Genomic DNA, 72,089 nt, shown 5'->3' on the forward strand with positions numbered 1-72,089 from the left:
TGTCTGTTGTAAATAGAAAATACAGACTTTAGTAATTGTGTAATATATTTTAAGAAATTAACGATGGTTGTTTTGGTAATTAGAGATATTTAACAATTTCTTTTTATCTTTTAACTTAGATTGTACGATATAAAGATTTACGGTATAAGGAAAAAATTCAGTTCCAAAAATGACATTGATTATAAGATTTTTTTTATCATTACTGAAATCAAATGTAATCAACATAAACAACAAACTTGGGTATACAGTTTCCATATTAAATCGGATATTTTAACTTGCTTATTACGTCAAAAATATTATTAAGTAGAGACGCCTATAATAGGCGTGGATTTGCATGAACACAGCCTTCAAAGTGTCATCAAAATGACATTTCTGATGAAACATTGTTTCTTTATTTTAACATTATCTCCATTTTGTTCTGTTGAAGAAAACCAGACAAAATTTACAACTAAAAACGTTTAACCTATTTTATCGCCGTTCCTGTACGGCGATATATACAATTGACAGGATTTGAACAGTTCTACCTGTACACCGCCCGCCTTTAGCCAATCAAAGCGAATAATGCAGTATCACATAATTACAAAATGGGCGTTATAAACTTCAATGAGGGACGCTTAAATGGACTCGCCCAACCATGTTGGCGTGTTGGATTTTTTGAAAAATGGCAGTTTCCATGGTAACCGTATATCTCAAAATTTTCAAAATAGCCAAACTGTGTTATAATAATGTATAAAATAGCTTATTACACTCACAATAAACATAAGTTTATACAAAGCTTGCTTTGTCTTAGGGTTCAGTATAAAACAAACGATAATTGGAACATATATTTCTTTAAAAAATAAGTTTTCATGCTTTTTTACTTAACAAAAAAATGAGAAAAATAAACATGAATTCTGTAAAAAATTAAAGCTATCAAGAAATTTCTTTCATAGAATTTTCTACATTATTGATATATCAAGTAACATTTGATGGTGGATTCAAGAATAGAAATAAAATATATATGTTGAAGTGTTAGTTTTTTGTAAACGGGCAGTTTCCATGGTTACTGCATATGCCAACTGACAAAATTACCACGCTTTCTTAAGAAATATCAGTGTTATACTAAATGTATTGTCAAATATACAACAAAAAACATGTTGTCATAAAAATTTCTTTTTATTTTGATGTTATTGTAAGTAAATGATACTAAATATCTTTTTAAAACATATCTAGGGCCATATTATTTTTTTCACTCGACAAACATACCCGAACAGTAAGCAAGTATTCAGAAATTTACAAAGAAAATAATGAAATTCGGAACATTTCTTAGATATTAATTTTTTTTTATTCAACACTTTTAATAAATCATTTAAAACTTCTTTAACCAGTTGTCTGCCAGAAATCAAGTCGTGACGCATTTTCGTGACTATACGATAAGTGGGTGGGGTAACGTGCGCAGAATTATCATCAATGCTGTCGTACTAATGCTTGGAGAATCCTTTATCTGATGTTGTCTAAACGACCTCTTATTCTTTTAAACCGATCTCCTTTTGAACATTTAGAAATATCTATTCTGTATTATTTACTCATTATTTATTTATAGCCGAAATTTAAACACATATCCGAATACTATTCAACTTGACATTCATTTGAAGAGTAATTATCCGTGATTATCTTTCATGGAAGCGCAAAACGATGCGCACAGAAAACTACCGAAAACGTCTTTAATCTGTTGTCTTACCAGTCCTACAAGTTTCAATAATGTATTATATTAAGGAGGAGTTAGAGGTGTGGTTTGCACTCTGAATTTTAAAATATCTAGGTTAGTGAAACAATGCCAACGTATAAAAAATGGCGAGGTCAGGGGTTTCTAAATGTGAGGATACAATCAAGTAATTTATTACATAGATAAAACATGTGGGACACGCAAAGACAAATGATTACATAGTAACTTTTTTATATCCTTTCAATTCTTAAAAATGTCTGTTATAAATTGCTGACTCTTTTAAACTTTATATTTTCTAGAAAAAGTAACCAAAACATTATTTTCTTTCACTTGATAGGAATTGCATTAACAATCCTTGATATTAAGATACAATAATTACATTTTTGGCGAAAACTCATTGAAAATAGACCCCTCCACCTGTTAACCTAAATTTTTGACACAAAGAAAAATAAAAAAATGAACTGTTTTTCAATTGACCAAATCAATAAGGATTTTAAATGTTAGTGAATAACTTGAAGCTAATAACGAGTTTGTATCAATTAATAATCTCTTATTTATTGTTCTCACATTTTCAATTTATTTTAAAAGGATTTACACATTTCATTAACTCCAATATTTTTACCTAATTGCATCGTTTCCTCGCGTTTTTCAAGTCATTTTATAGAAACATGATAGTCTTACTGTAGATAAAGGTATAAATTCTGTGACATTTCAGTAAAAATGTGCCTGATTATATGTTGAAAGGGCCATTTATTTAGCTTAGTTAGAAACTTGACAAGGTGTAGACATCTTGTAGAGCGAAAGGGTGGAGCTATCGGTGATTTAGATAAATGCCTTGTTTATGGTTGAAAAAAATAATGTTGATCATTAAATAGGTAATTGTTTAATAATACGCATTAACAAAAATAATTGGTCGCCTCCCATCTATTTTTGAATGTCCATTGTGTAACAATATAAGGTCATTTATGTTAAATATGTCATGATAAAGAACAGATTCTCTTAAAATTTTATTTTTTCATGTTATCAATAAAAACAGACAAAAGAAATATAAATTGTGCAACATTTATACTGTGTAATATATAAGATTAAAAGAGCTTTTTGTAGTTAAATTATTGAATTATTTAATCCTTTAAATTTATTGTTGCAGTTCGTCACACTTGTTATATTGCTGTTTTGTGTTTCGACCAGTGGCCTATATTTCTTGAAACAAAAGAACTTATCCGATGTTAACCGAAGTATTGTGCTTTTGCTTCCTCGGTAGGCTCCCAGCAGGATGCGTTGGAAACTTTGCCGGTGAAGCCTTGCAAAAGAACATCCGCTTGACATCGTTTCTGTAATTAATTTAAACAAACTGTGTTTATTTCTCCATCATGTGTTGTTTGTTTAAGAAGACATATTACGTATTCCATTATGTGGTAACTATATTGTACTTACTCGTATAACTAACCAAGAAACAAAAATTAGCTCAAACAAAGAAACGAAATATACTGCATCAGAACAAAAATGTTTTAATGTTAACAATGACACCTGAATTTAACTTATTAATGTGTGTCGAAAGCTAACAGAAGCATAACTTATGAATGAACAATTGTATATTGAGTACTTGTTACAAAGATACTTCAGACGACAAAAGTGATAATAGATCAAACAGCCTCAGGCTTTATATCATACAAAGAATTCATACATGATATTAAGTAATTAAATGATTTTTGATATACATTAAGAGAAAGTGTTATGTGCCATAAATAGTTCAAAGGTCTTTTACTACACGGTCTACATGAAAAAGTTGCATGACGTATTTCTAGTAAGAAATGATAAAATGGTGCAGAAGATAGCGTTTCTTTGTAAGAGGCAGATCACATACAGAATCATACTTTGATTGGTTGATAGCCTGTCATTATATGATCCTAAAGTCCATCAAATAAACCAACAAACTTTCACTACATATGAAATATAATACAATTAACAATACTAAAGAGGTAACTTTTAACATACCAATATTCCATACTGACATCTAGCTTTGAATATGACCCGGTATTCGTCGTTTGGATGTTGAACCTGTAAAAGGTATAATGAATTAAATTCCAAATATTTTAATATTTGGTTTTTCATTTTCAGTACAAATTTTAACATGAGTATTAAACTGAAAGATAAGTTTCTATGCTAATGAGTTTGGGCTTTCGGGAAGAAATATCTCTGTGAACACAAAGCGTTAGAACACTTGACCTGTTAAGAAAGAAACTCTTGTTGCCAATACAAATCCATCACCATCTATTCTAACTTTTGTCACGCTAAATATGTAAAACTTGACAACCTGGACAAACATATTCATTGTTTTTAAGAAATTCATAAACAGCATGAACTGAATGAGTTTTTACAGCGCAGACTATGGTAAGATGTTGTGGTAAGCAGCTTCACAGATTGAAGTTCTAACAAATCAGTTTACAAGGTGAAAATATATGTTAACTATGTACTAATATATATAAACATATCAACATGCTCCGTGACAGGTATTTGATATGGTAACAATATTCGTCATATTATTTCAAACGTCTTTTCATTACCTTGTTATGTTTTTCAAACGTCTTTCATTACAAAAAAAATCTTTAAACAATTTAGCAATATTATTAATGTACTTATCTAGACGATATAAAAGTTAAGAAATAAGACTTTAAAATGCTTGACTTTTATCATAAGAGAAATGTACGTTACAAACCAAAAGTGTTTCCTATTCTGGTGATATGATTTTTTCAAGACATATGAGCCGCACCATGAAAACAACATTATGCGTTTGCGACTAGCAAGGATCCAGACCAGTCTGATCAAGATACTTGTTGTTTGTTTACAAACTCTATAACAAGAAGATATACAGCTGATAGCGAACATTTATTCATCACACGGCTCATATATGTTTGCCATACACAAAAGTTATTGCTACTAAGTAAAAATTATACACTCTTTGTATAACATATGCATATTTCTAAATTGCTTCAATGTCAAAGTATGCAATTTCATCTAAATTGTATTTGTCATTTTTCTTATGATTAAAAGAAAATAACTTACCTCCACATTTACCCATGCTTGTAACAGGCTGATATAATCAACTTCCAAAAATTTAGCAGCCGTACTTGCAGCTAAGATTGCTCTCTTTGCCAAAACAGAAATTGGTTGCCATTTTGTCGTCGGAGGAGGTGAAGATTCAACACAAACACTCAATAAATAGAGGACGCTAACGAAAAGTGCTACTTTCATTATCAAATTAAAACTGTTCAACAGGAAAAGCTGAATTACAATGATTCTTGAAGAACTTTTGTTTATATGCAGTTCAGCGAAATCTCTGACAACTTGAATGCATTAAATAATGATGTTTATTTCTTTCTAAGGTGTAACCAGAACTGCCAAAATAGCAATTTCAAATGATTTTAAACAAAGCCTTAATTGTAAACCAAATATGAAATTAAAATTTTGTTGTCATTATCTGAAACTTTAAGTATCTACCAAAGACCGCGAAGAACATAATAATTATAAATTTGCATAACTTATAAAATGTTGAACATATCAATCTTTGAGAATAAGCAACTCTTGTTTTGTTTTATATGTTCGCACATGTCTTTCAATACTAAATTTCTAAAAACATATCTGCACAATCTTAGTTTGAAATTTTCTTAACAATTACAATTCATTTCCTCGAATATTTTACACGTTTTCTGTCTCTTAAAGTGACATTATGTCCATACAAGTGACAATAGTAAATGTCATTAAAATAACCTCACATTTTGTCATATTTGCTTTCAACTGTTTAATTTACTATACCTGAAAAATAAAATAATTTATAAGCACATGACAAACAAAAGCAAATTAAGATGCCCTTGAGATTTTATCGGTAGCATTCATGTTATTAAAAGATTGCAGACAGTCATGTTAATAATAAAGGCATTTGAATAACTTCTCCAAAATAGTTGTCAATATTTTGGTCAATCGCCATTATAACAGACATTCTTTTGAAATATATTACCAAATTTGAATTTAGCCCAAATTGAAAACAAATAGCATGCAATAATATTACTTTATCCATTATACCTATATCATTTGTTTAAAAAGAATGCAATACATTACAATGATTTGTATATGTGGAACAAAGTTGTCAAAATTGATGAAAAAATCATCATACTTATTAAAGGTTACTGTTGTATCATAAAACTGTGTGACTCAAATTTTATCAACAATATTTAGAAGATGAAACAAACAGTGTGAATAGAAAATATAAAAATATAAATCAAATATCGTCTACAACTTCTTTGCAAATTCATAACCGTATTATCAAAGTATTACAATTAAACAGGGTTCCACCTGTGAATCGAACCTGCAACAGCTTGCACACAAGGACAGTTTAAGTATTTATAAACCACTAGCCCATCTGAATTTAACGTTGCAAAGTCTCCGTATTTAAAAGGAAGTTTCTCAGAAATAGGGTCCTTCCATTTAAAATCGATATTGACTTTAAAACATTGTTTAAAATTCAAAGTGGAATAAACAAAATTGAAAGATAAGCATATCTGTTTCTTCACTAGGTTAAGTGTATATTGTGAATAGCTTAATATTCAGTTATCTATCAACGCTCTGTTTTCCTTCAGCATAGAAAATCTTGTTTAAGTTCCAATATCTTGCTCGTTGTTATTCATTAGAATAATTGACTCTTCCGAAAACATCCGAAGTTATATGGCATAACTGCCTGAAGAATACCACATTATTTTAAATGAGAGTTTGTAACCCTTATTAATTTTGACATATTTTGTTCACGGTAAACATGTTGTTTAGCACTAAAGTATGTAATCATGAAGCTGAATATAAGCATGTATATATATAAGAATAACACAATATTAGAAATCTTCGACCAATATCGTATGTATTCGTAGTTTTCCGTTCTAACGACGGGACATGAAAATTGTTGTTAATTATTTGACATCCTGGTAAATCATTGCAACAAGGCAGTGTCATTGACATTGTGTCTGTTGTAATAAGAAATACAGACTTTTTGTAATTGTTTACTTTATTTTAATATATTAACGATGGTTTTTGAGTCATTAGGGATATTTAACAATTTCTTTTTGTCTTTTTTTACACAAATTAACAATATAAAGATTTTCAAAAAATCCAAATCCAAAAATGACATATTGATTATAAAAATGTTAGTTACTAAGATGTTAACAACACAAAACAACAAAACTTATAAACTTGGGTATGGAGTTTCCATATTAAATTCGATATTTCAAATTGCTTATTATATCAAAAATATTATTAAATATAGACACCTATATTTGGCATGGATTTGCATGAACACAGCATTTAAAGTGTCATCAAAATGACATTTCTGAAAATATTGTTTCCATATTTTAACATTACCCCAATTTTGTTCCGTTGAAGGACACAGTTGGTGGAATTTTTAATCATGAACAATTCTCAAAGATATCAACTATTTATTTATGTCGATTCCATTTAGCTTTGATAACACTGGGGTAATTCTTTTCAATCATTATTCCTAATCTGCGCGATGTCAAAAAATAAAAATTGATATGATACCGGAGCATACCAAAAAATAAACAGCACTTTCAAAATATCAAAAAGAAAAATGTTGTTAAACTTCTATGAGAATATAGTTATGTTGGTGGTGAAAAAAATGATAAGCAGTATTCAGTATGATGTGTGGCAGCTGTAAAAAGGTTGCCAGTGCACTACAGTGTTGGTATATATTTCTGGTTCTTTGGGATCATTGATTCAAACACCTTTTAGTGTACCGCTCAAGCCGGTGCTAGGGCGTGCGGGATGTTGCACTTTTCATTATCCCTCATGTACAGACTCAATCAACCAAACCGAGTCTTCAATTTTCATGTTATTATATTGTGATTTATGCTTCCGAGGAATCACACTGTATCCAGATTTTAGTACGAGAGTTGTTCAAAAAGTAATAGGATTGAGTGTCTTCCATATTCATATTTCATTCAATTAAGAATATTTTCATATGTACAGAAATCGTAAAGTGTTCTCTACAATTTAAGCATAAGTTTATTAAATTCTTTTGCTAAATGCGTGTTTTCTGCAGTATTGAATAACCATGGTAACACGCACCCCGCGCAGCACATCAAAATAGTTATTGAAGCTAAGTTGTAGTTCGAATTTGTTTATAATTTATTCTCTGTTTGTCTATATATTCCATAAACACATTTAATTATAATCATGTGACATTATGTGCAAATTTGATGTCATTCGGATATGAAATGACTTAATTATTTAGTTTTTTAAACAGCAGTGGTCATAACGCTAAATGGAAAAATATGACATTTGTTAAAATCTGTAAATTTGTGCGATCGTTAAACATTGTCAACAGATTGGCTATTCTCATTCAGATACATACAAAATGATTTAATTAACAAAGGACAATCATCCTGCCATCATAACACTTGTTTTCAGGTTGCGTAAGCAATTAAAAAACGGCGAATACAAGATCATTTTCAGGAAAGGGCGAGGATGAAAGCAGACAATTAACACGTTAATAACGTCAATTTCAAAAGCGCTACAAAATGATCGACGGTCAACGAGTCGCGAACTTATTTTTTATTTCTTATGTCTGCTTCGGGTCTACATATTTAGCTCTGACCAAAGGATTTATTATGAGACATTTGTTTGTTTTAAACACTATTTTATTGCATTTTTAAAACTGCATATACGTGTTATCAATGAATTAATATAAAAATGATTAACGGTAATAATCATTAGTATTATCCACAATTTTGTTTTAAAAAAACTGATAGACTGCTATGTAGAAAAAGATACTTTTGAATTAATATCGTTATTTTACTGTGTATAATCATATTGTTTTAAAACACACGGTAACATGTGTTAATGAATAATATAAATCGTCTTTGCATTAACATTTAAGTCCATGTCTGTTGTGTTCCAAGATTGCTCAAAATATATATAAAAAAGCGGTGAATGACCGGCTATCGGCCATGTTTTAATATTTTTTTTTTTTTGAGAATTGAACGAAATTGTGATGGCGTTTTTCCTCGCTTCCTCTCCACATATAAAGCCTGATCATAGTCACATGGTTTACACACCTAGAGCACTAGCGACAATACTTTCAGAAAGAATGACGCTGGTTACTTATTTTACGACGTAAAAGAACGTCATTTATTGTTTTGTTAGCGTGCGCCGGGTTTCTGGCCCCTTGTCATTTGAAAAATTCACAGAATTATTATTTGTAAACATTTAGTATTGATTTTTTCACTGTATAAAGAGAACATGTTCAGATAAGTGTCTCATGTAAAATTGTGAAAATCAATTAAGAAATGTGAGCAATAGAGCCGCAGTCCTATTACTTTTTGAACAACCCTCGTATACGTACTCATGCAATAAACATATACTAAAATGCCTCGTAAAAGTAAACTGCAGAGAATAATGCAATCATTGTTGTAATTAAACTATTTGTTCGTGTATTTTAAGTCCTTTCTGAAACCGGTGCTTGGTGGTGTATGGTGGATTAAATCGAGCTTGCAACATTTTCAATTCTGATGATTTGGACGTTATTTAAAGAATCATTCCATTTTTTTATTTTACTTAACACTCTGACTGCCTTATGAAATGATCCGATCAGTTTGCAGTTTCACTTTGTTATGTGAAGCTATCTTTGATTTTTGTCAATTTTATTTTTTTGGGGCGCAGAACCAAAAATAACTAGCAAAATTTTCCGATTTTTTTTTTTTAAATGCCGAAAGTAGTCCCAAATTCCCCAAAAACGGTTCTTCCCAATTTTCTTAAACCGAAAATTTTCCGAAAATCATGCTAAACAAATGACAGGCGCTTTAAATTTTTGTAACGAAAAAAAATTCCCCATTTGGAAGACTTTTAATATTTTGTGTTTTTTCTTATAGAAATACAATCTTATATTTTACTCCAAAACTTCATACTTAAGGTTTAAAACATGTTTAAATGGGGAACAATATATCAAAAAATTAAAAAGGGTTACAAACTCTTATTAAGAATAATATGGTATTCTTCAGGCAGTTATCTCATAACTCCCCGTGGTTGAGGGGCTTACTCATATCCCAGTTCAGGCAACTCATGTTTTTTGTTGTTTTTTTAATTGTTTAAGCCAAATAAACATTGAATCGATAATCAGTGTTGCAATTAGTCTTATAGCCAATTTACTACAATTTACAACACCTATAACACTGGAAACATCATTGGTGACACTTTACAAAAAAATTGGTTTATAATCCTACAACCTTCACCTTTCTGACATTCTGAGACCCAAACAAATTCAGCGCCTTCTGTGCTCTGATCATTAAAGCTGTCGTTCCTATAGAATGATCGATCATATTATTTTTTTGGCTTATACAATTACGATTGTCCTGTTGTTTAATGCAAGAACATATTTTTCTTGTAAAGTTCGACGACTTAATATGTTTATTTTTTTTTAAATTATTTTTTCATTAATATAATATTATGAAGTACGCTTGTGGCTTATTTTAGTTTCAATCTTGAATCCGCATTCTGGAAGTACCTTGGTCATAAGAAAAAAACATGGTCACCAGCAAAATATATATCGAATAACCTGGTTGAAAGGCAGAAACTTTAGTTACTTGGTCCCCGCAACACTTTTAGAACAACATGTTTTATAAATATATATAATATTTCATTTCATGATATAAACAGCCAAAATGGTTTGGCCTGAGGCTCAAACAGATCGTCAAGTGTCAGATATTGTATTTAAGCCTTACAAAATTTACAACTAAAAACGTTTGATTTTTTATCGTGAACAACATCGAAATAAGGATATTGTAGGGTTTTTTATTTTATTTTAACTTTAGCATGACAGACTTTTCATCCTTAATGAATAAATATTACGTTAAAGTTACATCTGATACTAGCGCAAGAATCAATCTACGAGTATATCTAGATGAAATTATATTGAACCAAGGTTATAAGAATGAAGTACTGTCGTTTTGATGAAGCAAGTTTGAATATTATATAGAATATTATATTCGTGTAGATTCAATACTAAATTTATTGAACTCGTTGAATAAAACAATATTACGCTCGCCAGAGGCTCGCATAATATGATTTTATTCAACTCGTTCAATAAATTTAGTATTAAACCTACACTCATTCAATATCCTCTATATGTATTATTGTGGGATGTTTCAACCAATAAAGCTTACGGCCACAAAACAAAGGCCACATTATATAACAAGTATTTAAGTAGCGGAGTGATAATTTGCTATCTTTACTTTTGGTATTAAGATATCTTAAATCGAAGATTATTTAAATCGAAATTTTGTGATTTTTTTCTATGCATTTTGTATACTGAAGTAGTATAGGGGTCGGTTTGGCCCCTATATTTCATACTTACTATAAGACCATTACTGTCTAGAGCCTTGAACTTCACCCGGTATTCATCAGTATTTTGCTTTGGCTGAAAGACAAAATATGTGTAAATATGGTATTCATTTTCTACAAAGAACTCGAGTAAAATAAGTAATGCCTCATTAAATAAAAAATGCGCGTAAAAATTAATAATGCTCGAGTGAATTAATTTAAGTTTGCATAAAATAACTTAATAATGGTAAAGTAAAAAAATGATGTTTGAGTAGAATAATGAATGCTGGAGAAAAATATGCAATGCTCGAGTAAAACATCTCATGTGCGATTAAAATAACTACATACGAGTACATAGCATAACATGATTATGTAAGTTAATGATCCAGATTTAAAATATTTTAAGTATTTATTAGTGTAAAAATATTTATTTCAAGAATATTTGGGTATTATCATTTACAATGACAACACGTATAAAAGAATACGTTCACATTAAATTGAGGACATTTTACTAAGCTATAAAAGTAAAAAAAATGTTAAGATACGAATTTCACTTTTGCTAAAACAATATGTTATTTTCAGTATGTCATTACAGACAAAACAGAAATTTTTTTTTCGTATAATATGTGTGTCCAACAGACGGGTTACATGTTGTCGCTTACAATTTTAAAAGAAAATCGTTTATTCTATAACATATAGTATCTCTCAACAAACAGTCAAATACAAATTACCATGGTCACATGAGAAAAAAGAAACAAATAAGTCATGACAACAATGCACGGTTGTTTCTAACAAATGTTGGAGTAAAATTACCAATGCCCGAGTAAAATTACTAATGTTCGACGAAAATAACTAATGCTCAGGTAAAATAACTTATGCCCGAGTACATTTTGATTTTCTGTCCTACACAACTACAAGAACTGCTTACTGGTTAAGCAACAACATCATAATTCTAATAAATATATGCACTTTGTAAACTATTAAAACATATGTGAAATTTATCTCAGATATAAAATATTTTCATTTAAATATATGCCTTAATTAACATAATAACTTTGTGAACAAATAAAATAAGATAATTATGATAAGATGACATACATTTATCCTTTCTTGAGCTGAAATCATGGCTTTGAATGTCACGCCTAGTGCTTCTGCTGCAACAAAAGCTGATCCGAGAGCCCTTCTTGACTGTATGCGTATATCGCGCCATTCAGTATACGGTGGTGGCGCAACAACAAAATTTAACATCAAAATTACACTTAAACAAACTTTAAGCTTCATTATTAAATACAACATGTACTTGAATATCAAATGACAATTACAACTTTCCTTGTGTCTGTCGCTTTGAAATCAAGTTGTCTATATTTATATGTAATTAAGCAGTGACCATGACAGGCGGCCCTAAATTAATGTTCTAATTTATGTTCACTTAAACAAACACCACATTTGTAAATGCTTTTTGCTATGTCATTATTTTAAGTGAAATGTGTCTTTTTCGAGAAGAACGACAAAAATTAAGTATATTTTACTTGCACGTATGCATGTTTTTTCCACAATTTGTATTGCGGTTAGGAAACATGCATGGTTTACCACAAATTATTGTTTCGATGAGGCGGCTGTGGGTTCGAATCCCGACAGGGACTTATTTGAAAGTAAGATTTTGCAAGATCTTTATGTTTGATGCATGAAAAATTCATTCCTCTGCACTACAGCAGACTTTAAACTGAATTGCAATTCATTAAATGTCCTTAAAACATAGACTTGGAAGAGTAATTGTAAATTGTCTATTATTTTACATCGTAAGGCTTTGTCTTTATATGAATATTGGCCCACTTTCACTTTGGACATACGAAGTGAAAATCAAACATGGCTGGCAATGCAGAATCACCTCATTATGCACTGAAAAAAATTTGAAATGTTATAAGATAATGATTTTTGAAGATGCATTACACCTAAAACAATGCTTGGGGGCATAAGAGCTGTTGCAACTTTCATTACCTCTTATAAGTATTTACCAGGCTCAATAAAACCGGATCAGTAATATTTATCTTTTTACTTTACTTTTACTTTAGATCTGAGCGTGACCATATACAAAATTATTTCTGGTGACTATTCACACAGCCAATCATCGGCGAGCTTTAATAATTTTGTAAGCGATGTAGTTTCTAATTTTAACCCTGGAAAAACCAATACTGAGTAGGTAATTTTCACGATTTCGAGAACCATCATGGCGTTATCCATATATCTGACATGTAAATTGGCAATTCAATCTTTCCCATTTAAAGTTGACTCTAAACATTTTTTTGCTTTTAATATTTTTTTGCTTACCAAAAAACAACAATTTGTTTATCCTCCGTGTAAAACGGTATTTTGATAGTTCTTCTAATGCCTATGCAAAAACTGGTTTGATGACATTGCTAAAAATAGTTTTCTCGGAAAATCCGAATTATAAAGAAGCCGAAACACAATCAAACGTCATCAGATCTGCATAAAAAATAAGAAGATCTGAACTTTAGTCAGATTGTTTGCTTATTCGTTTTAAACGCCGCTTTTAACATATTTTCATCATATCTCGGCTGTCAATCTATCTTACCTGAACTTACCTAACTTTAATAATTTTACAAATTTCTCTGCAAGTGACCGACTGCTTATCCCGAATTATTTCTTAATGAGCGGTGAAGGACAAATGGCGATGACATTATATGCCCGAGATCACAGGCCAAGGAAATTTGCCCCAACCCGAGGTTTTTACCAGCGACCCGTAGTTTACAATTCCTGTGCGTTCTTTATTCAGCTTAGCGGGTGGGTATCTTTTTAAAGGTTCCACATGAACAAAATTTACAATGAAAAATTGTTTGGTACAAAACATAATAAAGTTGTGAAACAATAAATAGCAAAGAGTCTGAATCTATCACTAGTTATCAAGAAGTGAAATGATAAACGGTCATCTTAAAATATGAGTTTGGTATTAATCAAGCAAATCCCTGTACAATTTGCATAGTGTATACTTACAGTTTCACCGGTATTGCATGTAGCTGTAAACTGTACCCGATATTCAGCAGTCCTTGGCCTCGGCTAAATGAGAGAGAGGAAAAAGAAAATTAAAATATTGATATAGGGCAACTAAAAAAACATGGCTAATTGGTTTCGCAATTACTTGAACGACATGTTCATATCTTTTTGTTTTGTAAAGGATCATTTTCATCTTTAAAATGTGGTCGAATAGCTAATAATAACATTAATTTAGTACTGTTTGTTTTTTGGTTTTATGTCACATCGACACAGTATAGGTCATATCGCGACGTTCCAGCTTTACTGGTGGAGGAAGACCTCAAGTTCCCTTCATATTACACATAAAAACATACATATATATGAAATGCATCTTACATATTAAATCACTTACCAAAAATGCAAAAGAAACCGTACATTTTTCCTTTCGTGAGCTGAAATAATATTTTCAAATTTCACACCAAGGAAATCTCCAGCAAAATGAGCTGATCCGACAGTCCGTCATAGTTGTATGCTAACCTCACGCCATTCTGAAGATGGTATTGGTGCAACAACAAAATGTGTCAGCAATATTAAGCTTAAACAAGCTTTAAGTTCCATTAGTGAATATCACATTTATGTCTTTATTAGAATAACAATGACACTTGTCTTTCTGGTGTATCCCACAGAATTACCAAATTTCCCGTATTTATATATACTATAAACAAAATCTATGACAGACGATGATATGTTTAATTTTCTGATTTATGTCTAATTTAGTTCTTGCCAATTTTAATATGCTTTAAAATGTTGTAATCATTGTAATCGTGATGTGTGTTTTTTAGGAAAAATAAAAATGGAACTGTATATTCAAAGGGACTCCACCGATGTTTTTTACATAAAGGGACTGTTAATATTTTCCCGCTATTTATGAACCATACGAGCCTGGGCCATTGACTTTGGTGCAAAATTTAAGTTAATTTAAGTTTTTCCAGGAAATTGAAAGATTTTCAATCAAATAAGGCTACAAAAAACTAAAAAATACGATTTTCAGAATATGTTTCTTAATTATCTTTTTCATATTTTTCTGTTTTAAATGCCCTGACTAATCTATGTAAGAAAATTAAAATTTTATTTTTTTTCGGATTTTAGACCTTAGTTCCTTTAACGATTGTTTGTTTGGTGTTGTTGTTTGTACTAAAACTGGTTTACGTAAAACAACAGTTTTTTGTACTATTTGATTAATCAAGTAAGGGTATTATTAGACAAATTGTTGAAAATAACTTAAATGATAATGAAATGTCGTGCAACTAAAAATGCATGAATATCATTATTCTCAAAGCATATCATCATAAAATAATTTGAATTCTATTTATTATGAAAAACGCAATGTAAATAAATAATAAAGCAAGATACTAGAAGGTCTATATTCTTAAATGATTAATCAGTTTCTTGATCTCCTTGCGCAAAATCCAGGAAATCTCAGGTAAGATACATTTCTTATCCCAAAAGATGGATAATATGTAAAAAAAATTTGGGCATTTAAAGAAAAAGACAAGAACATCCGAAGAAACAAGACAATCAATGAAAAAGCCTTTGATTGGCTAAAGGCAGGCGGTGTACAAGTAAAACTGTTCAAATCTTGTCAATTGTATATATCGCCGTCCAGGAACAGCGATAATAATAATGCAATTGAGTCTCAAAATAATGAATGGACGATATTTGTTTGTTTGTGTGTAAGATGAAATTTTATTTCATCGAGTGAGCTTTAAAAACAGTATTCTCGCCGCGAGTGGCGTGGCCAGGAGTTAGAATACTGTTTTTTAAAGTTCGTGGGATGAAAAACAATTACATCTTACACAACAAACAAACAATTTTCTTTTTCTTTTATGCTTAAATCAAGTTTAAATGGAATTTCTCCAATATTAAAATTAATATTAAAATCTGTTTTCCCCACTATTGGCCTCACTTTAGTCTCATTTCTAAGCACAAGAAGTCATGAGATGAATGATAAGTTCGACAATCAACGTTAAAAGAAATGTTATTATTTATCTTATTTCAAAAACATGAATGATCGTTTGTTTAAATAATAAAAAGAAACAATTCAAGTAGAAGAAAAGTTACACCATCCGAAATTATTTCTGTTAACAACGGCGAATTTATATGAGACCAGACTTTGAGTAATTTAAAAGACTGCCATTTTTAATTTAATCTTGTTTATTTAACGGTTGGAAAATAATTGTGTTTGATTCAGAAGGATATCATTTGGATTTGTTAGTCATACTTACTTTTATAAGAAAGCAAGCTTATTTGAGGATTATTACAGACAATAAATAATTGTTGACAGATGTGTAAACATACAAAATGCGCTTAGTAATTAGGAAAACATGGAATTGTTGAAAGGCTGTCTCACAAACGCTTGGTTGTTTACTTATTCTTCGGGTTAATGACCGTCATTGCTTTTCAAGTTTTAATATTGCATAAGTCAGTTATTGCTTGTAGGATACTTAAATATGCTCAAATGTCATCAAAAGCAGCTCGTATGTGGAAGGAGTGTATTTTTCAAACTGTAAAAATGAAACAAAAAAATTTAGAGACGATATTATGTAATTGATAATTTGAATGAATTGAAGTATTTTTTTTCTTTTTATTACTTTTGAAATTTAACTTATTTATTAACTTCAGATTTGCTTTACTCTAAATAGCCCTGACAATAGAAGTAGTGTCAACAAAATAAATCGAGGTACCGCATGGGGAAAATCTTTAAAAAAAAGTAGTCTCGTCATTGAAAAGTGTGAAATTATAATTTGATAATTTTCACTGCGAAATTATCAAAAAAAATTTTTTACGGATAAATCAGTTATCCACCAAAAAGCATTAGATAAGTAGCATCTAAAAAAAATATTTTATAATAAAATTACGAGATTAAATTACCACAAAGTTTCTGTAGTCACTCAGTGTTTACTTGTTATATATTTGTCTGTTTATTTTTATTTTTAAATAAATTATATTTGATTGTACTTCACAAAAAAGCCATAAAAGCCCTAAAGGTACTTTTCGGTCCATTGTCAGTGCAGTGCATTGAAATAAACATATAATGTACTATCACTTAATATAAAAACAAGTCCTTATGTTGATATGTTGCCTCAAGCAAAATGTTCATTGCAACGAGAATTTAAAAACGGATTATATAATTGCAGCTTTTAGGCAAAACTTTAATTTTATGCACAAACGCAATTGATGATTGATGGATGCAGCAAACCACAAAGTTTAGTTGTTTTTTTTTGTTTGCCTTTATTAACAAAGGAATATTGTCAATGATAAAAATATTGAAAGTTCCTCTTCGCACGAGTACATTGATGTAAATCATTTGTAATCGGTTTTTTTTTTTGTTTTTTTTTATAGAAATACCGAGTGTCCTGATTGAACATAGTAAAGTATATCTCGATCAAGGGGACTGTCCCGGGTAACTATTAGTCCTTTGTCTGTGAACTATTGATTTGTTTTCTATAAACCACACCTTGCCCGTTCAGTTGTCCTTACAAACGTAGGTTCGAATCTCCACAAAACAATACCTTTACACATTCTTATCTGAAATTGAAAATTACATTTATTAATGTTGAAAACAATAACCATGTGCTCTTGTTTTATTTCCAAATTTCTATGCCCTCCGTCCGTCACACCGGACTGTCCGAAAGCCAGTCAGTCCATTTGTCCGCAAAAACGTTATCCGAATGATTCTTAATGTTGGTGTAATTGGCTATATTTGTAGGTAATGAAAGGATTGTCTTACCTTTGGACAAACCATTAATATGATAAGAAGATATAATTTAACTTGAGACCTTGACTTTGATTCGCCATTGGTGATAACTCAGATTGATTTTTATACTTGGACAGAAGTCACAAAACTGACATTTTTATTTTTATTTACAGATAATATTTATATGGACAAAAACACGTTTGACAAATCCGACATGTTGAATTATTCTAATATGACCTTTGGATTAAACTGACCTTGACTGTGAAGGACAAATTATTGTAATTTGCTTAATTTTGCTTAAACATATCATTTATATACAAATTTGATTTATACGTTGACAAAAGTAAAACAAATGACAAAACCAACATGTTGAATTACTCTAATATGACCTTGACCTTAAACACAAAAGGTTGCAATTAATATTTCATGTGCCAAAATTGAGACAATGACGTGAACTGTGTACTTCAATTTTTTTATTATTTTACTTTGCATATACTATATATTTGTTTTATAAATTCATTTGATCCAGTTTCAACTTCATGACTTATTGTCCAAGATTAATATATATACATAAAAAACCAACATGTTGAATTATTTTAATATTCTATTGACCTTAAACACAAAAGATTGCAATTAATATTTCATATGCCATTCTCTTGTTTATATATCTATAAACAAGAGAAACGCAAATACGGGGCAACATACACCCGAATGTAAATTTGTTGTGAAATCGAAAATAGTCAATCAATTAGAGTAGAGAGCTTGTCTTAGAAAAGTTTTATCTTGATTATCCTTATGATACTGTGCAAGGCATTCCTCACCATAAGTGTACAATTCATTAAATTTAAATAAAGGTCTTCTAGGCAATGCTGTATGCCAAATATAGAGGTAAAGAACTCCACAAAAAGATAAGATGTGTTTTCCCATACCTTAGTCAAATGAAGACAAATGACCTCAGAGTCATAATTGATATAACTTCCAGAAATCTACAAATTTATGTTAAATGCCAAATATCAAAGCTCTGGGCTTTGTAGTTTCACACAAAAAAGACATAAAGGTGTTTCCTATATAAGTTTATATACATCAAGAGACCCCGGGCGACCAAGAGTGATGATTAATATCATAGTAATGCTACTTGTAAAATATCGTAGTTCTTAGCATTGTTTACTGAAATGTGTATTCTCATACAAGACTATATCAACTAATTAGCCCGAGAGGGGTGGCCAATATTTACCTAAGTGGCATAATTAATATCAGCTTTGTACAAGCAAACAAGGCAAAGTAATACATCAAAATTTTAAATTCTATGCATTGTATTTTCACCAAATTAAGACTTAAATGTGTTTTCTCATTTATATAGAGGATATTTGTTTGTTTTGCATGTAAGATTGAAATATAATTTCACTGAGTGAACACCAGATGCAATATTTTCACGAGTGGCGTAGCCACGAGTGAAAATATAATAGCTGGTGTTCACGAATGAAATATATTTCAATCTTATATGTAAAACAAATAAATTTTCTTTTTATTTGATGTTTTTTAAGGGATATTTAGTATATTTTTACTGATTTTGCCGCGTAACGTCACGCATTCTCCTATGTGACGTCATCATAGCATGACGTCACATCATCAGTTTTGAAATATAGTTCTGTTAACTTTCTCTAATTTTGTTACATTTTTACATGATGTATGGTGGAATTGACTTTCTTTTCCTAAAGAAGCAAAATTTACACATGACGGCAATTATTTCTTCTTGTTATTTCATTTAGTTATGATTTTCTTTTCATCCGCATTCAGATATAGTCCGGCTACAGTGAAAATTATATTTTATAAATATCACTAGTGGTTTATCAGAATATAATCATCTGATATATTACAATAAAACACTGGAAAGCATGAAATAAAACAATATAAACAAAGTGAACAAGGGATTGGACAAATGTTGACCCAAGGGGTATGATTAATACCAGATATTCTGTGGTCCGCAAACAGATGTACATGCTCAGGGCGTCGTAGTTTCACACACTAAGTCTCAGTTGCGTTTTTCCAATTTGAATAAAAATCTATATAAATCAAGGGACTTCGGAACGGACCAATATTTAATCAAGGGGCATTTTTCATATCAGATTTGTTAAGGTCAATAAGGCAATGCTTCATGCTTAATATCTAAGCTTTAGACATTGCAGTTTCACGCAATGAAACTTAAAAATGTGTTGTCCGATGTAAGTCCATATAAATAAAGTCATCTCCGGGGCAGGGCGGGGAGATGTTCTTCACATCGCCTCATTATTAGTAATATTTGTGTCATAATGTTTTAATTTCTTTCTATCGGTTCAAAATATACACAGCGGTCACGAAATTTTGAAATTAATAAAGGATGACTAAGTGTGACCTTGACCTTGGACTGGAGAAGGTTAAAAATGTGTTGTTCTTCTGTAAGTCTATCTAAATTAAATAACCCTGGGGACGGGGCCAATTTTGATCACAGCTGTGTTCTGCACAAGGCCTCATTATGGTTTACATTTATGCCAAGTAGTTTCAATATTTCTTCCACGGGTTCAAAAGATACAGTCAGACACCAAACATGCTAACAGACGGACGGACGACCAGGTGCATAACATATTAAGCAAAAATCTTTTCGGGCGTATTAAAACGATAATGATTATTATTTGAAACGGGATTATTCAGATAAGTATGTTTTTCAAATGAAAAGTATTGAAATAATCAAATAATTTTATATTTATATTTATTGTTTGATGGAATTTAGATAAATAACTTTAATCATTAACAACCTTACCTCTCCATCCGGAAAACTGACAAAAAAGTAAACATAATAACGAGCAAATGAGACGTCTGGCTGCAAAAAAAAAGATTACAATGAAGTGAAATAATTTTACGACTAGAACATTCGGAAAAAGATATACCCAAACATCTTTATGTATTGAAATAGTTCTGTATTTACAATTAGGTCATGTGCTTCATTATGTATGCATTTCTTTCTCACATTTAAACACAAAGCGTCTGGTAATAACTTACATGTACACAGATAAATTAACGAATTACAATTTCACATTTCATAATTTTGGTTACAAAAATATATTACAAATGTATGGTCGTAATGTATTATATCAAATAATATGTTTATCAATCATAAATATGATCTGTATCATCAAAAAGGTGTGTATAAAACATAGACACTTACAGGTTGAACTTGTGCAAAAGCTTTCAACATTCCTGTATATGTTCCTCCAAGAAAAGCAGATGCTTCTATAGCAGATCCGATAGTTCTTCTCAAACCTATACTAACTTCTGTCCACTGTTGACAAAGTCCTGGCACGACATTTAAAACAATGAGCAGCAGCACAAAAGCCTTTGATGAATTCATATCTCTTATCTACGGCGATCTAAACTTATCACACTGTAGAATTTGATTATGGTTTGATCCTTTTAAACATTTAATAGATTGAACTTAACATGAGAAAAATATTGAATTTTCATTGGCTTACACGCTCTGCATATTAATTCTGTAAACATGAAACATTTTTCCCCGTTAAGCGCCCATAAAAATATTAGAATGAAACAAAGGCGAACATACGAGGTCGCTTTTTAAATTTTCAATCATTTAAATTGTCGAGTGTTTTTGCTGTTATTTGATGTCATTTAAGTTCAGTCAGAATAATATTTCTTTTTTTTTGTCTTTGTGTTTCATGTTTTACAAGTATAATAAGCTATATAAAGGTACATGCTAAATCAATTTACCGGCCGTTTGATTTTCTGATCAAAGTAGAAAAGTACAGATTGCCTGAATGTAAATGCAACAAATATAGCCTTTATGTAACATAACGCAATGTTTCTTAAAAAAACACAGATGTTTCAGTCTGATTATTGAAACTATTGTTGCATCGGTACGATAGGGGCAGGGGGTTATGGAGCACACTATAACTTTAAGATTAATTATTGAAAAAAAGACTGATTAAAAGAATTGTTAACTGGTCACGATTAATTTTAAGTACCATTAACGAAATAGACGGAGTTTTTTGTTTGGTTGTTTTTTGTTGTTGTTTTTTTTTTCACGATGCAATATACCGATGTAGTTTTAAAATTATTGGTAATATTAAATCAAAACTGTTCTTTGTTTTCCGTCTCTATTCTGCTCTTTGTTCTCTCAAGATGTCAAGGAGAAGTCATTTGTACCAAAGATATTAAAGATTTCTACTGGCTTATTCGTTTCCACCAATATGCGAGGTTGAAGGATATAATTAGCCAATCCGGGTGTTTCGGTTACATATACGTAACCAATAAACCGTCTATGTATAGCAACAGACTGTGACTTCAGCGGTCATCAGCTATTTTCAAATGCATAGACATATATAAGTGAAAATGATATTTCGTCAATTTCGAATTGACTTATCTGTTTATATGTATGACCAGCTGATTTTTTTAAACATGTTACTTGTGAAATGTTTTGCAGGTTACATACGTTAGTTTATCTCCGAAGAAATAGCAAAGTTGTTCTCTAGTTTTCGGCTCGACGCAATAAGCATTGAGAATTTAACAGGTAAACATTTATGAGCAGATGTTCTATAAAAAATAAGAAATAGACTATTAGAACTATTTTCAAATGCTTATTCTGAACCGGGTGATCTTAGGTTTTTTGGTAGGCTGCCTCCAGGCAACTTCCATGGGTTGAAAAATATGGTTATTATTTAGGGTCATTAGCTATGGTCAGGCACTCCAAAAAAGTTGTTTCTAAACTTTCACCGACGTAATGCGTTTTTTACTATAAACAAAATTAAGATGTTTCCTTTATAAAAACACAATAAGTATTCTCAATTATGGATTAGTTATTGGTCAGATTATTTAAACCATTCGCAGTCAAATAAATTATATGCAACAATTTTGAGTAAATTTGCATATAACGTAAACACAAAGGCAATACGTTATTCTGTGAGGCTACGAGTGGGAGAAAATAGAAAATATTTTTTTTTCTACGTTTTTTCTACGTTTATTTCTTAAATTCTTTTCAAAGTCACTTACATCAGACTTGTAATATCATCATAGATATGTTTTGTCATTGTGTAATCGAGCATTGAAAAAACACTCTTACTTGGTTGTAATGTTGAAACACGTCTTTATTTTATGCATCGATTAATTAATTAATTAATTAATTAATTAATCAATTAATAAATAATTAATAAAGTAATAATAATTAATTAATTAATTAATCAATGTTGCACATCGCAGTACAGACGCTTAATCATGACATTTGAACCCACATGAGTAAATCTTTAAAATCTAAATGAAAAAGCAGGTAATGAACCTTTGTTTTTGTTTATAAAGAAAGAATGATAAGTGATAGTAGAAAATATACGAGAGCGTAGCGCGAGAATAGCGCGAGAATTTTGACATATTTCGCCAAACGCTTGAATAGTGATAGAAAATAAGTAAATATTTCGATTGTTACAACAGCAAATTTGACGCCATTAATTATCATGATACGCCATGCGATTTTGTAATTCACGCATTAAGAAATTTGAAACTGTTGAAATTGTACGTATGCGTTTAATACAACTGCTGCCTTATACATGTATATAGGATAATTCAATATAGTATTATATTGATATGTAAAATGTTCTGGACTAGGGTCGAATTTCGAATAAACTTTTTTATTATTATTTATTTTATGTATTTATTTTGCTGTTGTTGTATTTTTTGTTTGGTCTGGTTTTTGTTTAGTTTAACGCCAATTAAAACATAGTTGCGGTCATATCTCGGAGGCCGATAGGCCAATCTGGCATTTCTAGATACCAGTAATTACCAATTTTCTCGTTAACTGGACATCAACATGTAAGGGATTATTGTAAATATCTAAAGACGGAGTATATTTCGATATCATTAACATACAAGAATATAAACAAACACTACCCATCAATGAATTAATGTTAAACTCTGCATTCTTTTTCAGTAGTTTCAAAACCTTAGGGGATGAAAGTTTTTCATTTTGTCATTTTTCCTTATTTTCTTTTGACTGATTAAACTTTCGTTCTTGAATTGTATGAAAAACTTTAATTTATAAATATATGCAGTTTTATATATGCTTTATAGGGCGAAATTATTGAAAATAGGGTTGTCAAAGATCTTAAATGATTTCATTTCAAAATTCGAATGGTAATTATATTCCGCAAAAGTTCAGACAAAAATCTACTTTTTTTTCTAAATCCGCTCTCTTTCTTTACGATCAAAACTAAGATCAGCCAAAACACTGAATACGCTATTCTTTAGTGTCTTTTGTAATTATAAAGAATCTTTCTTTCTAAGTGCATGTATTTCTATAGATGAAATGAGTAAAAGTATACTCGACATATTTATTATTCTATGTACCTGACACAAAAGTTAAACTAAAATCGACAATGTTTTTCAAATAAGTTGGTAAATTCGTACAATGTAAGCAATTTTAATCCACGGATTACAAATATGGACCTTCAATTTTTTTAACTGTTTTTACTGATTCAAAACAAATAAAGTCAAGCCAACGACATAAAACTTGTGTTTGTTTGTTACAATTTTTAAGCTAAACTAAAATTATTCCTTCCAAATAAAAATCAAAGAGAAGTAACTGTGTAGACTACCTTTCAATGAATACTTGAGGTTATCTCCCTCATAATGATTATTTTGGCAGTTTTTGCTGCGCAATACTATACCTTGGCAGATTAATTTTGAGTAGTACATTTACAAAGATGTTTCAGACATCTAAAAATAAAGATAAGCAGATGTTTTAGCTTTAAGTTAATATTCATCTATCATGTAATTAGTATTTTTCTCTGCAATCAATTTGTAGAAGTTTTTTTAATTTCGCATATCATATGCTATAAATGCTTAGTTTATTTATTTATTATTATATGCTTAATTTATTTCTTCAGAAAAAAGTGCTTTATTTCTTCAGAAAAAAAGTGCGATAAACATTTATCAAAATGAACATCAAATATCATTGTTTAACAAAGTTAAAATATCAATATTTAGACCGCCAACAGTTTCTTTGGCGTCATGCTAAATTGCAGAATCGCTTCATCCTTAACCTGCAGAGGCCGACATAGGTCAACATTCGCCATCAGCATAATACCATTTGCAAACTTGCAATCTGACCAAGTTCTATACCGTTGATATTCAAGTTTTGTATCTTGATACTGATATCCCTTATAGTTCTAATGGACTGGTACAAATTAAAAGCAGGGCGAATACATAAAACAAATTCAACAGGTGAAGGGTTCTATTTAATTTAGTTAATAGGTTGTGTTTTTCCAAAAGTTTAATATAAAAGTTGTTTTGAAAACTATGTATAAATGGATACTCTAATTGTTTGGCAATAATAGGGAAACTTGACAATTAAAAAAATTCATCGACTGCTTGCGTAGTAATATTTACAATAAATAATTATGTAATTTTGTAAAGTTTAGTAGTTAATTGGCTAAAACAATTTTAAAGTAGAAAGAGTCATTATGATTTCCTGAATATCATGACAAAGTCTAGGACCTATTGTGTCCAGCGTAGGCAGACATATGTTAAATTCATAGTAAGATGATTTGTCTAACCATTGAGGATGCAATGATTGCGCCCACAAAACAATTAAGTAAAGGAAAGGTAAAATGTTTGACAATCTGCTTGTGCCTTTATCACGCTTGTGGCGTTTGCACTTTTACACCGACTATCAAACGCTTATCTTGATAAGATAATTAAAATGATGATAAACAATGCAATGTCTGTTGATATGTTAATTTCATTAACTACTGCACAGAAAAGAGTGGAATACAAACAATTATACAACTATACTCAAAAACCTACACGGAAATGAATTGCATGACAAATTGTCATGAAACATTTGAAATTTTGCACAAATAGATGCGCTATCATAACTGTCAAAACATGTTTAGGCTATTAAAATGGTTGAAATAATGAGACAATGCTTTCAATCATCTAAAACATTGTGCAAATGTTGCACATTTTGAAGACAAATATTAAATACATAAATATTTAAAGTGACGCCATCATAGAATAAATGAACACTTATCCATTACATTAAAGGACTTAATACTTAAAGTGACGAATTCATAGAATAATTGAAAAATTTTCTGCGATATTTGTTTAATACCTTTGTAAATATGCATGATATGAATGCATCATTTGGTAAAGTAAATATATTAATTGTGTAGATTGTGCTAAATTCCAAAATTAATCTCTGTAAATATGTTATTTTTGTTTGTTTTTTTTAAAGTACTACTCCAAATATACTCTCACCTAAAACTTAATTCTAAATTGTTTTTATCTCTAATTAAACGTTAATTGTTTGTTTATGATTCTAGAATCTAAAAATTGTTAAATAAATTAGAAATGCCTTGATTTGCTTGGAAAGAATCTTCATGAATGCAATATATTTTTTGTAGAACTTTTGAAATGTTGAAACTATCATTTGTTAAATAAATATATAACCTTCAAGTAAAAATACCTTCATACATAACACGTGATAATTATAGTATTCTTAAATAAGAATAAGTACAAGAATTATTATATCAATATATATCAGCTATTGGTACAGAGAATAGCCAAACTAGACATGGAATCAGCTTTAATTTATTATCCCGTATACAGCATCACTAGCAGGGTCAACCGATCCGGGCTAACATCCAAGGTTATATACCGTTGTATTGCTGGGATTTGCAGCCCAAAGGACATCTGCATGACATTCAAAACCCTGAAAAATAAATTAGAGTTTTTTCAAAAAAAAAAAAAGGAATTATGATAAGTAAACGCTTGAGAAAGGATTCAATGATGCATATCAGTTCTGATATGTTGAATATTTTAATATCAATAATATAAGCTTATATAATATCTGTTTTGGTTTTGGAGGAATTTTATTTGTTATATGTATGTGATCTTGATCCCGTAAAAAGATAATGTAATGCGTTTATGATTATTTTTACAGTTATACGAAAATCAAGGTCAATTTTTTAGGGGGGGGGGGTCATTTTTTTTATTTTATCTTTGTTGTTTTTTTTTTGTTGTTGTTTTTTATAATTTTTTTTACTTTTTCTCTTGTATATAAATTGTGCAAACAACTCGAAAATTTTCACTGATTTACCTTTATGAATCATTACTTCATTACAAAATTTAGACAGCGGAAAAATACACTGTTAAATAAGTTTTTAACAGAAAACAAAAACTTTATTTTCATTTCAATTAGTATATATTTGTGAGGGGATAAAAGCTACCTACCTTTCCATTTGGAAGAGCGGTAAGGAACGAGACTCTGTATAAATCCCATTCAGGAACGCCCTGCAACAGTAAAAGTATTTTGAATAATCAAGAAACACTGTTGGCTCTGATACTATTATGTTATATTTAAAGATAAAATAGCCCCAACTCAATATAAACATCTAAACATTTATAATTATATGTGTAAATACACTTTATATATTCACATTTATGATATACATGTTCTAACCATGAGGTATGCTTGGGTACATCTAAACCCCTGAATCAAATATCACATTGCAACAGTCACACTTCATAAAATCATTAAAAGTATGCCAGGTTTTAGGGTTTAAACGTCTTTCATTGTTTAATATATTTTACATTATAGTATTATTATTACATTACATTTTTTGTCATATATAACGTGACTTAAAGCGGCCTTCAGTTTTTATTTTTTTCTTGTGGAAAAACAACTCTGTGTTATTTCAAAATAAGTATTTCAGTAATTTTATCTGGGGAAAAGTGCATCATAGCATTGTAAGGTCTTCTTAAAAACAGCGTCCCAAAAGTTATCTATAGGCCGCCAGGGACGTTCGTTTCTAAAAATAGTAGATCGGGAAATAAATAGTCAGCTTAACTAATTTACATAAAGAGAAGTCCGCTAGAATACAGGTATCGAGAGATTTCCTTATTGTATATTTTATCGCCGGCAAGTTTCATTTTCAACCTTAATTTTTTTATTTGACATTTATATGAAAATATGAAACATTTGATCTAAAAATAACCTATTAAAAATCTTTAGAAAAGCTGAAGGCCGCTTTAAGTTTACACAAACGCGCCCATTTCTGTCATATCGTAATGGAGAGCTATTGATATAAAAGTATCCTTTCCTGAAAAAACAATAGACACTTTTTGAAAAAAGATAAGCACCAAGGTATATTTTTAATATAGGAATAACGAAAAATCATGAACTATTTGTTTAGGTGCTTCACTTTATTTCTTTATGTTCTTTTTCAAATGATTAAGCATGCATACGTGTTTTTCTGTTATGATTCCTGATGATAAATTTCTATATTGAAAATACAAGAATCTTTAATTAATATATTTTTTAAGTCTTTATTTTTGATATTTCAAAGATTATCAAGTTATGGTCCTAAAGAATGTTTAAAGTTTTCGTAATATGCCTTTATCATTTGATCAGTATCAATAATCATATGTTGATGGTATGCAAGAACAATCAAAGTTGATCGGCGATAATAATTAACATGAATTGATTGATAGATCAATGTATATATATAATATCTAAATGGTGAACTTACATCTCTTCGCTTGAAACCTGTCAATTTCTTTGTCAAACGCCCTCCAACATGATCTGTTGCAAGTTTAAATGAATCATCAATTTTTGGTGATGAAAGTGGTAACGCATCCCATCCGTTCATATCGAACCTAAAGCACGTGAAACATGATAATATGCCACAGAAAATAAGCACATTCAATCCTGATATCTTCATTATTAATTCCTTAAGGTCTTTCACCAAGAACAAATGGTGAAACTTTACACTTTCAATGACAGACGACAACTGTGTAGGTTTTAGACTTTAAATCGACCTTTCACCAAAAAAAGGTGCACAAATTTATTAAACGTATGTCTTCAGTTATTTGACAATATCTGTCTTTTTAATGAGAATTTCGCATGAATAGACGTTAATTATACTGTTTTATTACATAATTTGGTTTGTAATATTCGCTCATCTTTACAATAACAATGTAATGGCATATCTGATCATGACTTGAGTGTGTAATAAAACATTTAGTACTTAACTACTAATGACAATAAAATCATAGAAGAAGAAAAAGAAGAATGGAATAGTAGAAGAACTCAGAATTTTACACTTTTTTTGTAATGAGATAAATATATAGACATTGTATTAGAATATTTTCATTTATTTATCAACTTAAACGTTTAGTATGCATGACAAAACAATGGCTGTCATTGTTTTAGATTAAATTAGATTATAAATGTTATCAAATTTCCTTAACATGTTGCATTATCATGTAATCAAACTTAAACCTGTCTATGTCACGTATATTCATGAGTTTTGATGTAACATAAAATGCAAATAAATTATGAGTTTTGATAAACAATTGTAAGTTTATTTAAGGTATTTTAAACTTATATAATATTATCATGATAAACTGAAAGACTAAACTGCTGAAATTGTTATACTGCTTCATACTTCCATTTATATTCATTTGTTCCAATGTTCAAATATTTGCTAAATGTAGTGCATTTGTTAAATTTGTTTCCTAATATTGAATTGTAACATATAATGTGCAAGCTTTTAATTCATCTTTATCCTTTTCAGTGTCGTATAATGTAATATGCGCGCTTAAAATATTGACACCATATTATAATCTTAATCACATTCAAAATGGATTGAAAACGTGTGTGCACAATTTCAGATCAATATGTTTATATTTATCCAAAAATGACTTGAAATATTGTGGTGTCTTAACGATTTTGACTCAAATTAACAAACCAAAACAAGTATCTAATTAATATCAGTAATACTTAAGTTACTATATGGCAAAACTTATGTAATTATACAATTTCAGCTACCTTATAATCATGCATTATTTTTTCATTATGAGTGAATGTTCCCACGTGCAAAATGACGCGATCAACTGGCGGTGACTTTTAAGATACCGTAGTTGCTGTTGTTGAATGAACTGTTTGGACTTCACACATTTTTTAAGTTTTGATGACGTAGTCAATCGCAGTCAACAAAGTCACTGATTAGGGGAAAACCAATAACTGTGTCTAAGACAAAACGTGACCCTCAGAAATGATTCCAGATTGATGGTAAATCTACAGTTTAGACATGAAGACATCAGAAACTTTAAAGCTAAAGAATTAGCCATGTATAAATCTAGATCTAGGCCAACATCTAAAGATAGAACTTAAGAATTTATTAGACTATTTGAAACAAAGGAATATCAAGAACCATCAACAAGACAGGGAAAAATGTAAGATCCGGGGAATTTAGAGCTATATTTGTGACATAAGCTCTGGTCTTGAAAGCACACAAATTGATAAAAGGCTTGTACTAAATAAACGTCATTCTCAAAAATTAAGAACACTTTTCAGTATAAACAACAATAAACAACCCTTTTTCATCTTTGTGTTATTATATAATGTTTTCTATGTAAATCGGAAGTTTCTTGCCTGTCTGTTAAACTGAATTGATATTTGTTTACATTGACAACTGTTCTATGTTTGAAAGGGCGATAACTAAGATTAGCGGCGATGTCTAATCGCCACATTTCCAGCAAAGGTATTAAAGACGGCCTGTGGGACTCATAAATGTTCAAGCTATTATCGCATTTTGACAAGCAGCAATCAGGTATTAACCGCTAAGTAATTCATTATCAGCAATAGGATATTCTGCAATTTCAAGTTGACCAGCTGATCTAATTAAAACTGCAATAGAGAGTTCCTTCACAATTTGGTAATTCAGGATTTTCTTGTAACTGTTTGAACAACACTCAGAATCTTGCTTAGTCACTTCTCAAACAATATTTATTGAATTGACTTGAAGTAAATGAGATTCACTTGGTGTTTTTGATCAGTTCTGACCAGTCTGTCTTGAACGGGGAACATCTAAACCACAGCAATATCTTGACATGGATTTTATTGTGTATTCATCTCTGATTTCTACGAATTCATGTATTATTGCTAATAGGAATGCGGATTTATGAACATAAACGTTGTGTTTATGAGACTATGAAGAACTATGTGAACTTACAAATGAAATTTAAAAAATCTTGCATTTTAACCTCAGAGAGAATTTAATATATTTTTAAATATTAAACATTAATTTTTAAATAATCAATTGTATACAAATCAAATAGCATAGTTTACATGTTAAATTTTTGTAATACTTTTAACCTTTCACAAATTTAAGAGTAAGTATAATTTTTTTTGATAAAACTGTTTGAACAACATCTAAAAGATATCTTGCGTGAGAGTGTTTATTACAATTTACTTACTGACAAAAACTGAAACAAATTTTAAAAGATATTATTGCATGGACTTGAATTAAAAAATTGTATTATATAAGCTTTGACAAGTGTAAATTCTGATAGTTAAAACAATCTGTTATTTTCGTAAAGAAATTAATCCGTCAAAAAAAATGACATGAACGCAATAATTATAAACGAATTTTGTCTCATATTTAGTTTACACTATGTTTCTCGACGTTTACAAACACATACAGTTATTTGCCTTATATTTTGAGACATTATATGAGTGAAGGACAAATTTGATTTAAATAACTTGGAGACGATATAATGATGACATTAAGAAACATGGAAAATAGAAAATAGTACAAACTGAGTGTTGATAACTCAAATGATTGCATTTATTGCATATGATTTTACTTCTAAAGAATGGTTAGTTTATACTGTATTCAGATATTTTGCATATTCATACAACGTTCGTATGTCAATTTGTATGACATAAGCTTCCACTTGATTCTCAGAATGATGAAGACTGTTAACTTTCACTATACAAATCAAATTGGTCTGATAATGGTACAAAATTTTGCAAGACTGAGAACATATGTTACATTCAAACAAAACTATGGTAACTGAATAATATATTATGTCTTCCTTAACTTAAGTAAAGAGGTCGCATTTAGCGCAATTAAGATGTTGTATTGTCTCTCGCTCAAACTTAAAACTGGACGATACGTGCGAGTACGCATTGATGAAAGAATATGTACTCATTGTACTGACAATGTTGTAGACGATGAAACACACTTTTTCATTGAAATTCTATAGGTACCAAGTTTTATATATGTTAACATCAATAACAAAGCTAACGAGAGAAGTAAGGGCTTTGACAAAATGCCTGACATTAAAGATATACTCTGCTCATACTTGACTAAAATATTTATTCACAGAAATTTATTGAAATCTATCAAATTCTTACTGAATATGTCAAATTTGAATAAAAGAATGAATAAACTATGTATTCGAAGCTGGGTTCCATTTTACAGATCAAGTAAAATTTGTCTGTTCTTAAAAAAAAAATACTGCAAGTACTATACATTCATATTGTGACAACCTAGAGTGTGAAGAATTTTAAAACATAACATATCAACTTTATTTGAAGTCATAACATGTTTATTTTATATTTACAAAGAGACTGTGTAGCAATATTTTCTATAATCAAATTTGAGCATAGGATATCTTTAAAAAAAATGAAATCTGTGATACGAAATCAATATTTTTGTGCCGCACGGTTTATTGTTAAATGTACGAAAAGAAGAAGGTTATATATTTATAAATGAACTAGTATTTCATATTGGCAATTAACTTATTTAAACGTAAACAATCTTCAAAATTGTTTAAAGATAACAAGAAGTAAATAGCATCCTTACATTGTACACAATTCTGAAATATTTTTTTTTTTGAATTTTGATATGCTTTGCTAAAAATCTTGATAACTGGCTACCACTGTATGTCCGATTTTTTTCTATATTTAACATATTTTCTATTGAATTAATTACAAATCATATTAATCAAATGTATATAGTTTAAAGTGACCTTTAGGTTCAACGTGACTGGGTGTTGTAATTTGTTACTATGTTGTGGCTATATAGCTGATTTATCATTTGTGTCTTTTCATTTTTGACAATGAGTTATATAGTGTGCATGAAAGTCAGCACATTTTAAAAACACGTTTGCTGTTTCTACAGAGTACAAAATTAACGACAATGCGATTTTGTTTCTGATTTTTAATAAGCTGTTCATAATAGTAATGGTTATAAAAATATTGGTTTATCGTATATAAGCATATTTGCGAATGTTATATTTGATTACGTATAAAAAAATCAGTTAATTTTAACTTGTCAAGATAGGAATTATTATATTCTTCGTCAATATAAATGCCATATTGTAATGAAAGCGCAAGTAAAATGTAAAACGAATTTTTGTGCTCATATATTAGCTTGTAAACAACATATGTTTTCTCGACTGTTACATAACATCATGACAGTTTTATATCACTGTATATTTTGAGACAATTAATAATGAGTGAATAGGACTATTTCGATGAGGAAACCTTGAAGACGATATTAAATTGATGAACAATTAAGCAAAACATGGAATATTTTAGAATAAATAGTTTTCACAAGACTGACAGTTATATAAACTTTAAATGTTATATTTACATAATTCAATTTACCAATTATCATAAATTTATCACTTCAGTAGAATGTAGCATTATGTTTATACCTTATTTACTAATAATTTCATCAAACATCAAGTGACAACTTCAATTGTCTGTGTATATATTAGAGCCATTATTTATAAGCATTGTGATATTTTGGTATTTATGTGTAGTTTATGCATGTGGCAGAATTAAATGTCTGTTTTGATCGAAATGTGACATTCTGCCCATCCAAGGGTATAAAGTGAATGAACAGTATTAAGTCAAAATAAATACATTTTGCCATAAGTCCTTTCAATTGTATAATTAACTTCGCATGAACGATAAATAACCCTTTTGGCCAAAAGAAAAATTTGCCTGTAACATTCAATTTATTTAAAGAATGGGCAGTGTTTCTACTTATATTTTAACTAAAACGTTTAACAGTATCACCTTTTGGTCAGTCATCATCATAATAATCAATCTTTTGAAATATTTAGTGAATTCAGTTCAATTTGACGATACAAATATGAGCATTATGTTACTTTAGTGTGTAACAATTTACATACAGTATATGGCAGAGCTTAATCCAATCTTTACAGCAAGCTTTTGCAAGCCAAGGTTGCTCTAACACTATTACTTTATTATATTTTTTTTGTTTTTGTTTCTTTCTGTTCTATCGATATACTTTTTTGACAGCACGGAGTTTTTCACACAGAAATTATCATTATTAGTTAACCATCAAATGTCGATAATGGACGAATGATGGGGCAATTGTGAGAAATGCCAACCATTTAAACGTTGTGTAAATTATTATTCTAAATAAATATTTTTTAACCATTAGCTGTCTATGAATTGTTTTTCTTGTCCGTCCAATACATTCTTGTATTGGATGCTGTAGTAACCTGTAATATTTTTCCCTACTGGACAATTGCATGTGTATGACATGCAAGCCACATTCGACAAAACTATCCAAAAACGTACGAAAAGGACTTTGAAAAATTCTTGTGATAATGAAACTTCAAAAATTTATTACTTTGCCATAGATTGTGTGATTTTATTTTGGATATGGAATAAAAATATTTAACACACTTGTCCTATACAATACGGTATATATTTGAACTCATACACAGCTAAGGAACTCATAAGACCCGCCTTGTTGCTTGGCCAATATGGTTTTTCGACTTATGCACTATTCAAATATGTTACCGTCTTGCACAATTCTGTTCAACTTGTAGTTCTTATACCCAATTAGTCCTCACTTATGTGTTTATCAGAAATATACAGCTCTTTCTTTGTAATATTTTATTGCAACAGGAGAACAATAATAAAACTGTTGACGACAGAATATCATCTTATATGTTTAACATCTGTAACATTACATTGTAGATTTCAAAATAAATAACCTTTCATATAAAATTGATATCTAAAATATAAGAACAATATTGAAAATGTTGACGACAGAATATCATCTCATATATTTAATAACATCTGTAAAATTACATTTAAGATTTCAATAACCTTTCATATTAAATTAAAATCTAAATTATATATAATAGCACTAAGATGGCATTTAGAAGCGTTTAAAAGGGACAATGCGCTCATTATCTGGTATTTCTATGCATCTTATTAATAACATTTAAAACACTGAAATTACAAAAGAACAATTGTTTGCAATGCATACCGATGTTAGAGTGTAAGGACACCTGCTCACATCACCCGAATCATTCGTCAATCAATCAATCCGAACCTGCAACATTTTCATTTCTTGTTTATTTTTGCAGCAGCAGCATTTAATAACTTTCGACTTTCAAGTTTTCATATTTCACTAGTCAGATTTAAAACGTTTAAGGGAGACACTGTTTCTTTGTTCATACTCGGACGTAGTGTGCAAATATCGTTGATTCTTGAAGACTTATCAATTATTTATCATATTCCAGTTGTTGAAAATGAAACTTAAAGAATATCTGAACATCTATATGGCATAGAAAGATATTTATAAAAGAATTTCAGTAACACGGTTATACAATAATGTTTCACTTAAATCTGATATGGTATATCAATGTTTAATCAACACTTAAAATAAAACCGTTGTAAGTGTAGCATCAATACCGTATAACAAAGACAAGTAAAGCCAAAATAGAAGATAACTATATACTCACTTCATAAACAACAAACAATTTAGTTTTGCAAAAGGCATGTTTATTTACGCGTGTTTTACAGCTTTTTTTCAAATATTGTTCAGCAATTTAACAGATAAAGAATATCTTGACACATCACTTTATCATTAGCCATTCTCTTTCACAAGTAATTATTCAAATTATGGCATTAAACAAATAATATAAAAAAAACATTTTAAGAAGGTTGATGTTTTTAGTCTATCCTTCCTATCAAATCAGTACTTTTAAACTTAAATGATATGATTATAATATTAGATAATATTAAAATTATTATTTCTATTTTGACAGAAGCTAGTTAAGTTCAGTTCAAGTTATTTTGCAGTCAAATTCGTCTCTTCGAAAACTAAGAAAAGAAATTGTTTTAGACGATTGGTTGATTGATCTATAAATATAGTTTTGCAGCAAATGCTTATATTAATTCTTTTTTTAAAAAAACGAACAAAATGTAATTATTTATAAAGCAAATGCTTAATTTCTTCCATAAAAACACGAAAATCAACAGTCATCATGCATGACTAAGCTTTCACTCAGGTTTAACTGTGTTGTAATTCCAAAGTTTGTTAGTCAATGTGATATATTATGATACATTGCACCAGTTTGCGACCTAGTACTTGAAATTAAGCTGGCTGGTCGGAAGACAACCTGTGTTGAAGACTGTCACGTTGAAGGGGTTGAAGATCCACACAACATCTGAATGACATTCATATTCCTAAAAAAGACAATGTATTTCTTTAAGAAAAGAAAAAGAGGTCTTCGTCTATCTATCCATCTATTTATCTTTCATTAATGTCAAACCCCTCGTGAGGACGTAGACATGTCCGCGCGTCAAAATCGCAAGAAAGTTAAAAAGAGTTAAGAACAGTAAGAAGAATAATAAATATGTTTAAACCAGGGGGTGGCGGGAAAACTAGGGTGAGATATGTTCAATGCAAGCTATGGATTCACTGAACTGCTCAGGAGTAGAGAGTAGAGCAATTTATATAAGTTATACAGTCCAGTCTAGGAAAGAAGGACACTTTTTTTTAAAGCGAATAACCTATAACACAGGATATGGCCATGGTGTGATGTTCGGGAGGGGTATCACATATTCTTCTAACGGGATAGCAACAAGACCATAGTGGTCTAAGAGTTCTAGTGTTCTAGTTTTTTCAGCTCTTAAAGTATCATTAATTTTAATACTTTCAGTATAGAGGATTTTACTATGACTATGGGTGTGAGAGCCCTGCTCGATCCATTACTGTCATGAACAGACTTGCGGGGTATTTTAAGGTGGACATGGGGTGATCCCGTTGAGCTTATGGTTATCTCCCGTTCCGTGCGTAATAAAAGATGAAAAATAACAAAAATTATCTAAACACACATTTTGGTGGAAAGGCAGAAGTGTTTTAACTTGAATTTGAGTATTTGTTATGAAATTGTCAAGTTTGAAACGATAACAAATACGAAATACGAGAGTCAGAAATATGTTTAAATAATCAGTAATGTCAGTTCAAACTGGAACAAGTTAAATGTTGATGCCGCACATCAAAGACGCCGCCAAATGATGTGACCAGTCAAATAGCATTGAAAATCGCTCTCTATTACAGTTGAATATCCGAAGCACAAATCAATTGTTTCTCCATTTTCTTGGTATAATAATACTTGTGAGAAAGTAGAACCTAATGAATAAATTCACAAAATTATGCCAGGTCTGAAATTCTTAAATGTTCGTCTGTTGCGACAAAGACTGAAACGTCTGGTCGAATCAAAATGAATTGGATAACGAAAAAATGAAATGATTGGTATACTTATAATAAATTCAACACAATATGTGCCGAGAATAAACCCATTTAAATATTGGTACGAATTGCATAATGTTCGAATGATTTTTAGGACATCTGCAGTGATCTCCCCTTACAGGCCGAAGCGAAACCGGTTTGTTGTACTTTCTTAACAGTTGAGTGAGAACCGCCTCTCTGATAGTGGGCGTGGTTTAAACTTTGTAACCTTGTAATTTAATGATTCAACAAGTGATATTGATCAAAGTTGTCCTGGTTCCCTTCTACCCCGTCAACGAAGACTATAAGCAGCATAATATCAAATTTAATATGACAATTTAAGGCGGAGCCGAACTTCAACAGAGGCGAAGCAAATGAAGTAAGTGACACTGCCTCAGTTGTCACCTCTCTCCACGGTTAAGTTTTAGAACGATCGACTATAGACTGGCTCATTGGCACGTTATTTATTATGTAGATAAAATTAGATAATGATGAAAAGAATATGATATTCAAACATGGCACTATCACTTCAGTTAAACGTTTATTCTAATCCCTTAAAGCTCTGTGACATGTTGTACATCATAAAAGCTATTTTATTAGAAGATTTAAAAACAGTGTGATTTTGTTAAAACAAAACAAAAACTACACAAAATCAAGTCTAGAATTTCCCCCATTGCTGTACGGACAAATGCATATCTACTAGAAGCCGTTTGCAAGCGGCGTCTAATAAAAGAGCAATGATTTGAAAGTTTTAAGTGTACGTAAATTGAAAAATAACAGACTTTTTAATTGAATCTTAAAAGCAATAACGTAAACATTTTATTAACGGAAAGCCATGTCAAATTAAACTTTGTTTTACTGTCAAATAGTTGATGAAACTTTTTCTCACCTCTCCTTTGAAATAAGTTCCAATGAAAGATACTCTGTATAGGTCCCAATTGGGAATATTCTGGAAAAAAAAAGAGTTTAAAATCATCAATTTTTTAATGAAAGCATCAACACATTTCAAAAGTTGTCAAAATAATAGAAAATACAAATGTTTTCAACCTCGACAAATGTTCCAATATGTGTGTGTAAAAACAATTTAGTTTTTTTGCAACAGTAAAATATTTATTTTTCAAATATAAAGATTAAACACTTCTTTCCGAATATGAAAATGATACACAATTTGATAACATCTATCTACATTGTTGAAATGTCCGTTAAATCACTTTCTAGTTTCTTGTTATAAAGATGTTTTCTTCTTGTATGTTCCTTAAATAATGTGTCAACAAACGTAGAAAGTATATGCAAGTTTTTTAATGCACTTTTTTATAATCATATTCGGGTCATTTTGTGGTGAGTCGCGTCGTTGAAGTAATATTTTTCCTACCCGTATATATGAAATTGATATGTAAAATCCTTTTTATCAAAAACTATCAAAGAAACAACTTACTTCCTCCAATTTGAATGCTGTGATAGGTTGTTTTAACTGACCAGCAAGATGTTCCACGGCCAGGTTTGTTGAATCTTGTACCCTATTGTTATCCAATCTCAATGCTTTCCATCCATTAAGATCGAAAGGAACGTGAACAGATATGCACAAATAAATCAAACTGAATAAAACGAGCACTCCTAAACTTGACTGATGCATTGTTGATTCTATTCAACAAAGTCAACAGTTTTGTTAAAACGCTCAGTATACACGTTCAGCACAGGCGGAGTACTGAACGAAATTAAGTTATAATAACCATTTCATTAAAAAGGAATAAACATTTATTTAAATCATCTAGGTTTGTCTTCTATATGACAGCTTGTCTCGAATGTGAAACAATGGTACAAATGCGGCGTATGACTTAAATATGCGGTTTATTACAAATGAATGTTAAACACCCATTGTGAATTATTCATTGATTACACAATGGGCAAATAATGGGAAAAGGTGCATCCGTAGGTTTTATAGCACTTACTGTTCATTTCTTGTTATTTCCTGACTAATTATGATTTTCAATTTAAGCAGTCATACATACGTTTATGAGGATTGCGATATTAAATGATTCAAGTCAACAAAATAAACAAAAATGTCACTATAATAATACGGTAGAATTAATTGGTTCTATGTTACAGCTAGAATGTGTTAGCAACAATTGGCCATAATAAACATCTTTGGTATTTCACATTCACCATTCAGGCTTTTTATATGAACAACAATACATAATACTTTTCTGCACTAGATTGGTTTTGCGCTATTCATTATCTTTCATCTTTCATGGCCACTTCCTGTATTTTTATTTTTATCGCTCACAAGTGAACTCTTATACAATAAACTCAAAAATCAACAAAAACGGCAACTTTTAAGCTTTATTAATTCTCATAATGTCAAAGGGGCATGCAATTTGTATATCAAGATATTTAAAGAATAATGAAATAAACACGTCACATGCAGCTTATTGTACCAAAAATTCAATGTTTAAAGACATGGTCATAAAAGAATCTATATAACCCCTAGCATCTGAATCAGAATTATATGTAAATTATTATAGAGGAAAGATATTCTAATTTAAGTAATTTTCAGTGCATTATCGTATGTATAATTTCGCACTGTTTGATTTAAGATACATGCTTGTATTTAATCACGAAAGCCAATAAGGATATCCTTTCACCAAGCCCAGACTGTCAAATTGTTGTTCCGTCTTCCTTTATGTGAGTGTTAATATTGCAATTTAAAGTTTTTTTCGTTACATAAAATATTATGGACAAATGTATACGGATATCTATATATCTTTATGTAAAGATAAAACAGACTTAAGATATTACCATCCTCATGCATTACCTCCGCTTTGAAGAGTATTCAAAAAGGCTAGAACTACTGTTAACTACATTGAAAATAAGGGCCGTGGGTTCAATCCCCAGAAGGGTCAACTTTTTTTCTTTCTTTTTTTCTTTTAACATTATTTATGTATCTCTCATGTCCTATTTGGAAAGGAAAAAGTGATTAATTTTGATTTTTTTTAAATTTATATAGGTATTTATTGGCTAAATTATGCTAAATCTTGTAATAAATATGGTACCTGATATTTTCAAAGTGTAATAAAATCAAAACTAGATCGTAAAAGTATTTTCATATTTTACAAGATCAACCAATATACTTCTTTAAAAATTTGGGGAAACTTTGAAAACAGGCACTCATTTGGGTAATGTTTAAGGATATTTTAAATTAGGCTCCCTAAGGAGGAAAATGGTCAGACACGTGGTAAAAATGGGTGGGGTAGGGTAGCATTTTTATACAGATTTCATGAATTTTAAGTTGAAACCATAATTTTGCTTATGTGGATTGTTAGCTGAATGGTACTTTTTGTTTCTTACCAAAAATTAATGGGAAAATATTTTTCATTAGAATGTTACTGCAGATTGTTAAAAGGTTCCTCATTTCTAAAAAAAGGGCCCTCATAACATCCTAGCTTGAGTTCAGAAAAGTGGCCATAACTTGATTTCCGTACGGTAAATTTTGTTTAAAGTTTGCATACAGGTGTACTTAAAAGGTATACATCTGACCTATGATGTCAAGTTTTTAGTTCCTTATAGTGCCCATTAGGGTGGTAATACCTTAAAACGTATGTATTGCTTTAGCATTTTATGCCCAGCTTGGTATCGATTACGTTACATCAGGCTCTGAATTAAGCAGAAGTATGAATATCAAAACTATCGTGACTTTGTGTCCTGCTGCGGTAGCTTGGGTGTTTCGGGGGCTATGCCCTGTGGACGTTGCCTTTGCCTTGTTGATCTTTATTCTCGTTTTTTTTAAATCAAAATGCGACACAGTATTTGTAAAAATATCGTACTATGATAAGATTGATAAATTAAATCATCCCATTTAACAAGCATTGTAAATGACGAAAAAACAGTGTGATTAATATTGCATAAGTCTTATACCAACAAAGCTGGCAAATAAATATACCTTAGACATATCTTCACGTATCAAAAGACAATGAAAAATTGTATCGCCATACATTCAGTGAAATATTGCTTTATGATTGCTAATCTTCGAACAATATTTAGTTTAAACAAGATTTCAATCATTATATTTATTTTGCTTTTTAAATTGTATATGAACTTAAATATACATTTATATTAATATTGTTGCACAGATAATCATATGTAACTACCTTTATCTCCCTTTGCTTATGTTCTCTTTAATTTCAAGTATGTTGTTCCATGTGACTTGTCTCAGCATATAAATAATTTTGTCATGAGATAACTGACAAGAAAATAAATGCAAAAATATATGTTTGCATCTAGTATAACAGATGACATTAATTGGATAAGGAAGCTGGAAATGTATGTTTGCTTGACATTCACAATATTATTAGTATTATATGTTATTTTGGTTTTGGAGTGATATATGTGGATATTTTACCTGTCAAGATTTTATATCACCCGGGCCGTTAGGCGAGGGTGATATTTTATCTTGGCAGGTAATATATCCACATAATTATATCACTCCAAAACCAAAATAATAATTTTATTACCTTCCCCTGCCGAGTTAAGACGATTTTAATATAAATCATTGCTACTTCAAATGAAACGTCGAAATAAGATTCCCTTTAGGGTACCCCTTCACCACAACATGACGTCACATAAATACATGACATATTTTCTTTCGAACCTAACGAATGTAAACAAGAGAAAAGAAAAAGTCTGTTCAACGCACTTTTTTTGAATTAATATCAAGCTTTCACAAGGTCATATTTGTTTTCAATACTGATGAGAATATGTATCATTACTCTTTTTTGGTAAATATTTATCATTTGACAGTTAAAAAGTGCTTGTAAATCGGAATTTACATCGCGTAAAATCAAACCGTACGCGCATCGCCACAGCGCATGTTGTTTACAACGTTGGGTACCAAACAGGAAAATTAAGTGTGTATATAGTGCGTCTGTCTCGGTAATATCAATTTCTTTCGGGTGACCAATATCCAATCAAAGAGGAGGAAAAAATCTGGAAGGGTAATAAATGTTTATATTTGTCCGATAGTTTATACATTTATATAAATTAGATGTTAGAAATGGAATTTGAATGTTATAAACATATGGAAAAAAAGAAATAAACACACTTTTTTCAATATACGCCATGCTTAACTTTTATGTGAAATATTTTGTTTGAATTTGAATTTGCATTGAGGTGCACAATTCGTGTTTTATATATGTCACCTTATTGACCGTTCACGAATTAAGGGAGATGGTGTGTAAGTGGCCGAAAAGATCAGTAGGTAGAGCCGCAGTACGGTATTCCGAATGTATCGGTTTCGACTGCATATTTCCCTCGCCCTGTGAGTCTGTGATATATAGATGATTTACAGAGTATGTCATATTGTTTTTACTTTATAGTGCAAATTTTATTATTATTGTTGTTGTTGTTGTTGTTGTTGTCGCTGTTGATGTTATCGCCATCTTCGTTATCATCTTTATAATTATCATTATAAATTTTGAGTTATTAATCACGTGCCATAATGTCATTAAATGTCAGCAAAACAAGAAAGTGACAGAGAATATATGCTCATTACTTTCTAATATTTCATGAATATGACAAGCACGTGAAAAACAATAAGAAATAAAAGACGTCAATCTTTTGTCACAAAAATTATGCACTGTGTTTCATTATCATAAAATAATGTATTTTAATAATATTAATTTGATTTGAGATCAATGACTTGTTATTATTTTATGTTTTTCAATTGCAATGAGTGTTAGTCTTGAAACTGTTAAGAATTGTCAAAACATATGAAATGAGTTGAGTACATGACATATACCGTCTCTCTCTCTCTCTCTCCCCCCTCTCTCTCCCCCTCTCTCTCTCTCTCTCTCTCTCTCTCTCTCTCTCTCTCTCTCTCTCTAGCAATTTTATTTGTATAGCAAGTTTATATATATTTGTTAATATTTACTAAATAATTATTTACTATATCAACCTTCCAGGTATTTAATACATAACATTTTTTTTGTTGCTGTTTTTTTGTTATTAATTTTAAGAGTATAACTGAACTGTCAAAATGATGAACAAGATGTTGTGATTCTTCCTTAAATACATACAATGTTACAAGTTTTAACATGAATGCACGCGTATAAACAATGTAATTTTGACAGGACTTTTCAGTCATAGTTGATTGACTGTCTGTTCTCATGATTAATTACCAAATACAACGCTTGAAGTTGATGTGAATGGACCTAGTCTTGAATAATTTCTTTGCAGCTTTTATTCGTCACAAGCGTAGCATAAAAGTCATACTTTAAAAAGGTTGCCGTTTGTATATAAATTACAATGATTACTCAATAGAAGCTATCTCAAAATGGATTGTCAAAATGAGTTGTCTTCTATATTGCGTATTGCCACCCATCAATATGTCTTTCTGTAATTTTAAACGTTTCTTTACTTACAACTTTTAAAAGGTGTAATTGAACGTTTGCTTGCAATTTGTGTTTGTTCGCATAACACTAGTTTTTATATACAATAACCATGCCTTCTGACATAAGTATGTAACTAAAACATCCTCCAACTAACAATAGACTTAACCGAATATAATTTCAAACAAGTACTGGTATTAGCATTTCCACATATTCTAGATGTCGCTGTTCAAAAAACCTGTTATTCGACACACATTTTGTCGCGAAATAGACTCTTTGCTTATGTTTATTCTTTCAAGAAAAGATTTCCGTAAATTCTTTACTCAGCAGGAGGCCACACACAGATTTCGAGCTTTATACGTGAACATTGTATTTCAATTCAATCTAAAGCTAATCCGACAAAAATATTGCGACTGGCGTACTACGTTGCGCCAATGTTTTAGGCCATTCGTCGTCCATATTGTGATCAGATGGTATTCAATTCTTGATTCTGATTTGCTTGAAACAGGCGGTGTACAGATGAAATTGGTCAAATCTTCATAATTAAATTGCTTTATTCGCATTGCGATAAACTTTATCAGACAACCTATAATACTTTTCAAAATATAATGAATTATGTAATACTTTTACATACTACACATGACATGGTCGAGTGTGGTTAACGCTTCCGACTAGTAATATAAGAAAGAGGACTTTCTTTCCGTGAGCAAGAAACTTTACACTCATTGCTTAGTCCTGGTTGATTCCAGGAACGGATTTGAGAGTGTTTCAATAAGCTTATGGCTTAAAACACAATCGAACTTAAATAAATTCTTAACATGGACCAAAAAGCCCCTCTGGAACAGGGTTAAGGATGCGAAACTCTTTTACTCAAAACCAGTTACTGAGAAATTATAATTCATTCTTTGCTTTATATTTATTTGTGTTAAAATTAAAAGGGGTAAACACTTAAAAAAATACTATGTTTCATGTTCATAGTGCTCTAAAGTGTTTTAAAAACGTTTCTTTGAAATAAGTAAGGGTATTGTTAAGTAAGTAAACGATAAATTCAAATTTTTAACGTTTTATTCCTTTCTTTATTATTTAGTACTATAAGATGTCGCACCTTTTCTTTCTTTATGTGGACACCAATTATAATAATATTATTGAACATCATAAAATGCTTATAAGAATAGCGAAACAATGAAATAACATATAACTCCTACAATTTATTTCTTTATTAACATCTTTATTGTTCTCTAAAAATAACAATAAGTATCAAATCTTGAAAAACAATGTTAATACATTTTGAGTAATTCATGGTGCATGAACCATTGCATGAATTTTATAAACCCTTTACAACATGGGTTCAATTGGATATGGGTTGTTTGTCCGATTGTCGTTTTTTCAGGCTTAATAACCTTTTGTAGCAGTTTTCTCCTTTGTAGGGGCTGGTCCCTTGTAAGATGGAGGAACAACCTTTGCATTTGGAACATATTTTGGTTGATATGAAGGAGCCGGAGGAGCTACTGTAGGAAATGGAGTAACATAATTTTTACCCTGAGGTGAAGCTGTTTCAGAGGGTATGTCAAGGCCAAATAGCTTGTAGATAAGCTCTGCTTTGAAAAGGGCATCATCATACGCAGGGGCCTTTGTCGGTAACGATCCGTATGTTGATTTGCTAGAGTCTAATTTCTTGTACGTTGTCTTTGCCTTTGTTTGGATTGGCTTATAAGATTCTTTTTTAAACTTTGGTGCTAGATTGTAAGTGTTTTTCGTTGCTGTATTTGATTGGTATTTTATAGTTTTCACTGAATCTTTGTACTGTACTGCTTTGCTTCCTGTTTTGTCATAAGTGGTTGTTTTAACACCAGGTTCCTTGTTTGTCGACTTAACACTTTTGACGTAACTAATCGGCGATTCAGAGTAGGCGATTTTATTATTATTATTATTCATATTATTATTATCGAGTGCACTATTTGGACCAATCTTGTAAGATGATTTCACTACTGGAGCATAATTAACTGGTGTGTCTTTATTTGTTACAATCTTAGTTTGAGTACTGTCATATGACTTTGATTTTATTACTGGGGCATAATTGATTGGCGAGTTTTTATTTACTGGTGCCATATTATCAGCTGCAGCATTTGTTCCGGTTGACGGATATGTCGATTTCACTGCAGGAACATAATTGATCGGCGTTTCTTTATTTATTTGCGTTTTGTATCCAGGTTTTGTGTCTGTTGATTTATAAGAAGACTTCGTTGCGGAAGAATAACTGACTGGAGAATCATTAATTGCAAGATTTTTGTCATTAGTCAAAGTCTTTGTTACCGTTTGTGTGTACGTTGATTTCGCTGCAGGGACATACTTGACTGGTGCACCATTATTTCCTGACGTTTTATAATCTTTTGTATTTTTGGTATCAGCAGACTTGTACGTGGATTTCACTGCCGTGGCATAGTTGACTGGCGAATCTTTAACTGACGGGTTTTTGTCATTAGCTTTACTCTTTGTGTCCAAAGGTGTGTAAGATGATTTCGCCGCAGGAACATATTTAATTGGTGAGCCAGTTTTTCCCGACTTTTTATAGTCTGTTGAATTCTTAGCGTCAGCTGACTGGTATGTCGATTTCACAACTGGAGCATAGTTGACCGGCGAATCTTTAACTGCTGAATTTTGATTACTAGTTGAACTTTTTATACTGTATGTCGATTTCACTGTAGAGACATGTTTAGTTTTTGAGCCATAATTTCCTATTGGACTTTTAGTGTCAATTGACTTGTATGTCGATTTAATGACTGGAGCATAATTGACGGGTGAATCTTTAATTGTAGGTTCTTTACTATTTGTTGAACTTTTTGTCTCATTTAACGGGTATGATGGCTTAATTGCAGGGTTATACTTGACTGATGGGTACTTTGCTGAACTCTTGGTGTCGATTGACTGGTATTTCGACTTAACTGCTGGTGCATATTTCACTGGCGAATCTTTGACTGCAGGTGGTTCGTAATTAGTTGAACTCTTTGTGTCTGTTGATGCTTGTGTCTGTTTAATTGCGGGAGCATACTTGATTGGCGACTCTTTATTTCCTGAACTTTTATAGTTAGATGAAGTCTTAGTGTCAGTTGACTGGTATGTCGGTTTTAATTCTGGAGCATAATTGACTGGGGAATCCTTGATTGCAGGCTTTTCATAATTATTAGAACTTTTTGTGTCAGCTGACTTGTATGTCGGTTTTGCTTGAGATGCATATTTTGTTGGTGAGCCGTTATTCCCTGCTGTTTTCTTGATTGATGTTGTCTTTGTTTCCTTTGAGGGTGCTTCATATTTAATCGGCGAATCTTTATTAACTGTTGCTTTATCATTTGCACCCTTTGTGTCAGTTGCCTTGTACATCATTTTCTCTACAGGAAGATAATTGATTGGCGAGTCGTTCTTCGCTTGTACTTTCTTACCAGATTCAGCATTTACTGGGAGATATTTGATGGGCGATTCTTTACTTACAGCTGTTTTGTCATATGCAGGTTTCGTCTCAACAGACTTATACGTTGTTTTTATGATTGGGTTTGTTTTGCCATTTTCTTTGCTATATTGTTTTGCTGATCTATAGCTTAATTTATTGATGGTATTAGTATTTATACCTGGGTTATTATTACCTGGGATATATTTCGTAGGTTCTTTGACGTTCTGTTTCGTTGTTGATGAGCTCTTATATGTTGGCTTATCATACGTGGGTTGTTTGTGTGTTGGTTTACTTGTAACCGGGGTCATGTAGTCAGATGCTTTACCTGAGTAAGATGTTGACAAATGCTTATTGATATATGATAGTGGTACACATCCTACATTAAATACTGTAACACCAGGAGGATGGTCCGAAATCCATACCACATCTGCATGACATTCATACTCCTGTAACAAGAAAAGACACCGCTTGTTTATAAACTTATCGAGCTGGTTCGTTATATCATTTCGTTACTTCTGTTTACAGATTACCATAAACTAAATAGATTACCATAAACATTTAGTTAATTTTTTTGTGTAAGACACATTCTTTAGAATAATCCTTTGGAACTGGAAATAATATTAGTAAATTGCTATTTATAAAGATCCGAGCTAGCTATTACATATTACATAGCTAATGAAAGGAAGTGGTGGTCAAGTGGTTAAGTTGTCTGCATCTCTCAATCAAGGACTTGTTTGTTCGAGTCATTCTGAGTCAAATATTATATTTGAAGTTATTGTCATTTATATGGCTAAATTTACAGTTTTATCACTGTATATATACCAACCCCGTAGATGTTTTATCCATTTTGTAATTTTTATTTAGTGTCTCAGCCTGGAATAAACCTTGTAATTTGAAAATTTGACTAGGTATTTTTTATAATAAAATAAATTAAACTCTTAATGTGACATCAGCAAATATTGGACACATGCTGCTGTAAATGATCGACACAATCTTTTTGAGAATAAACAGAAGTAAGAAAAGGAATGACATTTCATTAAAAAAATATTTTCTATTTTATCATTTTGAAATTTTCCGGAGAGAAAATTATCTGACCATCTTTTACATATGTTGCCTTTCGGCAATACAAGTACAGTTTAGTAATTTGGTATTTTTGTATGGAAATTAAAAATACTACTTTGTTTACAATTTTCTACTTTTTGTGAAAATCAATGCACATTCAGCGTTACTTTATTACAAGTGAAAAGCACGTTACATTGTTCTAAAACCACTTTGTAAAGGTTATAAAACTATTGCCTTTCTAAAGATAAAAACAATGTTTCTGAGGCGTAATGTGCCTTTTAACTTTACCTCTTTTTTCATGAATATTCCTAGGAATGACAACCTGTATAAATCCCATGACGGAACATTCTGAAATAAAAAAGGAATAAAATGAACATTTTTGCAACATAACATTATAATAATTGTGGTTTTTACTTTTTTTCTCTGGAAGTCTTTTATTTCTTATGTTTCTATTGTTTTATAATATCGACAATTACAAGTGGGTACAACGTTTTGGTTAGCTTTAATTTACGATTGATCGGTTTGATATTATAATAGTACATGTATTATACTGCATTATTTACCTTAAAATGAACATCATAATTAATATCATATAAATAAAATAACGTCACTTTCATACAATCGCTGTTTTGTTATTGTTAAAATTTCGACCATAAATGAAAATGATATATTCATACCTTAAGTTGCCTCCTTGGAGGGCCTCTTTATAAAGATTGCATTGTATATTTATTAAAAGTGAGAGTTATTTTCGTATTATTAGAGCATACTTTATTCAAACCTTACTCTGCGTAATACCTTAAAATTTTCAGTTTTAAATGTAGACAACAACTTTGAACTCTTTGAGGGAAATTTTCATAATCGATTCCAATTTTTGACGGTCCTATCGTGTTAAACATATGTAGGCTTTGTAATGCAGTAATCAAGTTCAACAATTTAAGTTTGGACAAAGCATAGTACTGGTTGGTTCCAGGAATGGATTCGAAAGTGTGTCTATAAGCTTATAGCTTCCTACACAAACTAAAATAAATTCTGTATAAACCAAAACCAACCAAGCGAAACTTGTATGATAAAATAAGATTTATATTTCATTTGAAAATGTTTTATTGTATCATACTTTGACAGTGACATTGCAGTCACTTTACACCATTGAAATGAAACAAATTGAGATAAAGCCGTTTTCCAAATATATGAACTAATCTTCGTTTATTTTTATTGCATTAATGACTTAATTATAATTAATTTCTGTAGCCTTTTCTATCCTTTTTTACTAAGGTATCATCTATTTTTAAGAGTGTTTTTAACTGTGATACATATCAGAGTATTAATAACAATGTTTTATGATCTTTTTAAATAAGTTACATCTCAAAGTATAAATAGTCATGATTTGAATTTTATATAATTAGAATGCTAATATGTTTTGGATATTGGAAATTTCCATTTCAAAGTTAATAAGGTTATAAGAGTAAGTAATTGAATGCTGATAATTTTGATTTTGAATCGTACTGTCATTTTATCGCGCTCAAGAGATTACAACAGGTTCAAATACTTACCTTATTAAAACGATCCATTGTATCACTTATCTAAATCAATATAAATGTTATTTAACTTTTTATTGTAGTCCACTTACTTCAATCCATTTAAAGGCAGTAATTGGTTTTATTAGTTTCCCTCCAATATGTTTAGCAGCTACTGACATTGAATCCGATACATTTTTGTCTGTTAGTGAAACTGGCTTCCACCCGGTCAAATCAAAAGGAACATGAACGCACACGGAACATGTAACCAAAATACTAAATACCAGTACTCGTTTAACAGACAGTAGCATTGTCAAATCTCTTTAAAATTCAACAAAGTCAAATGTCTGTTAATGTTGGATAAGCCAGCTACGGCAACTTAGCGAGCACTAAATGGATTTTGCATACGTACAATTAATAAACCTGAAAGACATATCATAAATTTAAATAATTAATATTTGTTAATTGCATGACAACTTGTCTTAATCATTAGGGAAATGGTGCACCTCGTATTGCAAATGTGATTGTTTTTTTAATATACAAAGAATTGAAAACACCCATTGTGGATTGATACATATCATGAACTCAAATGCTACCGCAAGCATAAGTCGTGTACACTTCGCCATGCATTACACCTTAGACGAATATATTATTTAACACATAAACCTATCCCTTCAAAAACAAATATGAATAATTTGAGAAGAAAAAAATCCTGTAACCAAAGGTTGAGCGTTGAAAATATTAAAATATATGCAAATATAGAATTTCAGAATTTATTTCAATGATGTATAGCATTTCGTTACATTTTCAAGTAAGTTTTACAGCCTTTAAGTTGTCTTGTTGACGAAACACATATATGTATATTCTGTAAAAGAAGATAAAACTTAAATTTCGATACAACTATCAATGACGAATTAAAGAAATAATTATCACAAATTCTATTTTAACCTATATTATTGTGGTGCTATTACTCGCTTTGAAAAAGGCGATGACAAAGAATTGTCTATACAAACTGTCAAAATATCTTAGAACATTTTTTTACTTAAATATTTGCTTTGGAATGACACGTTCTGTCATCATTAATGTAATTAACTATTGTCATGATGAGTCCTCTTTGTTGTTGTTTATGTTGATGTTGCTGTTGTTGTTAAACATCACAGTTGGCAATTTTAATCAGAATAATCAGAATACACTATATGAAGAAGATACTAACAAACAATAACACTAATACCTCATTTTTGCATCAAGATAAATTGAATTTTAAAAACTGTTGGTGTTTATATATATATATTGAATTATATCTTAAAAACAAAGAACAGAGATTGCAATTTTGATTCTTGAATTTGTGTTGAAATAACTTGTTATCATGACAAAACACAGCAATAATTTACAAGTTATAAACCCTGTACTATTGCAATGTTATTGTATATTTTTTAAAAAGATATTGTGCCAATCCGAGCCGAAATATCAAAATAACATTCAATATCATCCTTCATACATCGTGCTAATAAAAGTTGTCAGTGACAAACACTGTGACCGTTTGTGACTTTGACACTCGTTCAGTTTCAAAAAGACTATGACGGATCAACAATTCGAACTCGTAAAATGTACAACAATTTTCATTAATTTTCAGCATGACATATGTTATTCAGAAGACTAGTTAAGTCTCAAAATAACACTTACAATAACTTTAATTATTATTACTACTTTATTGTTGGTGTTTTGTTGCAGATAAAATCAAACAAAAACAGCATTCTAAACATTGTAACAAGGTTGATTTTGCCTAAAATCAGATACGACAGAAATACATTCTACAAAATGTGTATAGTGTTTAACAAATGTATTCACAACTACATGTAACTAACTAACTTTGATATTCAATGTGCTTCGTTAGCAAAAGGATTAACTACTTCAAAAGAAGTACAATGGGATCACCTCTCGTTCGTGGTTTCAGATCTTCTTATTTCCTGGTAGCTCTAACAAAATGATATTAATCAGACAGTCTATCATTAGGATATTGGCAATTAAAGGTGACATATTGATGACATGATTTCGATCAGTGAAATTAACATGTCACAAATCACACAACTTGCAAAGTAATGCTTGGAGTTTCGATGCGTTCTACATTGAACGCATTGGAGTGTGTAGGATTGCCCTATGTATCAACATTGACCTTTCTGTTAACGTTTAGTTTTACGTTGCACAAGATATAAGTGTTCAATTTGAAATTATTCGTCTCGGTGAAATTTTACGAGTTATAACATGTCATATTGGTGGTAATTTATAACTCCTTAATCAATGTTCACAATGGTATGCAAACAAGACATTTTGAAACCTTCATCCGGCATGAAATTGGTGTTATAAAATGAAGATATTTCAATTTGACATTTATATCTCAAATGTTATTTAAGGAAGAATTGACTACTGTCCTCAAGAGTTATATTCATGATGCGTCAAATATTATATTCTCATTAAATTCTAAAATATACAATATCTTCACGAAAGCGGACAATGGATTAACCTTTGACAGTAAAAGTAATGAACCGTCACGTGACTGATTATTTAATGCACATGATTTTTTGATCTTGACATAAAAAAAAGAAACATGAAATAATTAAACGATTATGTGGCGATGACTACTAGTATTTAATTGAAATTTCAATGATAATATAATTGTGATCTCGGTTATTCATACGTGTCAAAGGTATATACATGATGTATATATACTGTGATATTGTGATAATTTTAACATATTTAAGAGCTAGTCGTCGGTGAAACAGTGGTTAGTTAATATCTTTAGACCAAAGATTATTTTTGTTTTCTTATCTTTACGAGTTATTATTACTATTATTCAATAATTTATTTGTTTTCTTTGAGTTCCTTATCACTTACTCATTATTTATTCTTATGTATGTTTTAAGTGATTAACCTGCCCATGCTCTTCCTTGTGCCCTGTCCTGTTTTTGTTTGGGTCCTTCTGGACGCCTTGCCACTGTCTCTTGTTGCTTGATCGTGTGGGGGTTGCGTTCATTGAACGCCGCCTTTCCTTGTTGATCTTGTTTATCATATTTTATAGTGGCAAAACTTTGACAGTTTTGTAAATTGCTTGCTATGTTAGGAGAAATTTCCATAATTTCGAAATAGTTGCATTAACTTTATTGATCATGAACTCACGAAGGAGTGTTTGTGTGACTGTATCTTTTTATCAATCTGATCCTAAACATGACATTTGCTTCATAATTTTATCTAGTCTTTGGCATGTTACAAATATGACACAAAGGTCTAAATTATTTGTGTGTGCTCTCTTTCTACCGTAAGAATAAAATGATTTCACTCACACAGGCGCCTTTCTTTCATTTTTTTTGTTGTTTTGTTTTGGAATACAGGTTTTACGATCCATCCTCCAAGATGAATTTTTGGTTGGCGGAATAGATTATTCAAACTGCTTTTGAAAGATTTCATAAAAAATTCATAACTTACTACATTAAATAATCTTATTTGTAATAGAGATTTTCTGAGACAAACTGTTTCTTCGGAAGGAAACATTGCTATATATCTTTATATCATATTGAAAATTATCTTTAAAAAAGCCTTTTTTGTTTTGGATAAGGTGGCAAGATTATGATTAATTAAACGCTTATATCAGAAAAATATCAAAAGTCTCATAAATTGCTTAATGCTGTCAGTTTAAGGGGTTAACAAGATGACTTTATTTTAAGTTAAAGGCCTCAACAGACGGTAGGATTTAGTTGTACAGCACTAATTAGAGATAAGATGTACAATTTTCAAAGCTATACAACACTTGCATTCAGACGATAATTCTTAACTGTAAGAATCATCTGAGGTTTCCCCTAAAAAGGATCCCTTTACATTGATCCTTTACATACTTTACTTTTCGCCATGAGTAATGATTGAAACACCTCCATTAAAAAAAAAATATATATATATATATATATTTTTAATGTGAAGCCTGACCGAGACTCAAACCTGGGACCCTCGGAATACCGTACTGCGGCTCTACGGACTAAGCTATCTGGTCGCCTACAAGCTACTTCCCCTCCCCTAATTAGAGAACAATTCAATACCGTGACATAATCATTTTCGGAATAATTTGGGATTCGAACATGACAGAACTTTGGGTCTCCTGTAGAGTTTTTCAACATCATTTTTACCCCATCTTACTACTATGTTTACCTTTTAGCCCTAATTGTTCTGGAATTTCATTCATTACACCCATTATCAGGAGATAATTTGGTTATCTGTTACTTGTCAAAGTGGGAGGTCTGTAAAAATCTGTACGACAATATTTTCAAAATAGAGCATGTAATTACGGAAGCCCTGGAGGGACATTTATTATTTAAAAATTATTACTTATTACCTATTATTTATAACTTATTACTTATTATTTACATATTATTACTTATATTTAGTACTGAAACGCGGCATCTTTGGCTGGAAAAACTCTGTTTACCGTTAAAGCGAAAGTCTATACAGATTTCATGCCCCTTTTCTATACAAATTTATCTGCCGTAAACCGTTTGACAGAACGATTTTCAGCAAAACATCAGGAAAATGGCCGCCAGCCGATGTTTTGGATGTTTTCTCAACTAGACGAGTATGAAAGGGAATACAGTGTTAGATATCATCGAGGATATGTGACCAAAGGGTTTCAGAAGTCTTGGTATGGTTATTTTGTTATGTTAAAAGGTTTATTTTTACAAGATTAAAGCTAACATCTTTATCAGTTTATATCTTTGCGCCAATTGCGCATGGATTGGTCAGAAATACCTTCTTACATGTTAATATCAAGCAATTTCGGAAACTTTATAAAACACTTATAAGACCACACCTTGAATATGGAAATATTATTTGGAGTCCAAGATTTAAAAAAGATATTGAAGCAATCGAAAGAGTTCAAAAAAGAGCAACAAAAATGGTTAAATGTATTAGAAATTTATCGTATGTAGAAAGATTAAAAATTCTGGAAATTCCTACTTTGGCTTACAGAAGATTTAGAGGTGATATCATACAAGCATGGAAATTATTAAATGGGAAGGAAGATATAGATTATAATGTATTTTTTGAAAAAGCACAACTTGATAATCATCACATCAGAGGAAATTCCATGAAGTTGAAAATAAAATCATGTAAAAAGGAATTAAGAAAACATTTTTTCTCATTAAGAGTAATACCAGAGTGGAATAAATTACCAGATTCTGTAGTATGTTCACCAACGCTGAATTCGCTAAAAAACAGACTCGATAAGATTATGAAAAACAAATTTTATACTGTTATACCGGATAATAATCATTGGGTGTCAGACCTCGAGGGGGTTATAAGAGATTTCTGATATCGCGACCCTACGCTGGATAAAGTAAAGTAAAGTAAAGTAGATGATAGACAGTCTTTTGTGATAAAATAATATTGTTGAATCTCTTACTTGTCATAATCATGACAATCAACGTTCATCATAATTCGCAGATGGGGTTCAGATAGTATGAGTTACTTCCCTTACGGCCTTAGTTCCTTATATGCAATTTGCAGTTAAAACCATAGGCACTAAGCCTCTTGGTTTCGGGAGAAAAAGCCTTTTGAATGGTTTGTAGAACTCAAATTTGATTGAATGTAACGATTTTTTAACGTAGATATCTCTATTCAAAATATGCCATTTTTCCGATATTACTAAAAAAAAGCGGCTTAGGGCAACATGATATCCTCTCTAATGATTTTTGCGTATGAGTCAGTGAAACAAAAGTGTTAGTCGCATTGAATGATTGATTTGACATAAACATTTGTTTAATCTTGTTATTCATTGAATATCAAAATATAGAAAAGATGAAAATGGAAAAAAATGGATTTGTGTTATATTGTTTTATGTTATGAATTACGGACAGGGCGGACCGTGAGACAGGGCAGACCGTATGTTTGGATGGGGTGGACCATATTTTGGGACAGGGCGGACCCTGACTCAAGACGAGGCGGTTCGGAATTGAATGTTATAAAAATATCTAAATAGTGTCAATTCATTTCTTTTTTTTCTTTTAATATCATTATAAACATATACAGTCTACTCCACTTAACAATGAGAACAGTTTTAACAAGGACAAGGTACCGCTTACAACGTACATTCTACTGTGTCCCGTCCTTTTTCCATCTATTTTCCCGTCATTTTTTATCGTTTATAATGAGATCGTTTCGGTTTTAGTGAGATATCGGTTACAACGTACATAATTTCTCTGTCCAATGCATATTTTTCAGAATTTTAAGGAGGTCACTTCATTTGCACTTCATTTGCACTTCGTCTGCATCAGTTTGTCACCTTGAGAAAAACCATGATGACCAATAATAAAGGTCAATTAAGGAAGAAATTATTGATGTGGGACGAGATAATGGGTCAAGCAATTAGAAATCAAATGTGTCAGCCTTGTTTTGTCTGCGCTCCGGGTAAATTGTCACAAGAAAGGAAGCGGTTAATGTCTTGCGGTGTTCGTGAGAAATGCAACGTTTTGGAAACAAATTTTAAAATGTACATATTAATGAAAAAACACACGCGGTTAGACGTAGGTTGTGTTTTCATGTTTTGTTGAAATTCGATGATAGCTAGATATATTTATATACATGCATATTTAAATAAAACAAAAACTTCTGACTGCAAAGAGTTACCTCCCATTATATACTTTTCAAAAAGGATGCACACAAAAGTAGAAATTAATGATGCTGGACAGTGTCGGATTTCCCCAATTTGTTCTGTCCCGGTTATAATGAGACTCGGTTATAACAAGGAATCATCCGAAGTCCCAACAATCTCGTTGTATCTGGAGTGGCACTGTACATACATTAATGCAGTTTATTAATTTATAATAAATTTGTTTAATGAAATTATTAATAACGCATCGAGTTGGACATTATGCAGGTGATAATTGACCAATTACAGAGATATAATTACAAGTCATTGTTTCTTAAATATGACAGACAGCAGATATAAATAATAAGAGGGTAAAACTTCATTTAACAAGTTAAACAACAATTAAGAAAAGGGCTGTTATTCACATCTGACATACAAAAAACAATAGCATAAAATGATGATGAGTGACATTACAAAATTGCGCACCTATCCAGAATTTATTTTTTTTTTGGTGGAAAGTGTCTTGATGGAATATTTTATCTTTTTTGACGTTGACTTCCTTCAATTTTAATTCCTTTGACAAGTTAGTTTACATCATAAACTTTAGATGCTGTCTGTTTAGCAAATTGATAAATATATACATTGTACATAAACTATTTTGGTTGTCCTTTAGTTAGTAAGGAATTAACTAATATAAATAATCATTTTTCCTTTATACAACTTAAATGTTATAATGGATTATATAAAAAAATATTACAATTAAACAACTTCAGTGCAGAAGGAAAATATGTTTTACTTATAAGATTTTTTTCAAATCCATTTCCCACTATCTTACGCTACCTATTTTATACTTATAATTGCAAGGGTTACTGTAAATGTTAATACTCTAAGTATATTGTATACATGTACTAGTATAAAATTATATTAATTTTTTTTTTTTAAAATTTTTTTTTTGTTTTTGATAATATTGATATCAAAAGATAAAAAAATAAATAAATGAAATAGCAGTATTTAAATTTGAAATTAATCACAGTCCGCCTCATTCTCGAGTCATGGTCCGCCATTTCCAAACATATGGTCCGTCCTGGTATGGTTTGCCCTGTCTCACGGTCCCCCCTGTCCTACGACCATGTTATATCTTGTTCAATACTGTTCTGGTTGCCATATAAGATGTTTGCTTGGGACATTACAGATTGTTTACCTTCTGATGCCACATAAGGCAATATAGTTAATAAATCATATGAGCTATAATAGATTACATTTCACACATAATTTTTATTACTTTTTGTGAATTAATTGTATTTATCAAATCATATGTAGGCCTACAGAATGCAAATTTAAATTATCTGTAAATAAATTGTACTGCTTTCAGAGAGATGTATGTAGATCAAACCCATCAAGTAAGCCAACACCATGTCTACAAGGTCATACCTCTAGAACCTCTCACACCTCTACAGCTGAGGACAAATCTGAAAGTTTGTATTCATTATTAAATGTATTCGAACTTAAGATTATTTGAATAACTGGAGGAACTTTTATCCTTTGCAAAGTCTATGTTTGCAGCAGTGCTGGACTTGGTTAGGGTTGTGTATGCAATTTTAAAATTCCATATTTTAAGTGACATAATCATTTTTTAGCTTGATTTAAAACCCCAGGGAACAGTGTCTCTGTTTCATTCAGATATGAAATCAAAAGTTGCTTTTTATTTTTAATGTAAATATTTATTATTTACTTACTATTGAAAGTATTATAGGCATTTTATCTCCCATTTGTTGCAGGTGGACAGAGGGATAGTATGAATGCTTCAGTTGAAATTAGGGAGCTCGGTTTCATAACAAGGTACATGTATACACATGTTTATATATGTAAATTTGGAATTTTTCAAGATTTGATACTAAATTAATATTATAACATATTGTCATGTCTATCAATGAATATTACTTGATAGGATTCCATAATAGTTTTAAAATAACAATACAGTCAGAAATTATTTTTAAAAAATCATTGGAAACATGAAGAAGTCCACCATTTTCATGACTTTAATATAATATTCAATTTGAACAATGGAATTCTTCAACAAGTCTCTACTGTTGGGATGGCTAAATGCTTTTTTTGTGCAGAAGACCTCCTGGGCCTTTTTTAATATTTTACTTTGGTGCCATGTATTGCATTATTATATGTGACATTAACTTATTATTAAAATCCTGTTTACATTTACTAGTATACCTGGTAAAACTTCGTAGCAGGGCAATATTTACTTGCCGATCGTGATAAGGACTGAATTATTGTTGGGGAGCAGCATCAAACCCTATAACCCATAATTAAATTGTTTAAACAATATTTTTCTTTCCATTCAAGCGTAGTAGAGCAGTGCAACACAGAGGTACTCCAATGTTGCAATTTTTTACAAGTTTTTCCAGACAGTGATTACAGCGAGGCTTGGAAGATTACTGTACACAATTTCTTAAAAAATCCAAAAACAAAGCCATGTAACATTCAACTAAGTATGTATTTTTCATTAACTTCGTACATATAGCACAAACTTCTGCACGTTTCTGAAAACTTATTTTAAAGGTTGCAATTATATCTTACCGACCAAATTTAGAAATGTCAAAGAACTTAGAAACATTATTAGATGTCATGTGTAGTCAATTTAAGTCAGTAAATCCTGCCACCTCAGTGATGTCCCTATTCAGTGACAATAAAATTTTTGAGACATAAATTTTACTTAAAAGACCAAACTAAAATAGCATTTCACAAATTTATTATTTCAACAGAACCCTTCCCTGAAAATGCTTTCCTAAAACGTCTCAAGGGAATTGTCAGACTTTTCTACTTATAAGTAAACTTTTGTCATTTTTTACAGGTGATTCAAAGAAAACCCAAACTACAAACAAGAAAGGGTCGAATTGAATGGAGTGACATTTTTACCCTGAAGGGTCCTATTAAGATAAAGAGAATCTAGTCGTTTGTGCCACGGCACAAAAATTATCAGACACATAAGTAACATTCAGAAAGTAGTTATGCATTTACATGGAGGATATGACATTTTATTGTATTTTCATATTTGAATTTATCATATAAGTTTGCCAGTTGATCGAAACCACACACTTAATTGCCAACATGGTTGGAAGCGGGTCTTATTGTCCAAGCTGCAAAGAGTGTTATACCCTTATAAACTAGCTGGCACAGTTGTGTGTCAGTTTGATATCAGTCTGTGCTTGGTTGCAATTAAATCCAAATACTTTTCATAGAATTATATGTTTTTATTTTATGTTTATAGCATCAAAATAAATTGATAATCTGAAAACATATTGCAAGTCAGGTTTTCAAGTAAAATCCTAATTAACTTTTAGAACATTTTGCATAAAGTAAGGTGATATTTCTAAGTATAGGTTAGAGTGCATATTGGGTGTTCTTCGTAAATAAGAAAGCTAAAAAGGAGCGGAGCTTGCGAAGCGACTGTAGCTTTCTTATTTACGAAGAACATCCAATATGCACTCTAACCGGCTTAGTGCTCCGCCCATTTTTTTTTCCGCCCCAACACACTGCGTGACGTCACACGATAGCCTAAATGTGTTCATATAACCATATTTGGAAGAGGTAGCGGTACACATTTTCGGGTCACGTGTTTTGCATAGCTTATTCAGGTAAATCAGACAATATCACGGTGATATCCATATCGGTACCCTCTTTGCAAAACTATACTCAAACGCGACCTCTTTGAACATACACAGTCACAGGTCATTCTCTGCTAAAACAAACCAGCGATGGATAACAATGCAGTAAAAATTCATTGTAATAAGGAAAGGAGGTATGACACGTAGAAAAGATGTACATACCACGGAACACTAGAATGTTTTAAATTTATGTGCTGATTTGGTCATGTGCCCGATTTTCAAATGTAACTGCAACTTCACAATAAGGCTACAAAAAGTTCGACATGTCTTGCCTCGCCCGTCACCTCGACATATTTTTCGCGGGCTAAAATGAACCTGTAGCTTGATTATATATGCATCATACATATTTATTATGTTCTTATACATATCATCTTCGGACAAATGGCAGTATATTGTCAAAAATAAATTGTCAAAATTAATAAAAACACCCTACTTTCGGTTTTGCAGGCGGCACGGGCTGTAATATTTACATAAAAAGTAAGAAATAGTACATAGAAATCTACATATACTCTGTTTGGAATAAGTGAACTTTTTATTGGGAATTATAAAATGATACTTGGTTCCGTAAGTAATAAAACATTTTTTACTGTTATTTTGCCTGTTTTCAATTTCAATGAACCTCTTTTTTAATTCTATGCCGTAGTGACGATATACATGTGCGTGTACGCGAAAAAAACATAATGCATAAATATTGATTAGTAGGAGTAAACTTCAAGATCTCTGCACATGCGTATATTTCACTTTAGCGCTCTTCGAAACTTAGCTCCGCCCACTTGCGTTTTATAATATAAAACGTCCAGATTATATAAAATCTGTTCTATTAAGATTTGAAACCTGAAAATTTTAAAAATCCTCGTCGGTGATTGGCTTAAAAAAATTGGCGAGCACTAAGTTGTCAAAGAAAAGCTTTTGCAGCTCTTTATAATTAAACATGGCATGGCACTTGTATCTATAGCTTTGTTCACCATCCAAGTTATACATGTACTCAAATTTTGTGACGTTTTTTAATATATTTTTCCCCATATTCCTAGTACAGTAATTTGTTACATTTCTCTTTCCTCTATCATTCTTAGTTTTTGTATTTAATATTTTCCAAGTGATTAATAAAAACAATAAAATTTCACAATTATTTATAATTTTTTATTTACTTGTGTATTTCATGCAATGAGGCTAAAAATGTAAAAAAAGTAATTTTTGAAGAAATTTTTTTTTTAAGTTAGACAGTGTTGCTTCAGCCATCAATATGTTAACTTGTCATGTAGTATGTACACAAACATACTGGGAGAAGAAACAGATGTTTGGCTTAATGAAAGTACAAAATGTTTTTGCTTATCGTTTTCCAATGAGAAGTTACAATGCACAAGGTTAAATTACTTTTTTGGATGATGTTCTTTTCTGTGGAAAGACCAGGTGTTGCTTCACAATTGTTTTTTTTCCTCATTAATATCATTAAATGTAATTTCAATTTTGGCTTTTCGCTTGATATATTGATGTCCTGTGTGAGCATCTATTAGCAATACATGTATCAATGAGTGTCATGAGTTAACTTTTTGAGACCATAAAGTTACAAAATCAAAACTATATTACAGCTGTTAATTGTTTTGTCTTTTCTTTCCTGTGCTCAGGTTTGGTACTGCTATGACTTACTCTTTCGAGGGAGTGAACTTAGATATACAATTGTTATTACTGGTGTAGAGGGAATGTCCACTTTTATGTTGACACTAAGAAATTAAAATTGTCTTGGTCTGTAGTAGCAATGTAGTTTTGAAAAAGTTCTTGCAATTTTAGATGAACATGATTTGCTCCTACCAGTACTTTTATGGAAATGACCTTATATATCTTAAACAATTAAATATTTAAACAAGAAACATGGCAATGCCATGAAACCAGGTTTTCAATTATCACCATTGTAGATAAATATGTTGTATTTGAAATACAAATACAAGCAACAAACAATGTAACTATGTGCAATGTAAAACATGAATAATGTAGGAGGAATTGCCACTGAAGAAGTGTTCACTATAATATTATGTATAAGGAAAAAAACAAAGGGCCATAATTAGGTCAAAAACTATCCAATCACAAAAACCCGACAATATGTGCCAGGGTGCTTGATGACAAAGCTTCTGTGAAAGTTTTTGAACAAAATCCGTTGAGAAATGTAGGACGAGTTCAGCACAGAAGAATTTGTTCACTATAATTATATTGATAATTCTGTATAATGAAAAACAAGTTACAAAGTAGACATGAAATAATAATATCATATCTTTTTTTAAATTACCTCCAAAGATGATATGACCTTTGACTGCCAAATCAAGTTAAAAATCATGTAAACAGGATTTTCAATGTTAATGTCACTGTGACCTTGACCTTGGAGCCAGCCATGCGGAATATGCGTTCTGCACGTCATCTTGAATGTGGTAAACATTTGTCTGAAGTTTCATCAAAATTCTTCAAAGGGTTGAAGAGTTACAGAGCGGACAGGATTTTCAATGTTAATGTCACTGTGACCTTGACCTTGGAGCCAGCCATGCGGAACATGCGTTCTGCACGTCATCTTGATGTGGTAAACATTGTGTCTGAAGTTTCATCAAAATTCTTCAAAGGGTTGAAGAGTTACAGAGCGGACACAATTTTCGTTTGACGGCCCGCCCATCCGCCCAGCCGCCATCCGCCCATCCGCCCGCCATACCCCAATCTAATAACCAGGATTTTTCAAAATTGAAAACCTGGTTAAAAAAATGTTTACTATATGAAAATGGCTAAATTTTTAGATTCATACAAAAACAAATGTCAAGCAAAATGTGTATGAGAACATCATACAGATAGAATAAAGTCAAATTGGTAAAGACAACATCATATATCCAGTGAAATCTGAAACCTGTAAAGACAGATCATACTGATTGAAATCCTGTATAGACAGATCATAAATGAATGAAGTCTGGTTTAAATTTGTAATAGACAGATCATAATAAAGTCTGGTGGAAATCTGTAGTAGACAGATCATCACAAAATGAAGTCTGGTGAAATCTGTATAGAAGATCATACGAATGAAGTATGGTGAAATCTGTATAGACAGATATACCGAATGAAATCTAGTGAAATCTGTATAGACAGATCATACCGAATGAAAATCTAAGTGAAATCTGTAATAGACAGTTCATAATAAATAAAGTGTGAAATCTGTATAGACAGATTATAATGAATGCAATGTAGTGAATCTGTATAGACAGATTATACGACTGAAGTATGGTGAATCTTGTATAGACAGATCATACGGATGAAATCTAGTGAAATCTTGTATAGACAGTTCATAATATAATAAAGTGTAGTGAAATCTGTATAGACCAGATCATACGAATGAAGTCTAGTGAAATCTGTATAGACAGTTTCAAATAATAAATAAAGTGTAGTTGAAATCTGTATAGACAGATCCATACCGAATGAAGTATGGTGAAATCTGTATAGACTAGATTCATACCGAATGAAATCTAGTGAAATCTGTATAGACAGTTAATCATAATAAATAAAGTAGTGAAATCTGTATAGACAGATAATAATGGATGAAGTCTAGTGAAATCTAAATAGACAGTTCATAATGAATGCAATCTAGTGAAATCTGTTTAGACAGATCATACCAAATGAAATCTATTGAAATCTGTATAGACAGTTCATAATAAATAAAGTGTAGTGAAATCTGTATAGACAGATAATAATGAATGAAGTCTAGTGAAATCTGTATAGACAGTTCATAATGAATGCAATCTAGTGAAATCTGTTTAGACTGATCATACCAAATGAAATCTATTGAAATCTGTATAGACAGTTCATAATAAATAAAGTGTAGTGAAATCTGTATAGACAGATTATAATGAATGAAGTCTAGTGAAATCTGTATGAAATCTAGTGAAATCTGCATAGACAGTTCATTATAAATAAAGTGTAGTGAAATCTGTATAGACAGATTATAATGAATGAAGTCTAGTGAAAATCTGTATAGAACAGTTCATAATGAATGAAAGTCTAGAGAAATTTGTATAGACAGATCATACCGAATGAAGTATGGTGAAATCTGTATAGACAGTTCAATAATGAATGCCAATCTAGAGAAATCTGTATAGACAGATCATACCGAATGAAGTATGGTGACATCTGTAAAGACAGATGATACCGAATGAAATCTAGTGAAAACTGTATAGACAGATTATAACAAATAAAGTGTAGTGAAATCAGTGTATAGACAGATCATAATGAATGAAATCTAGTGAAATCTGTATAGACAGATTTAAATAAATAAAGTATGGTGAAATCTGTATAGACAGATCATAATGAATGAAGTCTAGTGAAATCTGTATAGACAGTTCATAATGAATGAAGTCTAGTGAGTCTAGTGAAATCTGTATAGACAGATCATACCGAATGAAATCTGGTGAAATCTGTATAGACAGATCATAATGAATGAAGTCTGAGTGAAATCTGTATAGACAGATCATACCGAATGAAGTCTGGTGAAATCTGTATAGACAGATCATAATGAATGAAGTCTGGTGAAATCTGTATAGACAGATCATACGAATGAAGTCTGGTGAAATCTGTATAGACAGATCATAATAAATGAAGTCTGGTGAAATCTGTATAGACAGATCATACCGAATGAAGTCTGGTGAAATCTGTATAGACAGATCATAATGAATGAAGTCTGGTGAAATCTGTATAGACAGATCATACCGAATGAAGTCTGGTGAAATCTGTATAGACAGATCATAATGAATGAAGTCTGGTGAAATCTGTATAGACAGATCATACCGAATGAAGTCTGGTGAAATCTGTATAGACAGATCATAATGAATGAAGTCTGGTGAAATCTGTATAGACAGATCATACCGAATGAAGTCTGGTGAAATCTGTATAGACAGATCATACCGAATGAAGTCTGGTGAAATCTGTATAGACAGTTCATAATAAATGAAGTCTAGTGAAATCTGTATAGACAGATCATACCAAATGAAATCTGGTGAGATCTGTATAGACAGATCATAATGAATGAAGTCTGATGAAATCTGTATAGACAGATCATACCGAATGAAGTCTGGTGAAATCTGTATAGACAGATCATACCAAATGAAATCTGGTGAAATCTGTATAGACACATTATACATGATAAAATATTTTCAAATAAATATAGACAGTGGTCTATTGATCATACGGAATGAACTCTATTGAAGTCTGTATAGACACATTATATAGGGTGAAATATAGTAAAATTAGTGAAGTTAAGTTTTTTAGTACACATAACTTGGTAAGATCTTTTAAATCAGGACACATATTATGATAGTTCAGTCAAATCTGTATAGACAAAATATCAAGAGTAAAATTTGGTGGTCATGAACCTTTTTCAGTACATGCGGTAATGCATTTTTTATGTTTTTGTTCAAACTATTCCTTATAAAAACCTAATTTATTTTTCATGAAAATGAAAAAGTTTCAGAAAAACGTATCTTTTATTCCTTACAGTAGATCTATATTTACTTTCACGACATCATGCAGATTTTACGACTTTCAAATCTGTATAGACGAGTACCTTCAAATCTGTATAGACTTTCGCCCTTTCCTCTGTTTACATCAAAACAATTAGCGGAAAAGATAAAGTAGAACATCATTTATAGAAGGTCATATAATACGGAAGCCCTGGAAGGAAAAATATTATTTATTACTTATTATTTATTACTTAATATGTTTATCATAATTATCAATTATAATATATTACTTATTATTTATAACTTATTATTTATCACTTATTACTTATTTCAGTCGAATATATCATTTAAAATCTGTGTATGTTGTAGTCTGATTATATAATGTATGCAATAAATATGTTTAAACTAAATACTTCTTAAATTATTATGTAACTAAGATATATTCGACTGAAATAAGTAATAAGTGATAAATAATAAGTTTTAAATAATAAGTAATATATTATAATTGATAATTATGTTAAACATATTAAGTAATAAATAATAAGTAATAAATAATAATTTTCCTTCCAGGGCTTCCGTATTATATGACCTTCTATAAATGATGTTCTACTTCATCTTTTCCGCTAATTGTCTTGATGTAAACATAGTTTTTCCTGCCAAACAAGGCGCGTTTCAATACTAAATATAGTAATAATTGTAAATAATAAGTGATAGGTTATAAATAATAGGTAATAAGTAATAAGTTTTAAATAATAAATGTCCCTCCAGGGCTTCCGTATGTAATATCCCTTACATCTAGACTTAAGGTTTCCAAAACCAAGAAATAGTAGCCTTCACACATTAAGATTTGTCTGTACATCTTAGTTTTAATTGGTGTTGTACTTCAATATCCTACCGTCTGTTGAGGCCTTAAGAAACACTTGATTAACAAGCTAATCAAAGTGACATTGTGCTCATTTTTGTCACTGTTAAGCTGAGATAAACTAGTTGTATATTTCAAAAGATTGACGATAACAATGATGATTAAACAATTATTAATATAAACAAATGTATAAGATGAAATATAAAAACAGCCTTAAATATGAAAAGACTGCCCCCACTCTTTATAAATTGAACATTACCAATATTTATAGTTATTTATGACGGCTGTTATTGATAGTTCAAGTTACTTTTGTTATGAAATTGAAAACATTTATGACAAAAAGAGGAGTGATTTTGAATTTTACCTTATCACTTATCATTTACGCATGGATAGCATACTTTCACTTTAACTTTGATACCTTTTCTGACAGGGTGACTATAATTTGAAATTAAAAAGCGATTAATTAACAACCTGATTGTTTTTCATTGCATTTTTAACAGACATATGAACAATATGTGTATGACAGTCATAACATTACTTCTAAATGTGTAAGTAAATTCATTTCGCCGAATGCGATTGAAATCTAATAGTTTGTACATTTCCTTATCATTTGAATAAAAAATTGCAACAAAATAACATAATCTCATTTTTAAAACAAATATTTACATTTGAGGTTACCGAGACTAAAGATCGTGGAACCAGGCTAAAATTAAACCATGCGTAAACACGTCTCTTTCTGAAGGGGATTTGTTTTGCATTGGACAAAACGCATCGGTATAAGAGCTGTTGACATTAAACATCTGAATTTTTCAATCTATTCATGTGTTTACCTTTAGAAACAAGAAAACGTTTTGAAGTAATTCAAATATATATAGTTTTGTATTTTTTTCTTTTGAGATGATTGGAATTGTTCCGTGCTCCAAAAGTTTAATAGCCGCCGTTTATGTTATAAAAAGTTTATGTATCGTTTCATCGGGATATGATTAATAATGTACACGGCATTAGTATAAGTCATTACGAGCGTGTCAGTATTGTCTATGTATATCAATAAGTGATGTTGAATTACTGGCATAATTGTTGGTGAGCTTTCCCCAAAGCATTGACTAAAGCGTACCCGTCCTGTCACAGTATAAAACCAGTACTGGTACCAACGTAATGGACTTTCCGTATCTTAACGCTTCCCCTTTAACTTTGCTTTTCACTTTGCAAATCTTAACAGAAAATCGTCAAGATAGCATTTCATTCGGCTTTTCTTAAGGTATAAAGTGCCATTTTACGCCTGTGTAAAACCTAGCTTGTATTTATATTCATACCTAACATATTATTCCGTCGATATATGTGCATGGCCTAATCTGTGTACCCGGATTGCAACAGGAAATAAAACGAGTTTGTTTGTAAACAGAAATAAATAAGAATTTTTGGTGCTCTTTTTATGTTGTTGGTGGTGGTGGTGTTGTCGTCATTTTCTAAAATCATAGAAAGACTGAAATAAATTATATTATATGAGTTTTTATTCTGCCTTTGTGTATATGTGTTACCGTAGGATAGGTTTATTTAAAGCAGTACACGTTCATAGCTGTGCTAATATTTCTTAAAACCTAGCAAAAGTTCCAATTAGAAAAAAACAATTGTCATGTATACAAATTGAATCCGCAGCTAAAACTTGTCAAAATAAGCAGGCATTTGTCTTATTCCTTATATGAATGAGGTAGATGTAGATTGTTGGTGTAAAAAAAGAAAATTCACCTATTGTGAAAATAAATACATTTATACATATTATATACAGTTTAATTGGTTAAGGTTTGAGTTTTCTTTTTAATAGTTTTACTCATTTATAAGCATGCCGTTTTAACATGGGCCTTAGTAGGCTTCTAGGAAGGAGAGTGGAAAAGTGTTGATACATTGTTATGAAAGCATAGGTAAAATCAAATTTGCATATGTGAAGTTTATATCATATTTCATTAGGCAATTATTCATAAACTTCAAGAAAATATTATTAAAACCCTGTTTTTACGTAAATGAATTATAATATTTCATGTTAATTTGTTTAATTAACAACTGCCGTTTAATATTTTATAGTCTAATCTCGTTTCCGAGAATTTGGATATGTTAATGCCAAATCATTTTTGTGAAGAACACCGTCTTAATGCGTGTCGTTTTGACGTTAAGAAAAAATAATTTCAATTTATTCAGTATTTTTGTTATTAAATATTTTGAAATGATTATTCTGTATGCAAGAAACGTAGTAAAAAAAAAGAATTAGATTCGTTGTTTATGGTCTGGGGTGAAGTATCGTTCATAAATAAGACACAATTATCCTTTCTGCCAGGGTCAAGTGAGTACACAACTTTTTACCACCACCACAATCAATGGAATATAACACTAACTACAAAACAAGAATAATTTACTTTGTTACAGGATGTAGATATACAAAGGGCATTAAACAAGCAACAACTCTAGAAATTAAAAAATCATAGGATACTGTCAAAATCGTATTTCAAACAAAGGTCAATTTGTTGGTCCTTTGGTTAAAACTTGACATCTTAACTACAATGCCTTAAAAGTAATTGGCATAAAACAGGATAGTCGTAACTGGCTGCAAACATGATATCACAAGGATGCCGAGAGAGGAAATTTGGACATTTATTATCAAAACACATTTTTAACGGCAATTTGAATGTTATAATAATTCTGAGGGTGGGTAACAAAATAGCAATACGAGGGTCATGCAATAAGCCATGTCACTAGGTTCAAATTTTGTAACTTCAACGTTTTATTAAAATGTTTTCGATTTCAAGACTTTAAACTATATCTCCCCTCTACTAAAATGCTTTTTTGTAATCTCTCTGTCAAAACTGCTCTTTTGGAATCTGTCGCAGAAACGGATAAATTGCGCTTCCTAGAAAACTCTTGGACGTATATCTTTTACCAGAAAGCATTTCTTAAGCCTGGAATACAGACAAAAAAAACGCAGGATTATACGACAGATAGCTTAAAACTTACATTTTCAGACGCCAAGAAAAACTTAAAAATTTTGCTTTTGTGAGAGGAGGCGTTGTCATATATAAGATGGACTCCTCGCCATCCTTTGCTTTGACGGTTCTTATTGTAAAACGCCTTCACGTTTTATCGTACAGAATTCTTGCCGAACTGACTAGTGATTGTGTGACCAGATGGTCAAAGCACTGCAACGACAGACCCATTGGCATTACAGAAAATCACATACAACATCATTTTTGTACTGATGGACCTTTTCACAATACAGAACCGTTTTTGTTTTTGTCTTTTCGCAACTACTGTTTGTTACCGGCCCTTCTTTTAGGCTCAAACATATGCACCTAAGTTTCATCACCTGTTATTAAGCTAGAAATTACCCGACTTTCACAGTTTTTGTGTATTTTTCAGAAGTTCTTGGGCACACACCACACGAGGCGCTGTTTGTTTTGCTCCATAGTGAGCAAATGGGGTACCCACCTATCCCAAACATTTCTTAGGCCACAACGCTTGGTCAGAATTAAAGGAATACTAAATTCTAATACGCCAGTTTTAATTGTTATCTACATTACTGACGTTCTTGCGTCCTGCTTTGCTAAAACCTCTGCAACAGCACTGTTTGCCTTGGTAACCGAGGCTCTAAACCTACTTGAACGCTAGTCGTTTTTAGCAATTTCCTAGCTTTAAAAGCTTTGACCCACCTAAAGATTTGCGCTTTGAAATGAACTGAGGTATATGCCACGCCATTTATTATATATCTGCATTGCAGCTATATCAAACCTAATGGAAGCTCGGAAGTACAGTTTTGATGTACAATATGGTATACATATGACTAAGTAGGTGTCTTGGATTGAAATGTCTCGGCCATTTAACAAGCAAATGGCATGAAACAAACGCCTCATTCATTTGAAATTACTATGAGGATACATCTATAGAAACATATTACTGACAAAACTCCTGAATGATACTCGTACAAATAATACAGATGTATTTTCTTGAATTGATAAACAAATACAATTAAACATATAAACTTCAAAATTTTGATATATGTGCCTTTTTAATAAGACTTATTGAAGCACAGAAATTTCCTGTTATTTGTTATCCAATCGTCTTTACTTTATTAAACAACAAAGCTTAGACAGAAGAAAAAATATTGCCTTGAAATATAACAGTTATATTTATCTTCAATAAACTATTTTGTGGTTAAAATAACGTAAACACAAAAGTATTGTTATTTGTAACAATGTGGTCTGAAAATTGAAAATCCCTTGGAGGAAAATAAAAGGAATTAATAAAAAGCAGTTATGCTATCATGAATATACGATCATCTTGATTTTCAAATCACATTTGAATATATGCATATGATACCACACACATATCGTGTTGTAAGTGTCAGATACATGAGCTATTATACATCAAGTTAGTATGCTATGCATGCAAGTTTGTCAAATAATTGACAAAGCTAATGGGCGTAATGCGTATGCAATCATTCTTATATAGGTAAACTCCCTTTGCCAAAATTCTTATAACGGAGTTGTCGTATTTAAATTTGGGACAATCTATTCAAAAATTTTCAGGGATTGAAATATCAAAATACGAAAAGAGCTATCTAAATTATTGAGCCTGACCCTGAGGTAATAACATTTGAGATCGGTCACCAAGCTCAGAAATGAGCTTCAAGCTCACATTTGAGACCAAACTCAGGAAAGTTGACCTTTGACATTAATTAATGATTGATAGATCAGGCCAGCATGTACGTATAAATATGTCAAATGTTACTCAGAACGCTAAAAGTGAAATATCACTACATGTGAAAAATAGAATGCTACAAATATGTGTATACCATCTTATGTCAAACTTGTTGGCGATTTTCTGTTAACAGTATGCAACATTAATTATCCTTTCAATCTCATGAGCTTTGCCTTTCGATATGTTCTGTACAGTAAAAATAGGGAATAGTTTACTTACTTTTAAAGCATTTTCATATACATGGCTGATGCATATCATATTTTGTACGTTATATATTTTCAGTGTTGCTAATTTAATAGTCGTGGTTTGAATGCGTTATCATTGTATTCGGTTATGAAGTTTTAACTGGTTATCAAAATGTGAGCATGGTCTCTAAAATCTCATTAACCCTAGGTGGTCCAGTGCAGTAGAATTAATAAATTAAACCAGGCTTACCTGGAAGTTGAAATTCAATTATTATTCTTCTATTTCTGGACCACAGGGTGTAATCCCCACCCGGTTATCCCTCCCTTATGAATACGCCATTGTCGCATTTTGCATATGTAGGCTCTGAAAGTCTACTGGATCATATGTTTTTATCAAATTTAAGAGAAGTGTTTCGTTACATTTATAGTCACAAAAAGAGTGAAGCGTTTATATCGTCAGATCTATTACATTTTCAGTCTGCGTATGATAGTATTTTGATGCAAATAACTACTACGTTAATTAATAAAGAGAGGATATTCAAGTTTTTTCATTGCAGTAAAGCATATTTACCAAATTTTCCCTGGTGTCTTGCAGGACTACTCTTCTTCTAAATTCAGCCAATACACAAGTTAAAAAGGAATTATTTCTACCCACAATGTTCAAAAAAAGAGAAAAAGTATTCAATAAACAGAAAATTCTTGTGGTATGAAAATTATCATATTATACTCATGGCTACCGCCACTCATGAAATATTTATTTTCATACCACTCGATGAACATAAATCCTGTATTTACAGAAAACTCTTGAATGTTCTATTTGTTATCTACATTTTTCTCAATTTGTAAAAACTTCCCTTTCCATTTTGAGTACTGGCTGAATTTAGAAGAAAG

The 72,089-nt window shown here is 30.9% G+C and overlaps 5 protein-coding genes and 1 long non-coding RNA gene across 6 annotated transcripts; 1 reads left to right on the top strand and 5 right to left on the bottom strand.

The window, feature by feature from the left end:
- Nucleotides 1-2,699: 2,699 nt before the first annotated feature.
- On the bottom strand, nt 2,700-5,013 carry LOC132736288 (uncharacterized). The gene is made up of 3 exons (XM_060723390.1): nt 4,769-5,013; nt 3,701-3,763; nt 2,700-3,036 (listed from the first exon to the last, which is right to left on the bottom strand). The coding sequence occupies exons 1-3, from the start codon at nt 4,955-4,957 to the stop codon at nt 2,932-2,934; spliced, it is 357 nt and encodes a 118-aa protein (XP_060579373.1). The 5' UTR covers nt 4,958-5,013; the 3' UTR covers nt 2,700-2,931.
- Nucleotides 5,014-17,028: 12,015 nt separating this feature from the next.
- Nucleotides 17,029-21,296, bottom strand: LOC132736281 (uncharacterized). Its single transcript, XM_060723383.1, has 3 exons — nt 21,031-21,296; nt 20,626-20,685; nt 17,029-17,659 (listed from the first exon to the last, which is right to left on the bottom strand). Exons 1-3 carry the CDS (start codon nt 21,211-21,213, stop codon nt 17,576-17,578), a joined length of 327 nt encoding a protein of 108 aa, XP_060579366.1. The 5' UTR covers nt 21,214-21,296; the 3' UTR covers nt 17,029-17,575.
- Nucleotides 21,297-25,582: 4,286 nt separating this feature from the next.
- Nucleotides 25,583-28,728, bottom strand: LOC132736282 (insoluble matrix shell protein 2-like). Its single transcript, XM_060723384.1, has 3 exons — nt 28,394-28,728; nt 27,096-27,155; nt 25,583-26,574 (listed from the first exon to the last, which is right to left on the bottom strand). The coding sequence occupies exons 1-3, from the start codon at nt 28,583-28,585 to the stop codon at nt 26,500-26,502; spliced, it is 327 nt and encodes a 108-aa protein (XP_060579367.1). The 5' UTR covers nt 28,586-28,728; the 3' UTR covers nt 25,583-26,499.
- Nucleotides 28,729-35,900: 7,172 nt separating this feature from the next.
- LOC132736289 (insoluble matrix shell protein 2) lies at nt 35,901-39,018 on the bottom strand. Its single transcript, XM_060723391.1, has 3 exons — nt 38,661-39,018; nt 38,115-38,174; nt 35,901-36,177 (listed from the first exon to the last, which is right to left on the bottom strand). Exons 1-3 carry the CDS (start codon nt 38,856-38,858, stop codon nt 36,073-36,075), a joined length of 363 nt encoding a protein of 120 aa, XP_060579374.1. The 5' UTR covers nt 38,859-39,018; the 3' UTR covers nt 35,901-36,072.
- A 5,786-nt stretch (nt 39,019-44,804) lies between these two features.
- Nucleotides 44,805-50,044, bottom strand: LOC132736290 (adhesive plaque matrix protein-like). Its single transcript, XM_060723392.1, has 3 exons — nt 49,740-50,044; nt 48,401-48,460; nt 44,805-47,496 (listed from the first exon to the last, which is right to left on the bottom strand). The coding sequence occupies exons 1-3, from the start codon at nt 49,935-49,937 to the stop codon at nt 44,998-45,000; spliced, it is 2,757 nt and encodes a 918-aa protein (XP_060579375.1). The 5' UTR covers nt 49,938-50,044; the 3' UTR covers nt 44,805-44,997.
- A 4,151-nt stretch (nt 50,045-54,195) lies between these two features.
- LOC132736284 (uncharacterized) lies at nt 54,196-58,070 on the top strand. Its single transcript, XR_009626561.1, has 3 exons — nt 54,196-54,307; nt 57,624-57,726; nt 58,030-58,070. It is a non-coding gene; the product is annotated as an uncharacterized LOC132736284 (long non-coding RNA).
- The last annotated feature ends 14,019 nt before the right edge of the window (nt 58,071-72,089 follow it).

This window comes from Ruditapes philippinarum, unplaced genomic scaffold (genome assembly GCF_026571515.1).
Source record: "Ruditapes philippinarum isolate M1 unplaced genomic scaffold, ASM2657151v2 ctg2583_1_1_1_1, whole genome shotgun sequence".
Lineage (NCBI taxonomy): Eukaryota > Metazoa > Mollusca > Bivalvia > Venerida > Veneridae > Ruditapes > Ruditapes philippinarum.

What these genes read in the sequence shown, in the direction of transcription:
- LOC132736288 (XM_060723390.1), bottom strand. Translation starts at nt 4,957, where the DNA reads ATGAAAGTAGCACTTTTCGTTAGCGTCCTCTATTTATTGAGTGTTTGT. An exon ending in AAGCATGGGTAAATGTGGAG is followed by an intron (nt 3,764 to 4,768) that starts GTAAGTTATTTT and finishes TACCTTTTACAG; the next exon opens with GTTCAACATCCAAACGACGA. An exon ending in GATGTCAGTATGGAATATTG is followed by an intron (nt 3,037 to 3,700) that starts GTATGTTAAAAG and finishes AATTAATTACAG; the next exon opens with AAACGATGTCAAGCGGATGT.
- LOC132736281 (XM_060723383.1), bottom strand. Translation starts at nt 21,213, where the DNA reads ATGAATTCATCAAAGGCTTTTGTGCTGCTGCTCATTGTTTTAAATGTC. An exon ending in CTTTTGCACAAGTTCAACCT is followed by an intron (nt 20,686 to 21,030) that starts GTAAGTGTCTAT and finishes TTTTTTTTGCAG; the next exon opens with CCAGACGTCTCATTTGCTCG. An exon ending in TCAGTTTTCCGGATGGAGAG is followed by an intron (nt 17,660 to 20,625) that starts GTAAGGTTGTTA and finishes TTTCAATTTCAG; the next exon opens with ATAAGAATGTGTAAAGGTAT.
- LOC132736282 (XM_060723384.1), bottom strand. Translation starts at nt 28,585, where the DNA reads ATGAAGATATCAGGATTGAATGTGCTTATTTTCTGTGGCATATTATCA. An exon ending in CAGGTTTCAAGCGAAGAGAT is followed by an intron (nt 27,156 to 28,393) that starts GTAAGTTCACCA and finishes TTACTGTTGCAG; the next exon opens with GGCGTTCCTGAATGGGATTT. An exon ending in CCGCTCTTCCAAATGGAAAG is followed by an intron (nt 26,575 to 27,095) that starts GTAGGTAGCTTT and finishes TTTATTTTTCAG; the next exon opens with GGTTTTGAATGTCATGCAGA.
- LOC132736289 (XM_060723391.1), bottom strand. Translation starts at nt 38,858, where the DNA reads ATGCATCAGTCAAGTTTAGGAGTGCTCGTTTTATTCAGTTTGATTTAT. An exon ending in CAGCATTCAAATTGGAGGAA is followed by an intron (nt 38,175 to 38,660) that starts GTAAGTTGTTTC and finishes TTTTTTTTCCAG; the next exon opens with AATATTCCCAATTGGGACCT. An exon ending in GAACTTATTTCAAAGGAGAG is followed by an intron (nt 36,178 to 38,114) that starts GTGAGAAAAAGT and finishes TGTCTTTTTTAG; the next exon opens with GAATATGAATGTCATTCAGA.
- LOC132736290 (XM_060723392.1), bottom strand. Translation starts at nt 49,937, where the DNA reads ATGCTACTGTCTGTTAAACGAGTACTGGTATTTAGTATTTTGGTTACA. An exon ending in CTGCCTTTAAATGGATTGAA is followed by an intron (nt 48,461 to 49,739) that starts GTAAGTGGACTA and finishes TTTTTATTTCAG; the next exon opens with AATGTTCCGTCATGGGATTT. An exon ending in GAATATTCATGAAAAAAGAG is followed by an intron (nt 47,497 to 48,400) that starts GTAAAGTTAAAA and finishes TTCTTGTTACAG; the next exon opens with GAGTATGAATGTCATGCAGA.